Raw genomic sequence first — 71203 nt, 5'->3', positions numbered from 1 at the left:
AAAGCACAGTTTGTCAGTCAGTTTCAAGAGATAATATCCTCAGCGTTAACTTGACGGCACAAGCTTGAGATTCTTTTAGACTAAGATTTGGAAACTGAAAATTTTTAGTCTGTTTTTTGCTAATTGCTGTTAAGGAAAGCCTCTTTTATACAGAAAAAATATCCACGTTGAAGATATGCGTACGTAGCTTATTTGAGAGTTTAGAAATGTGTTAGGTAGGATGTAGAATTATTGTAGAGACGCTGACACTGCCCTGGATGCAATAAAGGCCTGAGTGTGTCATGAATTTAGGAGTAGATTTCTAGGAGGCCCTCCCCCACTTTGAACTGTGAAAGTAAGAAAAAGAGAAGTTATTGTTGAGTGGAAATTCCCCAGGGGAGACCTGGGTGCGGGCCTCAATGTTTGTAATATGTTAACTCTGTTTTCTCTGTTGTGTAGAGGAATTTGGTGTAGCTTGGGTGAGGAGATTACTTTTATGACCGGCAGGAAGTCACATACACAGAGACACACACACAGTGCTTTGACTGTTATGACGCACCCACACTTACATGCACAGTCACTCACCTGCACTCACATAGACACACGGGTATGCGCACACACAGGCACTCACATGCTCGTGCATACACACACAGACACAGAGTTTCCAGCACACCATGAGGGTTTTTTGATGGGGTCACTTCTACAAAACTGTGTTTCACAGACAAAGCAGTGAAGATCTGCAGAGGGACACCGGCCTTGCATGTCTTCCCTTCTAGAAGATGCATGCTTAAATGAAGATGAATAAAGGTTTTGTGAAATGACTACTGAGTTCCGGTGCCGTCTCTGGATGCCCGAGGAATAAAAAGAACCGGCTGAAACTGATTTCATAACAACGTCCATCACCAGCTGAAGCATTTCCAGTTTTCTTCACTGATGTTTACCTCCATCTGAGCCACCCTCGGACATGACCAGTTTTAAACTAAAAAATAAGTAGTTCTCCCAAGTGATATCCCAAAAACCAAATGCTTTTTATTTAGATTGATCATGCCTGCAGAGATCTTAAGCAACATCTAATTGATATTTAAATGTGAGTTAGCATCTCATACTGGAGTATTTCCAGAGTTTCCCTCACCCACTCAGCTTTCAGATTTGCACACACCTGCTTGTTTGCAATAACATACTATGACCATTATATTCAAATATTATAGAGTGAGACTTAGAGGTTGCAGGCAAAGTTGGATGGCTTGGAAGAGAGAGTATTACATGATATATATGGTAGTCATCACTATATTTTGCATCCCTTGATACAGGTCAAACGCACTGGCTTCAGCTTGTAGCTTGCAAAGTGTGTTTTGCTCATGTGGGCATCTGATGCACACACACATGCACCCACAGGACATCATAAACATCAATCATATTGGTATTATTGACTGACCAAAAGTTAAATGTGACAAAATAAAGTTAAAGGCAGGCAGAACTGAACTTAGCATGCTCAGTATGAAATAGGAGAAGGGACATCAGGGTGACCATAGCTCTTGGAGCAATGTTGACAATACAAAATACGAATGTGGCAGAGCATTCACTGACATGACCTCTGTACATATATATGAAGAGTCACTGTACTACTGATGCTTTTTTTGTAGCCTGTGGCTCTTAAACTGGGGACAGGAAGCCCAGTGTTGTATCACAGCAACCAATACTGCATATTTTGCACCTTGGTTACAATTTAGACATGTATGTATTCAGTTCATATTTCAGTAAAATTCAGCACACGGCTGCAACTTTATCTCTCAGTGTGTATGGCTACATTTACACCTGAATGCAATTTGTTACACATGATAATGTCTTTTAGTGTTGCAGTGCTACAAAAGAAAAAAAAGACTGGCATAGCCTTATTCATGCAATATTTTGACATTGTAGCATAAAGCTGCTGTCAGGATGTTTTACATCACCAGTAACTTTGAAATTGTTTTGTGGTGAAAACTCCCCGCCCCCTTCCCCTGGTTACCATGACCTATTTAGTGTGCCAAAAGGGGAGAACACAACTGCAGCATCTTCAAGTGGTAAATGCTTTCTAGCATACAGTTTATATGAAAAACAACAAGTTGTTAATTAATAGATGCAAAATTAACACCTGACATTAACTTCTGCAATATTTAGACAAGAGTTTCTGAATGTTTTGCAATTAACAGGAGTTTAATTGCACCACATGCTCTATGTGAGTGGCCTTTTCAGTGGGAAATCAGGAGTGTGAAGGCCAGCAACACATCACTACCACTTTTGTTGAAGAAGACGGCCGTAGTGATCGATGTAGCGGTTCCAAATGACAGCAATATCAGGAAGAAGGAACATGAGAAGCCGGAGAAATACCAAGGGCTTAGAGAAGAGCTCGAGAGGATGTGGAGGGTGAAGGTAACGGTGGTCCCCGTGGTAATCGGAGCACTAGGTGCGGTGACTCCCAAGCTAGGCGAGTGGCTCCAGCAGATCCCGGGAATAACATCGGAGATCTCTGTCCAGAAGAGCGCAGTCCTGGGAACAGCTAAGATACTGCGCAGAACCCTCAAGCTCCCAGGCCTCTGGTAGAGGACCCGAGCTTGAAGGATAAACCGCCCGCAGGGGCGTGCTGGGTGTTTTTATATATATATATATATATATAATAAAATTCTACACACTACCTCGAAATGGTACAGATACAAATAAAACACACACACATACATATACACCTCAAGATGTTCACATATGTTTAAGATGTGAGTAAAAGGAGTAAAAAAAAAAATGATGATAGGGACAGCGAAACAGTGGTGAGGTGTACAGTAGGAATAACCGATGGTTTCAAAGCGGGGTTGGGATTACATCAGGGATCAGCTCTTAGCACCTTCCTGTTTGCAGTGGGGATGCACTGCTTTATAAGTACCAGCCCATTTACCAAGTCAGTACAAGCAACACAGTTCCCCTCCTACAGGGCAGGATGATGTCTTTGCAGTCAGTTTGTCACTTCGTTATTTACTTTATGTGCGTAATCAGAGTGTGGTTTGTGTTAAAAGCGTAGGTGGGGGGTATGTTTTTGTTTTTCCCATGTAAATCCCCTATCCCCCACAGCAAACTGAGTCCTGCATGTAAAAACAAAATAAGAGTAATAGTCACAAACACGAGTGCTGAAGTCCTCTGTCAAAGTCATAATGAAATCACATCAAACGGAAATGCAGTGTCATCCAAGTCATCCTGTCCATCACGCTGATGTAAACAGACACTATAGAAAAAACTAATACGGAATTCACCCAGTCAGTATGGCCTGCTTTCTCCATTCATGAGATAAAAGCTACAAGTCTGCTTCAAGAAGATCAGTTTTCTCCACCTACAGGATCCTCTGATCAGCTTATACAGAAGCCATACAGCTGTGCATCAGAAGCGGTCTCTGGTAAGTTTCTCATCAGACTATTATTGTTACAATTTACATTACAGTTGTAACTACAGTTCTCTGCTATGGCTGTCATTACCTGTCAGAAAATGCAAGGACTTTTCATAATATTGAACAGCTTTATTGTTTCCTAAAAACAGAGATCAAGACAAGTGACTGCAGCAAAGAGGTCAGTCTCAATCCCATCACAGAGGAAGAACCCACCCTGTGTTATGTAAGATTTATTTCCTTATTTATTTCAAAGAAAGACATGATCAAAACATTTTACATTTATAATTTTGATGCAGTTGGAAAAGCAAGTTTATGAAAGTAAGCCAGGTGAAAAATATGGGCTCAAGTTTGAGTTTTTTTCTTTTCTCCACCCGGATTTGAGACAACAGAAGGGGAAGTCTGCAGCCACTGGAAACAAGACTGGGTATATGAAAAGATCAAGGAGCTAGAGTGAGTATGCCTCCTTATCTCAGCCTGTTTCCTGTTTCGAGAAGTTATTGGTTTCTTTGGATATAATGTTGCCTAAGTATACCACAAGCTTGTTTTAACCATTATCCACTGTATGTGTGTTTTACAGGCACGCACGCAGAGGAGTAAGACTGCTCTCAACTCCAGCTCATAGAGAACATCCTTCTTTATTACGAATAGAAAGGACTACAGACATTTGTTTTAATTTGAAATACTTTTAAATGCTTTCTAATTTCATCTCTATTGTATATTTATAACCAGTGATGTTAATTTTTTCTGTTTTGCCTTTTTAATTTAAATTTCCGCTTATGGTATGTGCTTGCTCTTTTCAAACACACCGTATATCTCCATGACAAGAGTAATACAGCTGAGACTTTTATGGTGTTTTTCATAAATGAAATGACTGATCCCATCATGTATCCACAGTCTTGTTGTTATCTGATTTTCTTTGCTCGGTTACAACTCCCTTACTTGACTTCACTGAACACATCCATAAAACAGAGAAGTGATGCTTTGAGAACACACCAAACCCAACATTTGAATGCAATACTAGCTGTTACACTGCTGATGGAAGAAGTAAGCAATTTGACATCATTCTTCCCTCCTGAACCACTTATCAGCCATCTTCTTAGGATGTCAGTGACTTTCTTGAGGTTATTCCAAAGCATTTAAGCCTGGGCTCTGTCAGATCTCTCAAAGTGTTGTTCTGTAGTGGATTAACTTCAGTCTTTACAGTCATTCTCCTACTGCGAACTTCTAGTGAGCTTCTGGCAAAAGAAACCACAAAGCATGATGCTTCCTCCTTTTCATGTTGCTGTGTGTCTTCCCATGTCTCATTTTTGTCAATCTACTAAAAACAGGTGAGTGCTGTTGTGCGCCTGAAGCATGCAAGCTTTCTTCTTCTTCTTTTTAGCTTCATGGTGTATATGCAACCCTGAATTAGTATTTATGTGAGGTGGATATTTGAAGAGACATTAAACAAGTCAAATTATTCCTTTAAATCGCTCTTATTCTAATTGCCTTTTTTAGCTCATAGCAAAGTAGCTTTAAGACATGACTAATAACAACTGGTTTAATGAAATTGTGGATATAAACTCCTCTGACTTCTCTCTGTTTGTGAGGCATAGACCTTGAAAAAGAGAAGAGCCTTGATTTTTTGTAAATAGAGCATTTCAAAAAATGTTCATGTCCTTGTAGCCAGACTATCAAAATCTCATGACGCAGCAGACAATGGTGTTATTCTCAGATTCATTCTGCCCTCTAGTGGGTGCTTTAAGTGACTGCAGTGCATATTCAGTCAAAGGAGTGTGTCACCTTGCATGACTGGTACACCAACCTCTTGGGGTGTTAATCTGAAATAGCACAGGAAACTGCCTCCCTAACAGCCATGTCATACATTTACATGAGCTCAGAGATCAGTATTGCTCATCAAGTTTTCACCATCCAACGCTTAAGTACAAGTGCTTAAAGTGTTCCTAACTTAACTCATTAATTGATTGGAAAATATTCTCTAAATGAATGGTTGGGTTACCTGAAATATTTTGTGAAACTGGTTAACAAGTTCTAAAGTCACTCAAATAACTTTAAAATCCATTCAGTGAAAGTGACATGGCAGATTTTAGCTGCAATTTGACTAAAGAAATGTAGACAACAGCGTTACATTACCCTGAAATAAATTCATTTACTTGTCTGAAATGCAATATATGTATATTTTACCTCATTCATTTGTTTATGCAGCAGATTTGTTGCAGTGAATGAAACAAAACAGATGTTATTGTAAAAATTTATTGAGAGAATGAACAAATAATCAACAACATTTGTCTCAAATCTGTTCTTAATACAGTCTTAATACAGGAGTACTGAATTTAGACTTGAGGCTGAAGAAGTTAAGAGCGAAAAGTAAAGCAAAGGCATTACACATTTTTTCAGATTTTCAAGGGACAGTGCCCTCAGCATTAACTTGATTATAAATGCTTGAGTATCTTTATAACAAATGTATAGGCACACTGGCTAATTCTGCATGGCGATTTCTTTACATCGAGCTGTCTAAGGTGACACCTGGTTTTTGCTAATAAGCAGTGAAAGCCTCTGTTGCAGTGAGGTCAGATCCACTTCCATCACGACCTGAAGCGTTTCCAGTTTTCTTCACTGAGCCACCCTTGGACATGTTCTTCAGTTTTGCGCTAAAAAAATAAGTAGTTCTTACATGTGAAATGCCAAAAACAAACCTTTTTATGCTTTTACAGATCTTCAGGTGAGCATCTAAACAGCCCCTAATTGACATTTTAAAGTGAGTAAGCATGTCATACCTGAGTTGTTCGAGGAGTTTTTTCACCCATTCAGCTTTCGGATTGGCACACATCTGCCTGTTTGCAACCGTGTAGAAACTATAACAGCGAGACACATCATTAGAGTAACACAGAGTATCATATTACTGAAGCGTATTCATTTATGCTGCATGTATATGTGTTGGTATATGATAAATAATAACATATGCCAGAGTCTCTGCTTCAATAATTTAATAACTCAATTTAAGGATTTTAGGTTTTATAATATAAATATAATATGAATCAAAAGTGGTTAAGTTTTGTTGGATTAGACTGATTCAGAACAACCTCAACTTTAATTAAATTTTGATTTATGATTTAACAACATTAAAATGTTAAAAATAAAAGTCTTATTTTTATTCCACAAAAATCTGCAGAAATAACTTTAATACGTCTCGCCACAAAAAACTACCAATGTATTTGGAATATTTTGGAATAGATCCAATCCACCCCATTAGTCCCCACCAATCCACTTGCAAATGTTTGGCAATGTTTGCTATGATTGTTCTAGTCAAGTATTATAATGAGTAATTTAGAGGTTGCAGGCAAAGTTGAATGGTTTAGAAGAGTCTTACATGATTGCCTCGATGCGACAGTTTTCCCAGTTACGTTGTTCTCTGTATCCCTTGATGCGATTGAAGGACACGGGCGTCTTACTGTAGCTGGTACAGCAGGATGCACGGGCACCTAATGCACACACAGACACAGATGCAAAGGCACCAGATCATTAACATGTCATCTTTGAGTCGTTATGTGATATTGTCATTATTAACTGACCAAAAATTAAATGCAACAAAATAAACTTACATTCAGCTGGAGCTGGACAAAGTATCCCCAGTATGAAGCAGAGGAGAAGGGCCGTCAGGGTGATCGTACCTCTCGGAGCCATGTTGACAGTGCAAAAAGGGTGGCCGGGGACTCACTGAATACATGGTCTCTGCACATATATATATACTTTTTCCACTACTGATGTTTTTGCATCTTGTGGCTCCTAAATTGAGGACAGGAAGCCCACTGTTGCATCATGCTGCAACTTTGCATCTTCATTACCAATTTAGGCATGTACCATGCTATTACGCAATGCTAGGATTTGTTTATGTGGGATGATATGGGCCTGGTGCTCTGATGCAGTTAGTTCATATATCTCCTTTGGCTCTAATATGGATTTATACTTTCTGCATATGCATGTTATACTTTCTTTCTGAACAGTTGTGCAGTGAAGTTCTCCATATATGGCACAGCAGATTTGAATCGTTATATAGCTTAGCTTTACTTTGATTTCTCTTGATTTCATGGCTGCATCTTCATGTGTGAGTGCATATGGCCACATGGCTACATGCGAATGCACGTGACACTCACATGCGATATTCCCATAGCGTGTTGTAGTCCTACCAAAACATGACTGCCATAGCCTTTGTCGTACAGTAGTTTCACATTGTAGCTTGAAGCGGTTGTCTATCTTGGGTTTTTGATGTTATCAGCAATCTTGGGATTGTTTTGTGGTGAAAACTCAAAGTGTATGTGAAGGTTGTCAAACTTCCCCGCCCCCTTCCCCTGGTTCTGGTTAACATGACCTATTTAGTCTGCAGAAAGCTGACAATTTCAGATCTCGCTCAGCTGACCTAGATAGGTGCAACAGCTTCAAGTTGTAGCACATACAATAAGTATACAATATGTTTCAAAAACAGCATAAACAGGTTGTTTACATGTACGTGTAAAAATAAACAGCTCCATTACAGTAAAATACTGATATCTACAGTATTTTATTTAGGGACAAATATGAATGTTTTGCAATCAACATGAGTTTATTTGCACCACATACTCCACGTGATTGGCCTTTATCAGTGGGAAATCAGAAGTGTGAAGGCCAGCCACGCATTTATATCCAGTGCTGTTGATAGGAATCTGTGGCCTTGCTCAAGGACACTTCAGAAGCATAAATGCTTGTTGACACAGCATCTATAGAGAGGACCGCTACTTGAGTAAGTCTTCAGAGTCTCACTGAGTCAACTGTCAGCTGTTTGATTAACGAGTCATTTTCATGGTAACCATTTTCTTTCCCCTGAAATTTATGTGTCTTAGAGCATAAAGTAATTCAGTAATTCGAGAACAAAATGCCTAAAATGTATTTATTTTCATTGTTGTTTATGCATGCTGATAGCTTTTATAAGGAGTCTGATGAGACAGATGAGAAGTCATCTGAAGCCTGAAGTTGTGATCCTAAATTAATTCTGACTCTTGTGAGCTTTGTGTCATTATGACTTGCACAGCTCCTGCCCTTCTTGAAACCTTTGCTGTCCTCCTACTTGGCAGGCTGACCCACACATCTAATTTAAAGCATCACACATGCACGGACCACGCTTGTTGGTGTCCTCCAGCAGTTTTTGCTTCCTTCTTTTATCCCTTTATCCATAGGGGGCACTGTGGTCATGGCCCGTTGATGGATGCCCAGCAAGATTTAATAAATAGAAATAAAGCAAATCTAGCCACTTTTTTTCTAGCCACGGCAGTACAATTGTTTTTCATACCACCAACAAGAATTGCCTTGTATTTGTAAAATTCTAATTGTTTGTTTTATTTTTTATTTTCTCTTTTTATATAAAACATGTTGTGGGGCAAGCAACTTTTCTCAGCAAATTTTTATTTGTGTCATTGAGTAAAAGAAATGAAGAAACTCTCACGGTACCAAAAGAAAGCGTGTGGGAGTCACCTACATATCAAAATCAAAATGAGTCAGGTTCAAATCAACACAAGAATTAAGGTAACTCATTAACATCCCACCTTCTATTTTAACCTCTCTGTTTCTACACATGTAGGCGTTTGCGTGTGAAATCTGCGGCACGCACTGATAAAGGGAAAGGTGGCATGATTAACTCAGCAACGTCTGGTTTAACAGCCTAATCCCTGCTAATCCGACATAAAACACAGCCTCTTGCCGTCCTGTCTCCTTCACTTAAAGAAAAACAAACACCTTCCTGTGAGGTTACAGCCGCACTGCGTCTTTATTACAGAGAATTTACTCATCGTTTTTAAGGACCCAGTCAGCTGTTTGCCTGAAATCACTCTAATAGTCTTTCATCTATAAATTTATATTTTATTTTATTTTTACACATTATCGAGAAAAGTAACCAGTTAATGCAGAAATGCCAGGATGATGATTATTATTTAAGCCTAAAAAGATCCAGATGAATGTTACACCTTGAAATAGTTTTCTTGCTCGAAAATATTAACTACTGTATTTCATTGTATTGAAGTAGATTTGTGTTTTGGCGCCATGCGAACTATTAGTCCACCTCTAACTGGTTGTTGCTTTTTAACAACTCTTACTATCTGCCCCCACCTTCTAAATACTCCAATAAATACTTGATAGGCAGTGCATACAACTGTATGCCATTGCACAGGTAGTACAGAGTGTTTCTCACTGAAAATGCTTGCTTTATGTGACTTGAAGCATTGTTTCTGCAGCTACAGTGAACAGAAAAAGTGACACTAGCACATAATTCAAACAACACTGTGTCACAGAGAGGATTTAGCAATTTCCTTGTGGGCGGATCACTGTAAATACCATCTTTTTCAATAAAGTAACTCCTTCCTTATATTGTTGTTTCCTGTATTGCCCTTTTCATTTTTCTGTTTGGTTCTTATATTATTGGTTTGTTTGCTAAAGTGCTGTTATTATTTTACTCTGTGAAGTAGTGGTTAGTTATGTGAACCTTAGGAAAAATGGTTGCTGCCTCTGTAGCAGCTAATTGGGATCCAAAGAAACCAGAAACAATTTCATGAGATGCAGATAAAGATCGTTTGTGATTATTTTCAGTTTGACTAACTTTTTGCTCAGCTAGTTTTTGTTATTAGTCATGCTTTATCACTTGTATATACATAAACTACTGCTTCACAGTCAAAGGGCACACATTCACACACACGCACACACATTTATCTATCTATCTATCTATCTATCTATCTATCTATCTATCTATCTATCTATCTATCTATCTATCTATCTATCTATATATATATATATATATATATATATATATATATATATATATATATATATATATATATATATATTCTTGCATCATCTTCTTTTTATAGATGTATCTTTGGTGATTGTTTGCTTTAGAGTGGGTGTGAAGTAGACTTTTTCTCCTCATAGGCCCCTCTCCTTCGTTTTGAACTTATGCTGTTGGACGGAGGACAAGAAAAGAGAGAAAGGGAGGAGAGACGAGAGGGTAAGGGGGTGGTGGTGGGGACGGGGAGTGGTGGGGACGGGGGGGGTCACCATTGAGTTGTCCACCCACACAAGGCCCCCTCTGGTCACCTGCGTGGGTTTAGGCCGAAAGAAGGGCGAGGATGCATGCACACACGTGCGTGAGCACACACATGAGCAAACACGCACACACACACAAAGAACAAAACGGCAGCTTTTCTAACCCCAAATGTCAAACGTACCAAAGTACTTTGGAATAAAAGCATTTTAAATGAGCAAAAAAGAACTTCCTCGAATCAACGGAGAAGGGGCATTGTCAGGATCCTTAAAAGCACTTCACAGCAGAGATGAGTTTAGCCAGAGAGAGAATCGGCAGAGAGATTAAGAAAAAATCTCCCAAAGCTCTTGGCTGTGGCATGATCTTCAAAAAATCATCATAATTAGTATCGTTCCAGACTGTCGAACCCGTGAGGCACGAAAAAAACAATGCACTCTTCAATATTTTATTGCGTTATGGTAAATTATTTGATGTGTAATTAAGTGAGCCCGGCAGATTCTGTCCTCATCGTTTTCCTCCTACATGCCATCTGCCCCGTGTGTCCAGACTGTGGGTGACTGAAGTAGCTGCGGGGGGAGATGAGGAATTATTGTGGAAAATTATAAGAAAACTTGTGATGTAACAGTCTGAGTTACACTTTTGTTGTTCAAACCAACACTGCAACATCCACGGCCTCCAATAGAATGAGTAGTAGAAGATGAAAAGGGGGGAAAATATAGAATTAGAAGACCTCTGTGACTCTAGGAAGCGCCCAGAGGTATTTTAGTCTGGCAGAAGCTAACTCCTGGCTGGGGAGACTCCGGAGGATAGAGTGAGCCAGAAGAGGTGAAGCGAACAGAGGGGAAGCGAGTAAGTTGGTAGAAAGATGAGTATTTTTAGGGTGGTCTGTTATCTGTGGAGACGAGGGCGTGCGGTATCAGAGCCGGGTCATATCGCTGAGGGGGGAAACAGCACGGGCTCTCGGCTGGGACGATAGATAAGGAGGATGGGAACAATGAGTTCTTTCTCTGTCTCTTGTACATGCATACACTCATACAAAAACACACATGCACACTAAAAAACAAAAAACAAAACAACCACATCCACAGGAAGATACACCATAGCTTCACTCATACACGGCTTCTCGCAAATACTTAGAAACCCTCAACCGTGTTAAAAGATGGTTTCAGAATGGAACCAGAGAGCTGTTACAGGTGACCCAGGAGTGTGTATTTACTCTAAAGAGTGTACAACGAAAACCAACAATATTGCAGAATCTCGTCACTGCACTACTTATCTCGCTTTCTTGCATTTCCCCTATCTGTCTCTCCTCTATTGTAGCCCTCTTAAGATGTAAATGCCAGCAGAACAGATGGATGGAGGGAACATCTCATCACTCTGACACCATGTTTATGCAATCACATGCAAACACACCACACAAACACACGCGGCATGCACGCGCACAAACACATATACACTCCATAGAAAGATGCTGATGGAGATTTCTTCAGTCATCAAAGTGAGCACATGATGCACAGCACACATACACACACACACACTTTTGGTGTTTTGGTGTTTTTGATGAAACCTTCTGTTCGCTTCTTCCTTTGTTGATACTGAGCGCACGTGTGCGTGGACACGGACGCACATCCACACACGAATTGAGTAATTCGCCAGACTAGCAGCTGTCATGGAGAAAACCGGGTACCAGCGAAACGCCTCTGACATGCTAATGACGCTCTGTCGACCCAAGGAGTCGCTCGCACCATACAGATTTAGAAAATCTGATTATTAACTGTCATGTAGCCCTGGGAATATCAGCCTGGTTTTGTGAATATTAAATGGTTTTAGCTCCCAGTGCGATGTAAGCACTCTGTGTAGGACTGCAAGCCAAATGAAACCTTAGCTCGCTCCAGGAATATCTTAGAGAGGCTTTGAGGGAAGATCCCTTTTCAACACCCAGCCACCCCCCACCCTCCACACGCACACATACACCACCACCACCCACCCACCCAATCAAATCCTCACTGGCAATGCGCTGCTCCTCATCTCTCTTCCCTGCTTCTTTTGTTCATCTCTCTCAGCCGCCCACACACCTACCGTCCCTCGGGCTTTTCTCTTAACACTCTCACGCACATGCACAAATTTACATTTGGCTACTTTGTATGTACTTTGCTTAAATTTCTTCCTCTTCTCTCTGTTCTCCTCATCGCTGTTTGACACTTGGCGATTCTGGATGTCTTTAAATGCTGGTTCTCATGCGTTCATACGCTAACAAGCGCCTGTATCTAGTGGTCAACAATACACATGTGTGGGCAGGAGCCATCTGGGGCCTCGCAAGGAACAAAAAAGCGTGTAAGGATGTGTGTTTGTGTGTGGCGTAGGGCTAAGGGCCAAACGTAAAGTAGGGGTTCGATGCCGGGGGATCTTTGTGCAAACCCCCCTCGAGAAAGCTGCGATTCTCAGGGGAGAGTGGGAAAAACATTTCGACCGTCATCAATCAAAACTTTGGTGACACAAATGACCAGAAACAACGGAGCATTCTCCATCCATGTCACCGTGTCCCCTCCGCCTCGCTGCCATGTCCCACCCACCTGTGCCGCTGCCCCATTGGCCTTCGCCATACGACGCCCGATGCGATTGGCTCGCTGGTCCCCGAGCGAAATCGTGGTCCCCTCTCGGCTAATTGGGCCTTTGTGATTGCGCATTCTATCGTGGGCCTGGCGAAGAATGAAACGTGAAAACGTTATTATGGCGGGTGGGGGAAGAGTGGCAGGTCGATGCGGGGAGATCGTTTTTGCCGCCTCAAAGTGCCAGATGCTCTTCCTGGGTCCATTATGATGCCACACAGGGCTTTGAGATGGTTTCGGCGTAGCAACTGTGCAGACACAAAAGCAAGATGGAGACCGGCTCGCACAAACACATACTTGCAAACGCAGGCACGCACACACTCACACATGAAGTCTCACATACGGAGAGTCCCCAAAAAAGTCCTAACAAACACCTGCCATTTAGTGCTCTTTGTGGCTGGTCTTCAACAGGGGTCATCACAGCTTACCTTTGTACGTGTTAAACAAGGACTGAACATGATGGAGCAAGTCTTTGCTTCACCTTTTGTTGTTAAAATGGACGACAGAGGAGAGAAAACCAGACTGGGTCGATATAAATTGAAGAATTTACTTCTTCAAGCTTCAAGCCCCTCAGCAGTGATTCGTTTTCCAGGGTCTCTGAGAGAAGGAGCGTGTAGGAGGACAGGTCATGAGCCTGGCTCTTTGTGCGCTCCATCACGCTTACACTCAAGGCCGGGCTCTTGAGCCTTTTTGTTTACGAGTGTTTTTCTTCTTTAATTAAGAACATGCTCATTTCTTTACATCCATGTGGGATTTGAAAAAATACTAAAAACTGTAGCTGACAGACGGCAGAGAAATGACTGAAGCTCCATCAACCCTCCTGTTCTCAGCCTTAAAATAACCAACAGCCCACTGTGAAATGATCCTGACCATTCTTTGGGTTTCTCCTCCTTCACCCGGCAACCATCAACAACAGGTGGCGCTGTAGTCACATTCATGGGTATTTCGCTTCTCAGGACAAAGGACAACCTCAACTCCAATCAGGCACTTCAGGCCTTTATCAGGAGAATGTGACATATTCATGTTTTTGAATTACACGTGACTATGTGATTATTTTTTAAGTGCAGCATTGTGACGTTTATGGCCTCCTGTACCCCAGCTGGCCCTCCTTTGGGTTATCACTGCTAAATGCCACTTCTGACGTGCGCCAGATAGCTTCTACTGACTACAGCATTCATTTACTCCATCATTATGTTTCCCAGATTAGGTGTTTTAAAGTGGGCTGACTAAGTTTTGTGGTCGAATCAGTGAAAAACGTCTCAATTATTATTATTATTTTTAAACAATTTTATGCAGTTTAAATTTACAGCCAGAGCGAAGTTATTCTTTTCAACTAATGTCACCCGTTTTTAAACGCAGAAGCTGCAGATCTGCATTTGCCTTCTTAGAAACGTTAACAAAGATGCTGAAGGATAACACACCGACGCTCGTATAGTCTAGAACAGTCATTTGCCTCGTGTCATTTATCATTACTGGAAGCATAGGAAGTGTAGGAGACCGCCCCAGTACCCACTGCTGCATCCAACTCGCGTTCACACTTGGTTTCATTCAAACACTTTTTTCCCACCGGGATGGAGCTGCTAGAGCGAGTGCGCGGAGCCGACGGGGAACGCACACGCTTCCACGCTGCACACATGGCTGCAAATCTGTGGCGAACGTTTTCTTCTACTATCTGGATATTAACATTAGTTTCAAGTTCGAGAACAAGGATTTATCCGCCAAATGAAGGTAAGGAAGGAGGGACTCGAATCCGTGTTGCTTGTGTGGCACAGTCGGGTCTTTTTTTCCGCTGTTGCGAGCTGGGAGAGATCCTGCGTGCGCTCAAGGCGCGTCCTAGGATAGCAAAGAACAGGGAAAAATTTGCAAACATCTAGAAGAGGAAAAAAAGTTGAATTCTTAGATATCCTTGTAATATTTGTGCAGTCCAGCTGTGAGCTTTTTCTTCCTTTAAATATGTTTCCCCTTTCTTCTTTTTTGTTCGTTTCTTTATGTTTGTGGGTTTGGTCATGGTGGAGAACACTGAGCACCTCTGTGTTTTTGTTATAAACAGTTAAACCGTTGAATTCATAGTTTGTGGTTTGGGGTTTTGTATATGAATAAAGCTCCGAGGTCTTAAATCAACAGTTTAAAATTCTGTGAAAAATATAAATGTATGTGATATTAAATGTACATATATGACTCTGTGCAGTGGAAATAAGATAAAATTTTTAAACCTAACAGTGCCAATGGACGCCTGCTTTTACTTCCATAACTGTTCACAGCTTAACCATCACTTACTTCTTGTGAGAAGTCTGTCAAATTAATTTTCTCTGCTTAAGAGCAATTAAAAAAAAAATATTCCAGACTGGTTGTCCTGAGTACACCTGCATGTGTGTGTGTATGCAATTTTAGTGACCCTGCTGGATACCAGGACAGTGCCAGGAGAGCTGAAATGGGCAGCCAGTCCTGCAGAGGGAGGGGTGAGTGGGATCTGCCTGTTCTTTTTTCTTTTTTTTTCTTTATGAATACACTGTTTACAACCTGTTCTCTCTTTGGAAAACACACTCACACACCCTCTCTCGTTCCTCACACGCGCACATGCACACGCGCGGTCTGGAATCTGTAAATAATCATCCCACAGATTTTGAAATGTGCTGTTGTTCACCAAGCCTAAGTGCTAATATGAGACTGCTGCCATTGCGTTTGGCACAAGTAAAGGCATAAACCAGCTTGGTGGTGGGTGTCATTTTTTAGGAATTTTTACTACCGTACAGTTGCCAGAATGAATCCTGGTGATATCTGTTTCAGATTTGATCTTCTCTTTGTGTTTTTTTGTCATTGTCGTGATCTGCCATCCATAGTTCTTCCTCTCTTTCTCTCTCTCTCTCTCTCTCTTTCTTTGTCGTTCAGTGTCTCTCTTACCTCTTTTGTTGGTTTAAGAGTTAGTGGTGAACTTGCCTGTTATTTCTTCACTTGCCATTGCCCTTATACTCTCACATGCTGCTTGATTGACAGGGTCCTGGTCTGCACGCACTGAGCTTTTGATTACAGGCACTCCCCCCACCTTCCTCACCCCTTAGCTACACACATACATACAAAACTCCATTTCTGTATGTTTTTTTCCTTCTCCCTTGACAGCTGCGTAGGCTGACAAAAACTCTGAAGGAGACTAGACACAGAGACATCATACCCCATGTCAGCTTTTATACAGCTAACTTCCTCAACCCGCAAAGACACTACAACAGCACACAAACGCTGACACTATGTGGGCATGTGCACACCCTCACACTCACACACATTTTAACACACTGTACATAAAGAAATGCGTGGCTTACAAAAGATCAGTCTCGATTAGATATTCCAGGCCAATAGCAGTGCTGATACATTTTGAGTATTAAATCAATAAAGAATGGGCTTAAAATGTACATAAAACTGTAAAGACTAACATATTTACTGCACCGCTTACAAATCACCCAACATATACATAATATTATTATTAGCTGATAGCATATAGGCAATAACCCCACATTAGACAACGAAAGCGACTTTGATGGCATATCGATCAGTCTAAAGACACACACTGACACACAAGCATGTCCTTCAAGCACACACACACACACACATTCTTCTGTCATTCCTCTCGCTCTCTTTTTCTCTCTTTGGACACGGTGCATTTAGTGTGTATACAGCTCTCACTAGCAGGGAGAGAGCAGATTATTATTCAGTGGCAATAAAAAGCCAATTTGGACTTGGGAGGCTCAGCGGTCATTTGAAGGGTCACAGTACAAGGCAAATAATCGGCTCTATTGAGATGGATGGTGCGGTGAAGGTTGAGCCTGCTTCACTCGTATGGAAATGTGCCTGCAAAAACCTTGGAGTCGCAACAAATCTGAACCACCGTCCACTGCAGAATATTGATGCAAGAATGAGCATTAGCCCGTGAGGCTTCACGCAGCAGCGGTGAATCAGAGGGTGGACACCGGCATCTGAAATTTATTTTGTATATATGATGACTAGAAGTACCCCCCAGTGGACAGGCAACCTAAGTTTTTTACAGTGTGCACTTTTTTGACAGCCACGGCTGCTTATGTGTGTGTTTAAAGCTTGTGCCTACGCTGAAGAGTTCAACTTTATGCGGCGTATGCAGTCATTTTCAGTTCACGCCAGCACAGTATGAAAATCAACTTTCAGACACTTTAACATTGCTGCCATCACAGCGGCTATTTAGATGCTTTTGTCAAAATTATATAACAGTCTGCAGCTGCCAGCATGGAAGGGTTTTGAAAACCCTTCTCTGTTGGTGCATTGTGGGAAATTAAACTGGCGTGTCATCTGAAATTTGAGTGCCAGCAGCCTTTTTAAATGACTGCTGCTTGGCAAATGACTTTTTTAATTTTAAAAAAATCAGACTATTTTGAATTAAGAGAAGTTTGGGAAAGCTGTTCTCCACATGACAGTTACATTTCATTAATATCAAGTCATTCATCAAGGCAACTTTGATGGAACATCTGCTTCAGTTCAATTCCAGTCACTTCAAAGTTGGTCTTCGTGATGTTGGCCTGAACTAAATGCATTTTTCGAATGTAGTCTAACGCCTGTAGGCAGCAACATATGTCTTACATGCACAATCATTGCTCTAACTAACGCAGTTATACAAATGTGCTTGTTTGAAGTGGGAAGAGGTGAGCATTATGGATGAGAAAAACATCCCCATCAGGACGTACCAGGTGTGCAATGTCCTGGAGCCCAATCAAAACAACTGGCTCAGGACAGACTGGATCCCTCGGTCTGGAGCTCAGCGGGTCTACGTCGAAGTCAAGTTCACCCTGAGAGACTGTAACAGCCTCCCAGGGGTCACCGGCACCTGTAAGGTACGTGAAAGCGTGCTCAGGATGTGTAGCGTGCTGGTGAATGTATGGCCTGACTGCGGTAAAAAGTTTTAACAAAACAGCAAAGAATTCTGATAAAGGGTCTGACCTTTTTTAATATGTTAACTCTCATGATAATTACTTAATGGACAGACTGCCGCTAATGGACCTTTATTTTATATTACAGCTGCTGTTTATTCAAGCACAAACCCCACTTTGACTCATTATCATATTAAGAGAAAAGATGAGTGCTGGTGCTGACGATAAATAGGTGCCTCAGTCTGTCCCTTTTTTTTAAATTCCCCTTTTGTCTTGTAGGAGACATTCAATCTGTACTACCATGAGTCAAACGAAGACAGAGAGAGCTACATCAAAGAGAGCAGCTTCATTAAGGTGGATACGGTGGCAGCAGACGAAAGCTTCACCCAGGTAACACCGAACAACTGAGTCAGGCTTTGAGTTCCCTCCGCCACTCAGTGTAATTTGCTCCTATGTGGAAAATAAACCCCCCCAAAAGCACTTAGCTGTAATGTTTTTATTTGTTTTACAAGCACTTTTATCTTAGATGTCTGTTTTGCTGTCCCGGGAATGTTGGCAAGGTGCTTTTGCTCAGTCTTTGCTAAAGTAACTTACATTCTAATCTTGCAGGCCGTAAAGCTTGTTTTGCCTTAGCAATCAATAAAAGTTATTCTGAATCGGAGCCAAGTGCTGAAGATGTGGAGATCAGCGGCGGTTCAATTGAAACGCCCACTTTAAGTTGAACAAGCAAATTGAATTAATAAGGGGTGACACGGTTTACTGCACTGTTTATTAATGCAATGCTGTTTCCTCTCAATTCAGGTGGATGTTGGAGACCGCATCATGAAACTGAACACAGAGGTGCGAGATGTAAAAGTCACGACCCGGAAGGGCTTCTATCTAGCCTTCCAGGATGTGGGCGCCTGCATTGCTTTGGTTTCTGTCAGAGTTTTCTACAAAACCTGCCCGCTAACCGTTCGTAACCTGGCAACATTTCCCGACACCATTACCGGGGCCGACACGTCCTCCTTAGTGGAGGTCCGGGGGTCCTGTGTCAACCAATCGGAAGAAAGAGAGGAACCTAAAATGTACTGCGGTGCTGATGGAGAGTGGTTGGTTCCTATTGGTGGATGTCTCTGTAACCCCGGATATGAGGAGAGGGGAGGTGCATGTAAAGGTAAGTGGTGCTGGCTACAGCAGAGCTACTTCTCTTTTGTGCACTCCTGAATTAATGTGTTGTCACTTTGAAGTTTAGCATCTCTGTGAACAACAATCACAAATGTGCTCAGCTTAACAAGCTACTCTGATAATATTGATATTTGGTTCTTTTCGTTTTTAAAGGGGCACTCGCTAGCTTGGCAAATGTGGTTTAGAGAGGACACCATAACAAATTTTATTCTGTTGCAGAAACAGTAGATAGTGGCACTTTTTTAGTGTTTTGTAAGGTATCCAACTGAAATTGCAAATTACACAAAAGAACACAAAAGAAAATTGACCTAATTCAAACTCTAATAATATTCAGATTGCAGGTTACAAGCTCTGAACCGAGAAAAGAGATAAGATGGGTCATTCTGAAGGTGATAAAATCCATTTATGAACGTCTTTAATCAAATTAATGGGTTTTCTTTTTCTGGTGTTTCCGCTGGATACTTAGCAACTGCACGGCAAAGTCAAAAAGCAATGTGTAAAAGTGTAATTTTCACTTGATTTTTAGTAAAAATTCAACAACTTTTAAAATCAGTGACCTTTAGTGGTGCAGTCCATATTGGCCTGCTCAGATCAACAGGGTGGCATGCACTGGGAGCATTTATCTGTATGGACACATGCCCAGCCATCATTTAGAGTGGGTTAAATTAAGACCGATCTTTTTGTTGCAAGTTGAAGTTCTGCTTTGTGTACCGAGCGCTAAGGTCTCCATATGAGGTGTGCTCGCATAACCACAGCCATCTGGACAAAAATGTCTTTCTGTCGCTTACAAATTTGGTCTGAACTTTACTGTAACAAATATGCAAGCTGTTCACACCTTTCACCGACTCACATGTGGCTCGGATGACGTGTAATATTTGGAAACGACTGTTGTGATAGTGAAGACTGCAAATGTCCGCGCTTATGTGACAAAGTGGGGTGAACGGGGTTGGACAGACTTAGTGGAGACACTTTTACAACATGGCTCGACTCTCTCCATTCATGTTCACTCAAACACACAACACACATACACAGATGGACAGAGACCAATAGAAGAAGAGCTGTGGGGGTGGGGGTGAACGATTCACTGATGTGCTCCCTCGGTTTTATTTATGAAGCCCATCCCAGCAGGCTAATTGTATAACAAACAGACCCATAATTCAAAGAGAAAAGAGGGGACACTGAGAAAGAGAAATATACAGAGATGGACATAAAAAACAGCGATGCATTGCCAGTTGGCCAGTTGGTGATTAAGAGAGAAAAAAACATGACTTTTTTCTTTGCAATGAGAGATGCAGTTGCCAAAATTCTGTATGAATATGAATAGTATGTGTCTCAGATGTTCTCTGAAACCGTCACCCGGCTTAGCTCATTTGTTTCATCTGAAAGGAGGGGGAGGTTTGTGGGGTGGTCCCTGAAGCCTGAAAGATGTTCCTCCTCAACTAGATTTAGGAGAGACCCTTGACTCTGTTGAACCTCCAGCAGATGTGAAGTGCCATCTATCTATCTGCTGCTCTCTTCTTCATCTCCCTACTCTCTCTGCCTGTCAGGTTGTTGGCTGGGCGCAGCTGCCTCAGTGGAAATTCATCAAAGTCTGAATGAATACAGAATGTATCTCTCCAAAACCTCTGACCCGACTGAATTAGACGGACACCTTAACTCTTCTCCTATTTTACGTTTAAAATTTGCAGAGAGAAACAGAACAGGAGGGCGTAGCGGGATGGAGGGAAGAGAAATAGATTTTGGAAGAGATTAAGATGATCTGTCTCTCAACATGTCACACACACTAAGAGATTTCTGGATCATGTAGACTCATGTGCCATCTCTGAGTCGGCACAACGCGTTCAGGTGAAGACAAAACCAGGCAAACTAACCTTGGCTGGCAATACGTCATTAGAAGCTGGGCTCATTTTGCACTTGAAAGACAATCGTATGTCTCAGTTTGGAGTCTTCTCTTAGCAGTGCAACTTACAGTTGTCATGCTTGTAAGTTAGAGTTGTCATCTAATGTAGTAATGTTAGACCTGTGATGCACAGACCTAGAGACCTGTCTAAGATTATCTATCAGCCACCAGTTGGAAGGAAAAATGTATATTTACTATGAAATTGATTGCGTTTCAGCTTGTGTGTCTTGTTCAGTGGTGGTGATGTCATTAGACCACACCCCTTCTCATTACAGAGATGCACATCACCTAATATGCTTAATTGGTAGTAGGCTTTCGAGCCTATACAGCTTGGAGTAAGACAACATGCATGAAGAGGATGATGTGGACAAAATACTCATTTGCCTAATAATTCTGCACTCCCTGTAATTTGTTGTTACACTGATAAGACACAACTTTGCACAAGTTTGCATTGCACTTTTTCCAACTTTCAGTACAACTTGGAGAGGGAATTGGGTGTATTTGGAAGACAAGTCAGCATCTTCCATGCTAATTACAGCCAAGAGTGGCAATCTGCTATCAACCAAAGCGATCACAAGGAGGTTTTTGGTGCAGCACTCTTTTTGCAACCAATTTCACCTGGTAGAAACCACTCACCCACTTGTCAAGGAATAGAAAATTTGCCACAAAAACCAGAGATTACCGGGGGTTGGTGACCTGTTTCTAGGCCTGTGCAGCGTTATCTCACGTTGAACATCAACATCAGCTGTCAGCATCTTAAAAATGTGCTCTTAGCTAGCTAGCAAGGATTAGCATTAACAACATTCCTCTTAATGCTTTAAAAGATTTTGGTGATTCATCCCTCCTGCTATACAAGCTCAAGCGACCGTTGATGGGTCACACTCAGGTTTGAGAGTTATCACTAGACAATCTAGGTTCTTGTAGTGCACTAAATGTCAGTGTGAGTGCACTGAAATGGCAACTGTCAGTGTGGAAGTATGAGTTCTGTGACGCAGTAAGAGAAAAATAATTCACACATGCAAGGATTAGTTTGATTACCTCCTAAATAACTCCCACTTTCTCTTTTTGCATGAGTTTTTAAGGTGTTTATAAAGACACAGGAGAAAAATCTAGTCTGATAGTAAAACACCAAACAAGTACATTTAATTTTAAATGAAAAATCTATGCTTGTCTGCTGGAAATGTTTCATAGTTATATGTCTCCTGGTTCAATGGATTGTTACCCACATTAATATTATCTGCATGTGCACTTTTGCACTGGTAATGCATTTAAGCTTCTGCGACAGTTGCGGTTAATTTAAACTGAAACAAGTGTAGATTTAAAGGAGTAAAATGTGAGAAGTTCATTTTCAGTGTTGACGCAAAATAATGAGGATGGAGAGGATGAGCGGAGAAGCTCTGGAGAGGAAGAAGGGATTAGATCATGAATGGGGTGAGAGAGGGGTTGAAAGAAGGCCACTGACAGCAGAAGGCATCAATACAGAGCTCCCCCTCCCCTGCTGGGGGTTTGTCACTTGGTGCAAAGGGGGCGAGTGGAGAAACACAAGAGAGAGGGAACTCCCCCTCTTTCTAAACCCTTGGTTAAGACCGAGGTCATGACTGAGCCTTATGAAGACGTTAAAAACTTTGGCTGACAGCCACACACACACACACACACTTGCAGAAAGAGTTTAGTCGCACAGAGCGGGGTCACGACCGAGGTGGATGAAGACGTCAAAAGTTTGACAGCTGCGATCCGTCTGGGAGGATCGGAAACGAGGGAGGAGAGACAACAGAGAGAATGTGAAATGTGAACGGCTGAAGAGGTGGAATGAAAGCGGAGCCTCCTGGTTTTCTCTCTCTCTGCTGGCCTCCTTTTTCTCTGTCATCCGAATCTCCTCAATTCTGCTCAGTGCCTGGGAGGGTTGGAATGTTTCTGTGTGCGAGCGTGTTTGCATGTGTGTTCCCTCCATCCAGAGAGATTTCATGGTTGTGCTTCTTTCCAACGCACCTGCAGTGTCTCGTCAACAGCAGAAAGCAGTTGGACAGAAAGAGGCAGAGGGAGAGACGGCAACACTGAAAGAGAGATGATAGAAAGAGCAAGCGGATGATAGAATGAGTGCGTAATCGCTGTATTCAGTCCCTCTAATTATTGCATCGCATTTCTGGACTCCGGACATGTTGGACTGCTGACTTAGAGTGTGTGTATGTGCGAGTGTGAACAAGTGCACGTGTGTGTGTGACTGTGTCTGTCTGTGTACTGTATCTCTGATTTTCTGCCTAACAAAGCCCTCCTTCCAATATACTCACAGTTTGGAGGACTGCCCAGGAATGCCTAGAGAAGAGTGTGATGGGGCAAACAGAGAGGGAGGAGTTTGTGTCTCTGTGTGTGCATGTGTGTTTGTGTATATGTGCGCGTATGGCAGGTGACGAGGCAAGCAAAGACACTGGAATAGCACGAGTGATTGTTTGAAGTGAGCCAAACTCAGGTGGGGGAAATGCTTTGCATTCCTCCATAACAATCAGAGTGCGTGTGTGTGTCTGTCTGCGTGTGTGCTATTGTCTGCCTCTCCCAGGTTGTTCTTAATGTACAGGAGGTTTGCCAGCTTCACCAGGCTGTGTTGTAGCTCCCTGGCATGGGCACAAGCTCCGCTCTCCCTCTCTGTCTTGCTCCTATTATCCCTCCTTCTCCAACTCCTCTCCCCGATCCACAGTCAGGGGGTGGGGGTGTTGCTGCTGCTATGGTGGTGGTGGTGGCAGGGGGTGATGTGTGTCTGATAGGGAGGGGGGGTTATTGTTGCAGAGTCCCTTTCACATGCTAATGTTCAACACTGTTGGCTTTAGGCAGACACACACACTCACAAATCCACACACTTCTCGCTTCAGACCACCAGTTTATGTGAATATTTAAATTTAGACAAACTTAAAGCTGCAGCCTCGTTTGACGTTTTAAATGCAAGACTCCATTGACCCTGTGAAATACAAGCTAAAATTGGCTACAGGGGAACTTTGATTTTGGAGCCAGGCGGTCCATTCTAGGAAGTCCTACACTTGAAAAGGGTAAGGATCCGATCCTATCTTCAGCCTCATCTCCAGCCTTTCCCCCAGCGTTTCCTTGGGCGTTAATTAAAATGGGGCATGACCCCTGCGATTAACAGCGTCCCTCCTTCTCGCGTGACGGTCTATCAATCCATCAATCCATCCCTCCCTCCATCCATCACACAGACAGGTGTCAGACCGGAGCAGTGAGGGGTACTTCCTCCATCTCCACCCCTCTGCTGGGAAGAACCAAGGGACGATGACAGCTAACACGGGGTCAAGGAGAATTCACGCAAACGCACACACACCCACCCTCACACACACACATGCATGCACGCAGTGTGCCGACGAGGCTTTTAGTTGGATTTGGAATGAGCTGCATTTGCATTTTGGGTAGCAGAAGAATGCATATGCAAATGAAGACAATGCTGATAGTAATCAAAGGGCACCTTCTCCTGCATGTCTCTCCCTTCTCCCTCTCACTTCGTCTCCCCTCTCTTCATCTCTTTATCTTTCGCTTCTTGTCAGTGTTTTTCTCGTGCTGCCTCTCCCAGTCAACCTTCCCAATCCTTTACACTCTGTCACTTTGTCTCGCTTGTCTCAAGCAGCCGAACAGCTGATTGCTTTGTAATTATCGTCCTGTCTAACAGGCAGAATGTTAATGTGCCCACAGACACACACACACACACACACACACACACACACACACACACACACACACACACACACACACACACACACACACACACACACACGCGTCTTTGTTTTTTTTTTTCAAATTTCCACCTTATCAGTAAGCGTGCTTCCCTATCGCTGCTGCTTTACCGGTCAAACCCAAGCTCTCGCGCGGCCTTCGGTAGCGTAGGGTTAATGTCGGGTTAATGACACCCTCATGGGCTCTCATTCCAGGTCACCAAAAACCCACCCTCCTCCAGTAACCGGTGCTAAAGGAGACACAAAAGACTACAGAGAAAAGAGAGAATAGAGACATAAGAGGGCGCTGAAGGAAGTTTATGGCTTCAAATACTTGCTTGCTTCTTTCTCTCCCCCCTTCAGCGTGTCGTCTTTGTTTGTGAGGAGGATGGAGGATTAGATGGGACAGAAACAAAAAGCAGTGTGCTACCCCCCTGGCAGATTCTTGTTGAGCCTTGTAATCAACCTCTAAGTCCTCCTCAGAGGTTCAGATAATTTTCTGTCTTACCTACACTGTTGATAAAGGAATGCGGAGAACAGCTGGAGAATGACTGTATTTTTATCTTGCACTTTATTGTCTAAACTGCCACAACACGATGAGTCACTCGCCACATGAAAGCCGTTCTTATCAGCCGTTTTATGAATTTACAGGTTTCGACCGAGTAGTTTTCAGCTGTGTGTACTTGTGCGCGGCACCCCTGGTATCGATATGGGGGTATAAAGAATGCCAGCCAACGCTTCAAAGGTTTCTCGTGGCTTGATACTGCGAGAGGAGAGCGATGTATGGAGAAGAGTTATCGGAGAAAGACAGATAAGTGGAGGTCGAGGAGGAAGTGCATGGGGAGCGAAGGAGGGAGACTGTGAAATGTGAAAGGGAGGGCAAATGAGTGTGTGAAAGAGCAAATCTGTGGAGGCTCACACAGATGGGGCAGGATGGTTGGTCTGAGTAGATTACAGAGGAGACTTCCTCCCTCTCATCTACTGACGAGAGTGTCATAAAGCATACTAACGCACTTAAACACAAACACGCACACACACACATCATTCCCAGATTCCTATCCACTCTCACTGGGATGTCTTCATCTCCCTGTGCAAATGTGAAAAGGGCTGGGGGGGAAAAAAGCGGAGAATTGGGAAAGACGGTGGGATCGAGGAAGGAGAGTGAATAGGGTGTGATGATGAAAAAAGAAGGTGTTGAAAAAATGATTGCAGTGGAAACAAATAAAGGATTTCCTTCTGACAGTAAAGAGAGAGAAGAAATTGCTCTAAGCAGCCATGCCTTGCCATCTCTTTTGCTTCACCAGTGGATGTCAAGCAGTATAATTATGCACTCATTTATTGTATTGTTGTTCTGTCAATGCATGAACTCCCTGGTATACAGAGAGAAGATGTATCTCCCTCCACTCTTCCTCTGTCTCTCTCTCAGCCCCTCTCCTTCTCTGTTTCTCCTCTTTCATATATTTAAATGTCAATTATATTTGTGTGGGCTGCCGGCGCTGAGGAGTTTTGATGTATTCAGTTCTAGTGTTTCTGGTTTCTGCGTGTGAGTGGGAGCTGATCAGTAAGTGTTCTTTTAGGTGTTCCTTTCTTTGCTCATCAAAGTTAAAGATAAAAGAAGTCAACGTGCCCCTCCCCCCTCGCGCTGGATCTGTTTCTCTCTCCAGATTTTTCCTTAGCAGTTGTTTGTCTTCGGATCAAAACGCTGTCCAAGGAAAAACCTACTCCGCTTGTCAGTTTGAATTTTGCAAAGGCTCTCTAAGCATTCAATACAGGCAAAAACAAAGAACTGTATCAAGGGTTAGGACCTTGGAAGTAAATGTTGACAGCACTAATTGCAGCCTGCCGCGGGGTGGACTTTAACTCCTATAATCTCATTATTTATTAATATGTTTGTAAAGATATCTTGCACAACGTTTCACACCAAAAATTATTGGGTGTATATTTGGAATCTAATACGCTCAGAATGTATTTCACTGCCTATAAAGAATTTATACATTTCATTTCAAATTTATTAGAAGTTATGAATTGAATTCATGAACTGATTTTTAAACTAGATGTGTTTGGCATGTAATAAATGTAGAAAACTGCATAATGCCACCTGTGTGACTGGGCGCACAGGCCAACATCAGAGCGAACTGCATAAATCCCAGACAGGTTAACACTAAAACAACACAATTATTTTCTCCACTGTTAGATTATAATATTATTTTATGCCATGTTATACCCCGAATTAAAGATTGTGAATTATTATGTAGTTTTAGTTTGCATTATTCTCCTGAATTAGAAGAAGCTGATAACTATTGCATTAGTTAAACTGATTTGCATTACATTAAACTGCTGACTTGTTGTGAATGAATGATATTGTTTTATGATGCATTATACTGCTGAGTTATAAGAAATCTAATTTGTCTGAGTAGAAGAGAACAGAGTGTGCTGGAGTTTTCTGCCCCATTTCAGCAGGAGCAGATAAACAGGGAGCCAAGGTCGTAGCTTAGGCGCTGTGTGAGAGAAAGCATGTGAATGTTTAGGCTTTTATGATAAGGTGGAGGCACCAGAGGCTATAAAAGTTTGAGCAATGCTCCACCATTTTGAGATTTTGAGGCTGTCTGCATCAGTGTCCATCTCCCACGCGTGTGTTCATTAAAATCATCGTTTGACTCAACCCGGCCGGACCAGTGTTGTTATTGTGGTTTTTCCTCTGGTGTCCATCCCCAATATTTTTGAACCTTAACACCACTTAGATATACAGCCCTGTGCAAAAGTTTGAAGCACCCTTTATTTCTCTATATTTTGCTGGGTACATGGTAAATACTAAGAGATAGTGCTTTTCTACTCGTTCTGCAACCTCTGTTTTACACAACATACCTCGTTTATACAAATACATTTTTTTGCTTAAGTGCTTTCCATATAACATTTACACTCTGATGGATGCATCGGAGAGCACAATTTTAAATTCGAACCTGTTGCCACTGATTTTCAGTCCAGCCATATCAGGTTTTTTCAGCTAACAGCTCTTTGGGAGTCACCTTGTTGGTGGAAAGATTCTATGTTATGCTTCTCAAATTGTGATAATGTCTTCATAGATTCAACTAAAGAAATGGGAAAAAACAATGTGTTTTTGCATCTAGGTTGCTAGTAACAACGTGCTAATGATAGAATATGAAATTGGTGCTTTGCCAGGTTGTCTGTTATGTCTAGACACAACACTGGTTTGTCCTTTGAGTTAGGTGCCTTTTATTCTTGAATGATAGGTCAGTGTTGACTTAGCAAGCAGAAGATTATTTCCCTGAAAATGGTCAGGTAGAAAGACTGGACTGAAAATGAGTGAAGAAGTTGCCAATGTGGAAATCCTGAGACACCTTCAAAAAGCCTGGAGAATAATTCCTCAAGAACACTTTAAAAAATGAATTTAATTTCATCTGAAGTTGTCCTTTATTCTTTGTAGCACATAGTGAGCTAAAAATAGTGAGGTTCAGACATGTTTCACCTCTGAAAATACTCATTCACAAAGCAAGGGTGGGAGGAAGGTGTGATGCATGAGGTCAGCGTTTTTATGTTACGAAGTAGTGGACCAGCACAGCAGTGCACCTGGAGCAATGCAAATGCAGTTTTTTGTGCTCTCCAAAAAATAATGTTCATGTTTGAGACAGTGTGGCCTGTTTTTATCATTGTTTTTTTAATGCAGATGTTTCAAATGGAATCTTTCTTTCTCTGTGTCTCTGCAGCCTGTCGTGCTGGTTTCTACAAGGCCAAGTCTACAGATCCAGGATGTGCCAAGTGTCCTCCACATAGCCACTCACTCAGAGATGGAGCAACTATCTGTGATTGCCATGCTGGATTCTTCCGTGCTGATACTGACCCTCCCTCCATGGCCTGTACCCGTAAGAGTACACACGCAGACACAAACGATACGTGTATGCATTTGCACAAACAAAAGCAATAAGCACAGCCGTCTTTACCCAAAGTCTATATCTCTAACAAACAGAGGGGCACACAAATGTGTCTGAATGCCACTCCTGTTTCACAATCCCATTCCTTATGACTAAGCCACCATCTACATTCTGTTAGGGAGTGATAACTAAAGACATCAGGAAGTGAATAAATGCTCCCCCCCTTTCTCTGTCGCTGTGTAAGTCTATGAGTAGGTTCTGTGTGACAGACTTGGTGGCCTTGGTTAGCGTAATTATGCCTATATACAGCACATGGTTTTCTTGGCCTGGGAAAAGCAAAAACACATACACACAATCTCTCAGGCACACGTACAAAAAATAAAGGCCACAGACGAAAACATCAACCCCATCAAAAACATCTCACAGCCGTATGATTTTCAGTCTAATGCCAGATGTCTGCATTTTAGGCTGTGCCAGAAGCCCCACACATTCACAGTATATGGTTGATTTCATTTATGTTTATGCCCTCCCCCCACCCCTTACGCTCTTCTTTCAGAGCCACCATCAGCCCCACAGCAGCTCATTTCGGTGGTGAATGAGACCTCAGTGGTCTTGGAATGGACCCCCCCTCATCGTTTGGGAGGAAGAAGTGACACAAGCTACAGTCTGGAGTGTCTCATCTGTCAGACTGGGAGCCACAGCCACACTGGTGGTAGAGCCATTCCTAGGAATCGCAGCATCTCTCAGCCTGAGGCTCAGCATAGTGGGCTGGGAATGCAGTCAGACCAGGGGATTGTGGGACCCGAAGCTTCTCATCTAGGCAGAGGTGTCTTCCAGAGCAGGCCTGGAGATTTTCCCCGGCCTGGCTCTGCCGGCGGCTCCGTCTCCAGCTCTCAGTTCTGCGCGCCCTGCGGCTCAGATGTGCTCTTCTCTCCCGGTCAGACGGGCCTCACGACCACCAGGGTGGTGGTGAGCGAGCTCAGGGCCCACACGCACTACACCTTCATTGTCCATGCGCGCAATGGGGTTTCCCAGGCCAGTGGTGCAGGGGCAGCACAGAGCGTGTCTGTGAGCGTCACCACCAACCAAGCTGGTGAGAAAGTTTGTTTGTGATAAATCTGTTTGTCAGATTGTTGACTGTAACACAAAATCTGCTTATAGATGTTGTCCGTAAGTGGGTCAGCAGAATACAAGCCGCTACTCAGTGCGTGCGAAGGCCTACGGGAAGTTCGGTCGCATGAGTAAAGCTCAAAACTGTAGATTGCACAAGCAGATATGCACATGCTCTGCATGTAGGTATACTGCATCTGTGTGTATTGAAAGTAGCATCTGCTGTAAGCACTTTAAAGCTGTAAAACAATGGCAATTTTCCCACTTGTGATAGGAAGTAAAGGTACATATTGGTTTGCAATGAATGGAAAACACAGTTTCATTTGAAAATTGAGAAGGTTCTGGATAACATGTGAGAAGCAGAAACATGACGGCCAGTGGGGCTAAACCTTTCTGTATGTGAGAACGCAAATGTACCACACAATGGGATATTTTAATTTAGCTACTTGCAAGAATTTAGCAGGTAATGATCTGGTGGATTCACAGTGAGCCAGCGGTCCTGTCTCCTGCCCCTCTGCCTCCTGCATGCTTTACTTAGGAATACTTTGTTTAGCTCCTTGGTTAAACAGTATCCTGGTAGTGAGATCACATCTAAAAGCAGACTACTACTTTTAATGTCATCCTGGCTTCATTGTCTCCACGTTGTTCAGGCTTCATGTGTGAAAACTGGTTAAGTTGTTAATGGAGAAACACACGACAAGGCCCGTGTCGTGCTCTCTTCCAGCCGGAAACTTGTTCTCTTACTATCACTGTCACAGTTGCCATAGTTATTACTCTGTCCTCCTACACCTAACAACAGCTGAATTAATTATAGGGGTGTTTTCAAGAGGATGTCAGAAAGCATTCTGGAAAATGTAAATCACAGACTTAAAAACAAATAGAGAGAGTTGGTTAAAGGGGGAAACGGATGCAATAAAAAGTAAATCGCCACACTTAAATAACTGAGCAGAATCGTGTCGACACTCAACAGCGCCGGCGTACCAAAGGGTGGGATTTTCCTCTTTTTTTTTTTTGCCCTAAAATGCTTAACCGCAAAACTATTTGAAAAGTCACTCACATTTTATGAAGTGTTTCATTTTAGTTGTGAAGGTGTCAGCTGGTGTGTGGCGTTCCTCGCACATGCTCTCCATTAGTTTTCAGCGTTTGCTTTTCTTTCTTTCTTTTTTTGATGCTGTTACATCTCAACTGTCATTGCTGTAAGTCTTTATGGTGGCATTTAGAAAGCAGCGCACCTGCCTGGTTCCAGGTGCCCCGGGGAAATAACTTAGCAGCGTGTGCACAGCATGAGAGCGTGCCTGGGATCTGTCAAGCCCAACCTGCACTACCATATGGCTCGATATCGTATGAGCAGCCACAAAGGAGGACAAAGAGAGAGTTAAAAGGAGGGAAATGTGGAGGGATTTAAGGGGAGAGAGTGCAGAATGGAGCTTGTCTCTGTGGAATAGGAAGGAACGAGATGTAGGTCAGTTCTCAGGTGCACTGGGTCAATGGGACTGTTGATAAACAGCCATTCTGAGCTGTGTTCAGTGACGCCAAACTATCATATGGTTCACCTTAGAATCAGCATTAGAGCATATTCAGCTTGTCATTCTGCATATGTTATACTGATGCTCCTCAAACTTTCTTTAAATAATGTAAACTATTTAAAATATTTCAAGGCCAATATGATGTAAAAGTGTCAGTGTCAGTTAATAAAAATACAAACCGTTACATTTTGCATTTACCGATTGCAAAAGTGGTGGAAATCCACCAAAGACAGACGGAATTTCACTGAACCGAGTCTTTCTTGTGGGTTGCACCTCAGATTTAGTAACAAACAGGGACTCGTGCATCACTGAGGATTTTTGTCATTTTCTGTGCCAGAGAGGCAACTGCAGCGATCAAACTCTTTTCCAGGCACAGTCGGTGTCTTTGCTTTGTTTTGATCAGAGTCATTACACAAAGAGAAGCTTAGCACAAATATATGGATCACCTCTTTTTCTGTGGTGTCTGTACTTGTGCTACGCTTGAAACTCTGTACCATTTTCACGATTTTTGTCTGTCATTAAATATCTGGATGTGGTTCTGTGCTCACAGTAGACGGGATTGTACTTGGTGCTTTTTCCTTCTGTGAGGTATTGCGGCAGCTGGATGAAAATAGGAATATGGAAAATGAAATGTAGTTCAGCGAGCTTTTGTTATTGAAATAATTGTTGCTAAAATATGTTTGGCTCATATATCATTAAATTACCATTTAGGGAAAAAAAAGTACCTCCTGCAGTACTCTGAAGTGCCCCTAGGGGTATGAGTACCATTTGAGAAACAGTGGGTTAGACTATTGTCTTTGTATTAGTTCTCATCATGTTTCTCTCCTCTCAGCACCCTCTCCAGTGTCGTCTATCCAAGCCACTGATGTCACCAGGCACAGTTTGTCGTTGTCGTGGCAACAGCCGGATCGACCCAACGGGGTCATCCTGGAGTACGAGGTCAAGTTCTATGAAAAGGTGAGCTGCCCGCAGGTTAATTCAGCTCAGGCAGCTGTTTGGAATGTCAATATGCCGGCTCGCTGTTCGCATTGCACTGATGGTGAGGATGGATTTGCATTCAGACACTGAATAGATACCCTTCTTTTTGTCCCGGCTAATCAGGATCAGAGAGAGAGGTCGTACCGCATAATGAGGACCTTCTCTCGGAGTGTCGATGTCACGGGTCTCAACCCCCTCACTGTTTACGTGTTTCATGTGCGCGCTCGCACAGCTGCTGGATATGGAGAGTTCAGCACTCCCTTCGAATTCTCCACAAATTCAGGTATTCAAACAGCGCCGTTCAGTAGTGGGAGTTTTAAAAGAAGCAGCTATCACTTTTTGGTTGGTGACTTCTGTGTCCTTCCTCCTTAGATCCCTTCCCTCTGATTGGAGAAGGAGTCAACTCTGCCTTCCTGCTGCTGTCTGTCAGCGGGGTTGGAATTTTACTGCTGATATCGGCAGCTGTCTTCATCATTAGTCGCAGGTATATATACACACACACACAGACACACACACAGCAACACAGACATACAAACACAAAAGATCCAGTAGCCATACACACCTATAGACTTGTTAGGCCGGCTAGAAAGTTCTCATCAGTGCAAAGCTGACGTCAACACGAGTGCAGCCTTTCTGTTAACTACTGCTTCTGACCAAACTGCTTCAGCGCACACAAACAACAGCCACAGTTCCCCTGCTATTGTGGGCCTAAATAATGTGTGTGTGTTACCTGAAGCTTTTAAAAGGGATTAAAGTGGAGACAGTGATAATCCCTTTGTCCCTGACTTGTCATTACAGTCTCTTCAGCAACATAGCATGTGTGTCAGCTTCCGCTGGCGTGCACCCTCACCAGCATGCGCAGATGCCCACACACACACACTCACGCACACACCTGCTCAGACACAAAGGTGTTTTTGACAGTCTCTTTGTTTAATGGAAAACACCTTTTATCTTGCGCTACCTGAGGCGTTGTGCCTCCTCCCTCTCTCGCTTAAATGCTTTGATCTGGTCGTTCTATGCTTTCCTGCAGCCCGTTGCTCTGCCTTCCTCATTGTCACTGCTTTCTGTTGCGGCAAATCCTTGAAAATCCAGCGAAAGGCACAGCCCTGCTAGAAGAGAAAGCACACAAAGTTAAAAGCAGTGTGACACACGTGGCCTTTTGTCAGGTCAAATGACTAAAAATCACAGCACAAAAGACCCAATAAATGAAAAAGATGGCTACGAGCTCACTTATCTTCATTGTCTGTCCCTCATTTATGTCTCATCAGGAGGAGCAAGTACAGTAAAACAAAGCAGGACTCGGAGGAAGAGAAACATCTTAACCCAGGTACTGCATATGTGCACGTAAGGTCTCGTGGATGCTGTTTCTCCAACTATTCCTTCAGATCCACCTGCACATCTTATATGCATACCGCCAAAAGATATTTACATAACATATGCAGTTATACAACAATTTCTCACCCTCCTCTGCATCCCTCCTTCTCCTCCTTCATCTCGTCTCCTCTCCCGCCTCTCCTACCTTTGCAGGAGTGAAAATCTATGTGGACCCGTTCACCTATGAAGACCCCGATCAGGCCATCCACGAGTTTGCCAAAGAGATTGATGTCAGCAGTATTCACATTGAGAAGGTTATTGGCATGGGTAAGCCTGGCATCGGTGCTCGCGCACACTCACAAACCCACACACACATGCTTACTTGGCGCTGACGCTGCTGTTTTTGCTATCTCTGTGTGTGTGTGTAGGAGAGTTTGGGGAGGTGTGCAGCGGTCGGCTGCGTGTGCAGGGGAAGAGGGAGATCTATGTGGCCATCAAGAGTCTGAAGGCAGGATACTCTGACAAACAGAGGCGGGACTTCCTGTCTGAGGCATCCATCATGGGACAGTTTGACCACCCGAACATCATCAGGCTGGAGGGTGTCGTCACGAGATGTGAGTAGTGCTCAGCTTAGAACTCAGTGTGGAGATTTTGCTTGATATTTATAAAACTCTTTACCTCTTCAGGTAAACCATTGATGATCATCACAGAATATATGGAAAATGGATCTCTGGATGCATTTCTTCGGGTATGGGCCCTTTTATTACGCTGTCATCTCCTGTTATGAAATGAATATAAATTTTGGTTCTGAGTTGTATTTAAAAAAATGTGGTAAAAAAGATTTAAATCACAGATGAAATGCAGTCAGTCATGACTGTACTGCTAGCTGTGGGTGTCTGTGTTAACTTGCCTTCCTGTCTCTGCAATTGTACCATTTCAGAAACATGACGGCCAGTTTACAGTGATCCAGCTGGTCGGCATGCTGCGCGGCATCGCCTCAGGTATGAAGTACCTGTCAGACATGAACTACGTGCACAGAGACCTGGCAGCACGAAACATCCTGGTGAACAGCAACCTGGTGTGTAAGGTGTCCGACTTTGGCCTGAGCCGAGTTCTGGAGGACGACCCAGAGGCCGCCTACACTGCAAGGGTAAGACACACTGTTATTTTCCTCATGTTAAAACAATGCTTTGCTTTTAATGATTGCAAATTCATTATTCTTTATCACTTACATATTTCATATATATATGTGCTATCACATCTTCAGTTCACACATTTGTTGTTAAAGGCGGCCAAAAAGCTGTAGAATTCATCAAATGAATAGACGCCGCTGAAAGAGCGACGCTTAGAGCAATAAACATTAGCAGTGAGGAGGTTTTTTCGCCCCCGACTGATTAAATGAAATCATAAAAAACATAAATTATTCAATTAACCAGTGTGACTTTTACTGCTGTTTTAGGAGGCCACTGGGACTTATCTTTCTCCTGGGGGGAAAATCCCCATCAGATGGACTGCTCCAGAAGCTATAGCCTACAGGAAGTTCACCACAGCCAGCGATGTGTGGAGTTATGGTATCGTTATGTGGGAGGTGGTTTCATATGGAGAGAGACCCTACTGGGACATGAACAACCAAGATGTGAGTAATTTTAATATTATTGAATCCATCCGATGCCTTGTAGAAAAAAAGAAAAAGAATGCTGGAATTCTTGATGTGTGTGAATGATCTTTATCCTCGAAGAAAGAGTGAAAGTAAAAACAATGGCTTATGTGATGTAACACAAAGCTGTGTTTTTGGACATGTGATCAGCTCTGAAGCTAAAATGACATATACACATATACTACAGCTTCTGAGCCACAAGCATTAACATTAATTAGAATTTTCGCAAACAAGTTGTGAGCTGTGACTTTCTCTAGAAGTCAAATTAAACTTTTGCTAATGTTCACACAGGAAATGGGACTTAAATTAACCCCGTCTACACAACACACCCCACTTCTTTTGCATATTTCAGACAAAAATAAACTGTCCTCTGTGCACTTCTCTCTGAGCAGTGTCTTTGACCTCTGTGCTGTTTGTAAAATGCAAAAAAAAGTGCAAAATTTGGGTTTGAGATCCTTGGGTAAGTTGAAAGCAATCAGAGGACGTTTTATTGAAGATAAATATTGAGACATATATGAATTGGCTGCTTAGAGTCATTCCTCAGCCAAGCCAGGCAGTAATTGTGTTTTTAGGACTCTGCACCAGCGACAGATGCAGCTGGAGGCACTATGTTTTCTGCTTTTCCATCCATCATTAGTCTCTCTCTTACTTGTTAACATGATATCTCAGGAATGCCCTCAGGGGAATTTTTTTCAAGTCTGGCACAAACGTTCAAAGGTGAAGGTCACTATGGCGGGAAAGGATTTCATTACATATGTTTACTTGGATTAGACTGATTTTCTGGATAAACGTCACTGTGACCTCATAGAACAAGCTTTTTGGACATAGCTCAAGAATTCATACGCTAATTACACTGGAGAGGGTAAAGAGATGAAGTGATTAAATTATATATCATCATGCGCTGCAAATGTGCTTTCGGTGTTGTAAGCCAGTAATAGAAGGGGAAATGGATGTAAAATATTACTTGATCTGTTCGAGGAGATACCGACCGAGTCGGCTGTACTTTGTAAACTTTTATCGACATATGAAGAAAAATGGTGTTACAGAGTTCATTTGGAGTAGTTGAAACAACTAAGATGACTTGTGGACATGTCTGCAATGTGATGGATTTCATCTGCAGCACTGTTTGGATATTTAGTTGATTTTTATTTTGTCCAAGTATTAAAAGGGGAAATTTGCACAAGCAGAGGTGCACTATGCACTTTATTAGCTTATTTTTTGTAGTGCATAGATTTATATTATAAACTTACTTCACTAACAGAAACAAGTGAACTTTGTTTTCTTTCTTTATGAATATCCCGGCTATACTTTTCATACCGAGACGGGTTTTGAGTAGCATTTTAGTATCGCAAAGGTTTACAGATTGTGTTGCAGACATGTGCTGCTTGATATCTGCACTGCACACAGGAAAATGCAGAGCTGCACACATCTGCAGGAAATTAAAATCAATCGCAGTTAGTGGTGAGACGACTTTGGGAACCGTTTGGAAAACAACAAGCGAGTAATAAATCTTCAGGGAGAAGAATTTGCTTTGCTATTGGTGAAGTTTAAACGGCAGTCGCACGATTTTCATCATTTCCTTACAAAAACCACAGATTTATTTAAAAGTCTAAAAAAAAGTGTTTTCTGACAGTAAGTATACACCACAGCATTTTTTTTAGCTAAGTGACTGTACAAGTTTTAGATGGGTTGCCATAATATTTTACCCAAATATTTGTGGTTCACAGAGAATGAATCATAATAATATTTGTCATCCTTATTTTTTCTGGAGCTGCAGAAAAGCAAGAGCGGGTCAAAGTTGGTCACTAAATGTTTGAAAGCTATCATCCAAATTTAAGATGATGAACATGGTGAACATTACACATTGTCATTAGGTAGATTAGTGTAGCGCCCATTCAGTGAGAGTGTAACCCGGGTTATTTGGCTAGAATTTACATAAAAGCTAACAGATAAGCAGCTGATGCTACTGCTTTGAAAAGAAGGACAATTAGTAAATGGACGTTTTATGCTTCTTAAAAAGCAACACATGAACTGTGCTCTGCATGAGGATAATTACCAATGCTAACCAAGTCAGCTGCTAAGTAATCAGGAAAGCTCATCTTATAGCTTCAAATGACCATTTAAACATAAACAGGTGCAGTTTCACATTTTCTTGTGTTTGGTCTGCGTTTAACAATTTTCACGTGACCAAATTTTTGGAACATCTTGGGTTTTGGGTTTTCTGATAACAATGTGAAACCTTTTTTAGGTGATCAAAGCAATAGAAGAGGGCTACCGACTGCCTGCGCCCATGGACTGCCCTGTGGTGCTGCACCAGCTCATGTTGGACTGTTGGGAGAGGGATCGAGCAGAGAGACCCACGTTCAGCCAGATCCTCAACATGTTGGATAAACTCATACGCAACCCTGGGACTTTGCGCCGGACAGGAGGGGAAAGGTACTTACAGTGCACGAAAGCAAAGACAGAAATTTCCTCAAGCAAAGTAGCAATTACATGCACATCCACACATATCCACATTCATATTGTGCTCACACCCACTCCCACATCTTTATGATTTTTTTTCTTCAGTTATGACTTCACACTCCTATTTCAGTCCCTTGCCGCCACCAACCTGCTGTTTTTTTCTGCACATATAGACCCACAGGCACAATACTGGAGTCAGGGGTGGGTTCAGAGGTGTGTGTGGCGGTCATACCGGAGATGTGTGTGCCCGAGTGGTCGCTGTGTGAGTGGCTGCAGTCCATTGGGTTGGAGAGGTACAGAGACACCCTTGCAGCAGCGGGTTACACCAGCCTTGACAGTCTTCTGGCTCTCACACACCAGTAAGTGTACCTTCATGTGAAAATGGATTGAAATAGGAGCCACTCTGGCATTAAAAATGTCTTAAAAATGGAATCTGTGATTTTTTTAAGCATTGGGCATAATCGAGTTAAAACTAGCAACAGAAACCCACTCGTATTTCTGAATCAAAATTCAGTGTCATGAAAAGCTGAAACAGGGTGTAAGAAATTTATTTATTCTGTATAATCGCAGCTTTCATTCTGTCCTGTAATATTTAACACTTTAATGATCTCAATGCTTATTAACTGAAAAACGTCAGTGATGATCCATATTACACTCTTTTTAAAGTACCTTCTGTTTGTAAGCCTTGTTTAGTTTAACCAGAAACATAATTAGGGGGGAAAGTGAGTGATAAAAGCTACTCATGACTATAACATTACATCATTTAAAAAGCTAGTGTCACCTCATAATCTTACAAATGCTTCTTTTTGTGTTAATTGGGTGTTCTCATTAGCAGCGAGTTTAGCTCGCACTCACTCTTAATGGCATTAAAACAGACCTGTTTTGCATTTGTAGACTGTATATAAAAGAAGGATGCAACCTTCTGTGATGAATGGTGATGAGACAAACCCAGCGTGAGGCACAGAGGCAGGGGAGGTAAAAAGCAAAAGAGCCTTTGTTGGCAGAGAGTCTAAAGGGTAAAAATTAAGCATAAAACTAGAACCAAGCAGAAACAGCTGAGATTATAAAAATGCGTCATAACGGAGAAGAAAACAATGACTATAAATACGCTGTGAGCTAATTACACAGCAAAACACAGGAGGGAGCAGGATAGAGGTGGAAATAATGAATCCCAGGTGAAACAAAGCAGGAATAAATAGAGAATCACAAAGATGGAAACAAAAGAAATAAAAACTAACCTTCAATGTTAACTAGGGATTAACCAAACGACAAATAACACTGATAAAAGTAGAAAGACGACGATACACAACTCGTGTAAGGCATGAGTTACTAGGAAGAGAGAAGGAAGAGGGAAACGTTGGGGGGATTATAAAGGTAATAAATTAACTCAAGAACCAGAACACAAAATCAAAACAACCCAAAACCAAAGGAAGTTAAAAACTAAAAATGTCACAAACTTCTCAAAAACATGGGACTGTGACACATCCATCCATCCATCGTCCTCTGCTTCCTCACTTCAGGTTTAGCTCTGAAATGCTGGATTCTTTCTAATAGTCAGCAGGGTTCAATCACTCCAGTTGCAGACAAGCAAAGGTCCAAATCTTTTTTCTAGATTTATAAACCTGTAAACTGAACCACTATTACGAAGACTTTTTTTTAACAAAGAGTAATGTTTATTTTGTAAATTTTAGTCCCATTTAAATGTAAAAGGCAGAAATGTTTTGTACGTGGCTACACTCCAACTGAGAAATCATTGACTAGCTCGTTCTCACTCCCGAGGCATAATATAGGCGAGGCATTTCTGAGTAACGCGAAAGGTGACCTACTGCGTTCTTATGCTACACGGTAATACACATTCCAGCCATGTATTCGAGCCCTAACTCTAACCTTATCCCTAACTTTAACCAGCACTTTAATGACGTTAGCTAATGTTTTCCAAAGCGATTTAAGTTAAACGAACATATATGTGTAGATTCATTCCAAAAGGCTCTCATGTTTCCTCCTTTTTCTGACCTCGTAATATAAGGATGTGTTGGGTGGCAGGAAGCGTATTAAACTGACGATTTGTCACCTAGCATAAAATGTTACGCTTTGGGAATGAGAACGTGTTGCATTGACATGTGAGCATGCAGTGTCCTCGACTTCTAAGCCACACCCACTCCTCACTCATCATGTCTGCTTTTTTTTTTTTTTTTTTCTTAACGCAAGTAGGCGATCATTTCAATATTTCAAGCCCCGAAGATGGGAACCCACAGACCAATTCACGTTAGACATCACATTAGCTGCAGTTGCCATCTTTTATATACAGTCTTTGTTTTATTAGCATGTGGTTTCTTGATTACGTTGCTTCGTTTTGTTGCTTTACTCTTTTAGTGCTGGGAGACAATGGTGTTTGCGGTGCAAAGGCATGAAGTATATTAAACTCTTCATATTACGGCTGTAGTTTAATTGATAGACCGCTGGCCTGTTATTACCCAGTGATTTAAATGCATAGTTGAGCAGATGCAAAACCCTAAATATCTCCAAATGTTTGTGTGTGGTGAAAGTCAAAGTGTGGGTCAATTTAAAATAAGTAGGCTCGTGATCAAAAGAAAATAACAGCCAGCCTTATCCCTTAAATACTGCATATTGTGCCTTTGTGTGTCTGAACATTTATCTCTGTCTGTGCACCCACAGGGAGATGGACAGACTTGGAATAATCACACCGTCACATCAGGACATACTAATTGCTAGTGTGCAGCAAGAAATATTCTCTCAAATGCAACACATGCAGCACACTATGGTTCCAGTCTGAGCTGGCGAATGGATACAAACCTGTTTCATTTACCTCATCTGTGCACTTTAGAGGGACTTTTCACCAGTGGAAATATAAAGGAGCGTCGTACAGTAGAAACGCAAAGCGAGACGGAAGAAAGGAAGATTGAAAAGCAGCACTTTTTGTGAACTTCCATCCTGTGGAGTTTTCTATAAACCGTGATCTGGACGTGGTCGCCGATAGCGTTGAGCTACCGGCAGCTTAGACTGAAGCCTCATCCTCTTATCCAGTTTCACTTCTTCTCCTCTTTTCTCATCTGTTTTCTGAAGGCTGACATGTGCATAAGCAGAATGGCTTCCAACCTAGTTTGTCCCTTTGGCTGCTTTTGTGCTCGACTTGAACAAAATGTATTTTGTTTGCTCGTGTGTCTGTGTTTGTGCGTGTGTTTGTGCGGCGTGCGTAGCGTGAGTGCATCCTACATGAATTCTCCCTCGTCAAGATGTCAGCTATCATTGAATAACCTTAATATGCAACGTTAAAGAGGGAGCAGGAGAAGCCGGAAAGAATGTATCATTACGAGCTCTTACTAGTTTCATACAGGAGGATGATGCTAACCAATTGTATGATTTCGCTTGTGTTTTTCTTTTTTTATATTCATGTTTTTATTTTAAACTGTATGAACTTTTGATTCTGTTGAAGTAAACATTTAGATTAGGATGTTGTCCATCGGTGTCCGTGTACTTGTCACTTGTTTGATGCTAAGAAATAGATACATGAAGCAGTTTGTTTATTTATGAGCTTTTTTTTTTAAAAAAATCTAGTTTGTGCATAGTAAAATAGAAACACTGAGAAATGTTGTAATGAGTGCCATATTGCATTGCAATAAATGCCAAACCATCAGTGTATGTAGGTTTTTAATTGTGTTTTAACAGAAGTTTGGAACTGTAATATATTTAAAGTTCACTGTAATGCACTCTCCGGGCTCTTTATGTTTATAATTTCTCCGTTTTGGCAGAAGAAAGTGTCCTCTGTGAAAGTCGAGACTTAGTCAGAGGTGCCTGTAACAAGGAAAACAACTCCAGAAGAACACCCAGCTGAAAGTCTGCTGGTGTTATCGCACACAGTGTTGCGTTTGAGTGGGTACGAAAGAGAAAAGAGACACAGAAGAAGAGAAAAGAAGGAGACAGAGTGGGAGAAAGGAAAAGCTGTGAGGAGAAAACAAACTTAAATTAAAAGAAGAGAAAATTAAGAGTGGGCTGTCACCAAGAGCATCTGTGTGGCCTCGTGCTTTTATAAAAAAATTTTGGTTTCTTTCTTTCTTCTTCAGTTTTTTTCTCACTAAATTGGGCTGAGCCTGCAGTGCAAACATGTCAAATCAGCAAACATCTGTCTCCCGCTACACCGCCACACAAACATACACTGCATATATATGTGTATACTGCGACACACGCAAACACACACCAGCGAGTTGATTGGAGGAACCCCTTGATATATATATAAAAAAGGCGAAGATATGATTGGGTTTCATTCTGGCAAAAAATGTCAATGTTTTTCCGTCCTAATGAGAGTTGCCTGCGCACCAAGAAGCGAATACACACACACGACCCCCTGCCTCCCTCTCAGTACGTCCAAATCACACACAGCAAGCAAAATGCTGATGGTGGTTAATGAGGCGGAAGCCTCTGAGTAAGAGACAGAAAGAGGAAGAGAGAGACAGAGGGAAAGAGTTGTGTTGGCTCGGAGCAATGAAACAGGCAGCTTTCGTCAAATAATGAGACACTGACACCACATTTAGCAGGTAGCCTTTTGGAATGATGCATCAATGCACTGAACTCTACCTGGAAAAAAAAGAAACAGAGTAGCAGCTGTCTTATTAAGAAAAACTCTTCAAAGGTTGAATAAACTCACTATCCACTGTTTCAAACTTGGCTGTATGGATGTAGCGTGTGTGACTAAGCTGGTAGATGTGCTCTGCAGGTGACTCTGTTGGTTTTGTCGTCACTTAGAAATTTGAATCCTGCTGATTTTGGTGATTACCTGATATTTCCTATAGTGGTGCCATCAGGCAAAAGCACGGGAAAGAGCCTCTCTCATCAGTCGTTCCCGTTTCTCTCCCTTATCTCACTTTTTTTTAAGTAATGAAAACACTGTATCTCAGCTTCAGTCGTTCCAGTCCACTCTTAGGACATCATCGCTAAAACAACACAGTCCGACTTGTTCCTCGCTTCACTGTGTTGCTTTTAATTTGAAATCGTCGTGTTATTAGCCAGACGTCGTTTTTCTGTGTCAAACGCTACTTTTAAAGCGTAGCACCCTACTTTTAAGGAGCTTTCACATGGCACATCAACACATTTTAACCTTTAGCACATCTTTTCAGACACTTTCATCGCCACTATGGAAAGGTCATGATAAATTAGCATCAGTAAAGTCAAAACTTTACCGCCAGTAGGGCAGGTGTTTATTAGTCATAGGTTCAGGAGTTTGAGTCTTCTTGGTTTGTGAAATGTCAGCAGCTGTTGAATGGACAGTAATGAAATTTAATGCAAACATTTGTAATTCAAAGACGATGTTATCTTTTGTTTTTTGCTCCAGTGTCAGCATGTTGATCCTTTCCCTCTCTGGCTTTGACCAATTAACTTTTGTTGTCTTGTGTTCAGTGTCAAGCACAAACTGTTAGCATGTCAAAACACTAAGATGTGAACCATCAATACGTTAGCGTTAGCTTATTTAGCTCTAATCGCTGTAAACCCTTGAAAAGATTCACCTTTGCATATCCAGAAGTCTATGACAAAGTTTTTTTTAGCAAAGATATTTCATGCACCACTTTAAGGTTACATTTTCATTGCATTTATTACTATAAAGTCGCCTGTAGGCGTTCCGAGTTGTCGTCAAATTGATCAATCACGGGGATAAAAAGGACACAGTTTAGTGCTGAATCCACATTGACTGATGGTAGAGTGAGCAGTAGATATTTTAACCCTAAAAGACACTCTTGTTATATCGAGAAGGGCAGATCAAATTGAATCTTTCTGTCTACGTGTCTCAGTGGGAGGCGATTGTGGGTTTTTGTCCCTAGATTAGGGTGGGTACAGAGCCAGCTAATCCTACCCGCTCTTCCATGTGGGAGTGGCAGTGGGGTATCTTTGCTGTGCAGCCAGCCGTAATCTAATGGGAGCGAGATCGTGCTTTGTACACGGGCACGCTCGCTCACACTCAGCTGGAGACGCACAACACAAAGTCTAGATTTGTTTCAGGATTAAAAGCATCACCTCAGTAACTGACATAGTGCCACAAGCATTCCCACGGTAAGCCCAATGAGGTTGCCTCTGTGTGCACATGTGCATGTGAGGCCGTGAGCGTATGCGTGAATGTGGCTGTATTTCTATCTGCTGCTGTTGAGTGTTATATATGTATATATAAAAATCAGAGGAAAAAAAGAAATGAGCGGAGACAAATTTATGTACACACTCACATCCAGACACACAAACTCGCAGCATTCAGTACCACTGGAGAAGCAGCTGCCTAAATTGGCAGCCCATGTCCCTCTCATTATGCTGGCCAGTCACTCGTGTCCTGGCGCTCTCTCTCCCCTGCTGCTGCTGCTGGACAGGTAGCATCTGACACACATTAGCCTGCTATTAATAACTTCTGTTGCAGCCATTATCACACACTTAGGGAAAACGATCCCCAGGGTGCCATTTTTGCAGAGACATGCATTAAATATCCAAAACCACCCGATTTTCTCTGAAGTTCTGCAAGCAAAGCAACCGTTTTGTAAGACAAGATTCCGTTTTGCTTAGATGGAAACTCTTGTCAGTTGCAGTGCAATGATTCGATTACCCCTTTGTGTCTTTTTTAAAAAAATTTATGCCTTTTTAATGAAGATAGTAGACACTTTAGGATTAATTCAGGATGTCTGTGAGCTCAGAAGTAAATCCTAAGGAATGTGTGTGGGTGTCGTCCATGGACCTCACCCAATAGAAAGGGAATACCACAGTGATTAAGATTAATCCTACAGGTTCGGACAATCAACACAAATACCATCACAGGATCTCCACCATCAATATCCTGTGGTGCTCTTTCTTGGGTTCTTTACAACCTGATTCAGTGTTGACATTGTGTCTGTTCAAATAAAGGCTTTATTGGGTCATGGAACAATATTTCTTACAAGGATCATGGTGTGTTAGGTTAGCCTATATGTTTACCCTTCTTATAAATGATGCCTCCAGGATTGGCAGGAGGTCAAGGATTCAACCCTTGGTGCAATAAGCCTTTGTGAGTGTATAGAAACATATACAGTGAACTGGGGTCTTAGATGGATTTGACTGTAATACCGTTGTTGCTTTTGGTAGTAACTTACTTTATTGGCGACCGAACCTATGATCACAGGAGCAAAATTCTGTTTATTATAGTTTTTCAAAAAGCCTTTAATATCTTCAAAATAGCCCCTCAGAGACTAGTAGCTATGCTAAAGTCAATAAAAAAAATATATTACGTAAAAGTTACATATTGATTTGCATGTTACTGAGTGAAATAAGTATTTCATCAACAAGCTAACATGACTTTCTGGAGAAATCCTTGTTCTTACCCATAGCAGAGAGGTGTTTCTTGTAGATGATCACTGGGTTTGCATAAATCTCAGGAGTTCCTCATAAATTCTCTAAATCCTTAAGATTTCTTGGCTGCTGCTTGGCAACTTGAAGTTTCAGCTCCCTCTGCAGATTTTCTATAGGACTAAGTTCTGGGGACTGGCTAGGCCACTCCATGACCTTAGTGTGCTTCTTCCTTATCTGCTCCTTTGTTTCCTTGGCAGGATGTTTTGGACTATTGCAATGCTGGAAGACTCAGTCACAAATGATCTACAGTGTGCTTAAGGGAAGGAGGTTCTAGTCCAGGTTCGACAGTGCGGCGCACGGACAGATTCATTGTCTCCTCAACATGTTGAAATCATCCTGTACCCTTAGCAGAAAAACAGCCCAAAGCATAATGTTCCCTCCTCTGTGCTCGACTCAACAAACTTAGAAATTCAGCTGGAGACCAAATCATTGTTTCCTCACATTACTCCCATAGTGTCTCACTGAGCTTTTTTCTATCTGAGGTATCTTCCCGTTAAAAGGGAGTTTTCCCCTCCCGCTGCTGCTAACTGCTTGCTCATAGAGACTCATCTAATTCCTGAGGTCTTCTCTGTATTATTGTAGGATCTTTACCTGTCAATATAAAACACCCTGCGATTACTGTTGTTGTGATTTGGTGCCAATTGAATTGAATTGAATTGAATTGAATTGAATTGAATTGAATTGAATTGAATTCAATTGAATTGAATTGAATTCAATTGAATTGAACTGAAGGAGGAAATTGTTTGAATAATTTGAATAAATCTGAAACCTAACATAACATATAACATTTGTCTTATTTGGAATAAGTATGGAACAAATCCACGTCACTCTCCTTTAGCTGCTACCCATGCACCTCTAGAGAGAAATAACCAATGAGAGCTGGCACACAGAAACATACAGGACTAGTCAAGCATCCAGTCCAGAGCTTCAGCAATATCTGATTTAAGATCAGGTAGTTGGGGGAATGCTTATCTGACTCTGTTTAAGCAGGGCAGAGGAGAAATGTAATAAGTGATAAGTGGTCAATCCAATCTTGCTCTGCATGCATCTTTGTGCCTCTATGTGTGCAGTGCATTCGTCCACATTAGTCCATTTTAATATACAGGCAAAACCTTGACAGCTCTGCTGGCTTCTAGTTCTGATAAAGCTCCACAAAGGTACCAAGCTGGATTTGTTTTATGTTCCACCGCAAACCACGTTAAATTGACGGGAACCCCACGAGCAAAAGAGACAGATTAAGAAGACATGGGCAGAGGCGATGCACGGCAGCACGCTGTCAGGGAAAGTTTTGTCCTTCATCAGCCCTCCATCCCTTTATTCATCCATCTCATTAAGGATGGCTAGATGATCAATAGGAGAGAAGCAGTAGAAGGGGATTAGGATTAGAAATCGATGGCTTTGTTTTCTTCAGCCTGCCAAAGATAAACACTGCCTTAAGACACTGTCAACGCAGTGGAGAGTCTTTCAAGGCTTTTCATGTGTGTGTGAGAGGGCACAGCATTCCCTCCGCGTGGATGCGCAGACATCTGTTAGCAGCTTCTCACGCCAAGTTAAAAAGAGATGTTTCGATCCCTGCCATGAGACTGGAAAAAGGGGGAGATGGGCTCTGATCCAATCTTCTATGGTAAGATTCAACCAAGGCTCTAGCTGGGATTTTAGTAGACTTTTCTTCCAGCGCACTTCATCACTCCATTGTCAGCAGTGTTGAACTGTGAGTGGGAGATACAGGTTATGCATCACAGATCAGAGACTGGCTTCACATCAAGTCACCATTTCAAGACTCTCTCAGAATAGCTGGAGATGACTGATGAAGAGGTAGTATCATAATTTGCTGGCTGCAAAGAAAAGTGATGCTCCTAAAAACCTGAGTGGGCTGCAAGGAGTGAGGCAAGGCATTCTGAGTAGGTGAGGCTCCACCTCCCACACAGAGATTCAAAAACATACCCCCTGCTTTGATCTCTCTTTCTCTGCTTTCTCTCTCTGCTCCTCTTCTTTTCTCTTCTTTTCACGTGCATGTGCAGACGCACACACACACTGCACACTCACCCTGTTTGTTCTGGCTTTCGCCCCTCTCTGCTTTGAAAGAACAAAGCCATTTGTTTATGTTTCCTGCAGATGAAAGCTCAGCTTTGTGATGGCCCATTCACCCCAGGTACAGATGCTGCCGCTCCACCGTGTTTCTTTAAATCCACGAATTATTTCGAAATATTTTTAGTTTATTATTCCTCGTCTATGGTCTATGTTTCATTCCCCAACCTCTTTGTTTCTTCTTTTTGTGATAATCACCATGATAATATTACTTTTCAAAGTCACAGGTGTCTGATGTCTATCCCAGCCTGCATGCGAGCAGAAAGCAAGGGGAGGAGCAGAAATAGATTGGAAAGGAAAGATAGTCATAGAGTTTCCAGTGCATCTAATATGCATGTGATTGGCTTTGGAGCTTACAAAACAGCCTCAAGCGGACGTTAGGAGAACATGCAAACTCCATGCTAGGAAACATCATGCAGGTCTGATGCAACTATTTCACACTAAAGAATTTTTTTTTTCGTTTTAGGGCTCATCAAGCGAGCCCATTTTTTATCTAATGAAGACACGTTTCTACAAATGGTCAAAAATATAGACCTGGGGTTTAAGATTCAAGAAAACCCCACCAATCAAGAAAGCACTTGGTGACAGTGGGAAGGACAAACTCCCTTTTAACAAGAGCAAACCTGAAGCAGAACCAGGTACAGCCATCTGCCACAACCAGTGGGGGGTGAGAGTGATGTAAGATGTAAAATAATCACTTGAAGAGAAGATAAATGTAGTGAATTTTAATGAGGACTCTTTTTCCATTGCAGGTGAATGTACAGCAGTGGTACAGTGTACGTACTGGATCAGTGCACAGTAAACGGTACCCATGCCATATTCGTTAAAACTGGATAACATGCCTGCTTGTGTTACTGTGTGGATTAGTAATGTTTTACCAGTACATGTTTGACTGTTATGGTGCTCTATGGCAAAGTGGAATAAAGTACTGTTCACTGTTCTATCAAACTTTGGCTACACAGATTTTTTTTATGTTATTTGTTCTCACTTATAATTTATTTTTATTTTTTTAAAGTCTGCCTGCCCCTCTGTACATCTGGTCTTCACTCCGTTTGGTGGTTAAAAGTTGGTCACTTTCACCAAAGTAACCCCAAAGCAGAGGTTCTCAACATGTGAAAATAAAACTGGGAAAACAAACAGACAATAGTACGATGATGCTATCATGTTGACCTGCGTTTCGATAGATTCAGCATGTATCTTTTATTTTTTTGTTTAAATGATGCTCAGTTGGCACTAAGAGGCCCAAAGCATGCCAAGAAAATATTCCCTAAACCATTACAGCACCATCAGCAGCCTGAACCATTGATACCAGGCAGGATGGATCCATGCTTTCGTGTTGTTTACGCTGAATTCTGACCCTATCATCTGAATGAGCTTGAGACTCGTCAGGCCGAGCAATGCCTTAGCTTCCTGTTCTTACCTAACAGTAATGGTGCCCTGTATACTTTCCTGCTGCTGTAGCCCAGGTGCTTCAAGGTTTGACATGTAGTGGATACTGAGATGCTTTTCTGAATACCTTAGTTGGAACAAGTGGTTATTTAACTTGCTCTTGCTTTCCTGTCAGCTCAAAGCAATCTGGCCATTCGCCCCTGACCTCTGGCATCAGCAAGGCTTTTTGGCACGGAGAAGCGCCGCTCACTGGATATTTTCTCTTTTCAGAACATTCTCTGTAAACCCTAGAGATGGTTGTGTGGGAAAATCCCAGTAGATCAGTGGTTTCTCACTTTACTCAGACTTGGCTCATTAGATATTTGTATTAATGAGGCACTGAACAAGTGCACCTAATGAAGTGACCAGTAAATGTGTATATATACACACACACCCACAAACGCACACACAGAGGCTTTTTTTACTCGCAAGTTTAACTATTACAAAAAAATGCCCAGTCACACCGCAACCTTAATTTAAACCTTATTCTAACTTTAGCTCTAAAACCAGGTCTTAACTCTAAAACGGCTGCATTTGCTTAAAGTGTGAAAAAATTTGAGCCAGCCAAAATGTTCTACCTTTCACAAAACTTCATCGCTCTGGGCACTCAAATCGCTTCTCGCTAAGATAGCTGCAAATGTTTTCATTTTCTAAAATGTATTTTTGTCTTTGGTTTCTGTTAAGAAATGACTACAATCACACACCTAGCTGAGCAGTGCTTGAGAAAGCTGCAACCCACAGCCTGAACAAACAGTTTTTTTTTAACAGGCACAATCACACACACGTTGAGCAAGTGTATCCTTGCAGCTGTCCTCTTTTGAAAAAAGTATCTCGATGATTGCCTGAGTGGACAGTTGTGAAATGTAGCTACAAAAACATGGCTTTAAACATGGAGTTAGTTGCACTTCTGGGTTTGTTAAAGAATATCCTTTTGGCTGAAATTCAGGAAGTAGGCATTAAATAGGATGGAGAGGGGGGGGGAAAGGGTGCGTGTCTGTGTGTGTGTATATGCATGTGCACTGAAAGGTAGAAGGACAAAAAAGTGGAAAATCAAGAGAGGGACAATTTCATTCTTGGACAATTGGGCAGGTGGCTGCTGATCCTTGTCCATCACACATTCCATCAGTGCCCGACATGCCTGACTTGTCACCCTGACTGACATTCACAACTCTGGCCCACACAAGCACGCAGCAATACAAGTGTACCTGCACCAGCAGTCAGCAAATTCACTGCACACTTGATTAGATTTACTCTGCACTTTATTTGTATTTTACTTTTCCTCAAAGCAAATGTGTTCACATGCTTACAAATTAAAGGAAAACTTGAACTCTGAGGCCCTTTTGCTGGCATGATTTAGGTCCACGTTTCCCCTTCGAGGAGAGAGACTGCTGAATCCAGCGATAAGCTTTATCCTGCAGCGAAACATTTCTTTCCAGTGACAGCAGTCTCTTCCGAGATGACGACGCTCCCATTCATGAGGCACGAGGGGTGGCTTGACGAGTGTAAAAATGATGTGAATCATATGCTTCAGCATTCACAGTCACCAGAACAACTTTGGCAGATTTCTGGATCTCTCCACCGCTATCATCGAAACACCAAATGACTGAGTATATTTTGTAAGGGTGCTGTGTCATCTCTCCAGTTGTGTTACAGACATTTAGAGAACCATTATTAAAACACCTTTATGCTGTTTTATCCTTTAATTTGTCCCCCATCTGTGTATAGGCTACACCCAAGTGCGTGCTGTAGTTCAGTATATTTCCTCAGTACTTTTTATTGCTTATAATTAGCATCACTCTGTCTTTCCTCTGTTCTCTGTTCATTATAATAGAAACCACTATGACCAGCATCACTTTATGCAGACTATCAGCTAAAATTTCTGGTGAGCTGTTTTGGTTGAAGCCCTATCTCTTTCGAATGGCGCTGCATTTATAGCAGTAAGTCCTCTGGCGATTTATGAAAATAAATACATAAATACAATCTCCAGAAAAGCAGTCGAGATGTCATATCATTATGTTTGCATGCCTTGAAATGTCAGTGTGATGTGGAGGAGTGGGATGCGTGGCTTTAAATACAAGCCCCCCTTTTATCATCCATTAGAAACACAATAAAATGACCTATAAGCAGATGATATTCTGGTATATGTCTTTATGCAATTTAATTCTACGGTTCAACTAAAAGGGGTGAGAAACACTGTGCGACGTTTCAGGCACTGAGAATTCCTTTTCTGAGACACTCTGGTGCCATCTAGTGGACAACTGGTTTGTGACCGTGATTTAGAAAACAACAACAACAACAAATTATACAATATAATTTAATTATATTTTACACAGTGATCAGCTACAAACACCGTCACCTACAACGAGGCAGGTTAACTTCAAATAATACAGTGATGTGGTGCAGTGCTGCTTATGGACACAGTCAGGGGGACAAACTTGCTTTAGCCAGCATCACAGTGTGTGGAAGAAGGATAGTATGGCGTGCCTTTTCTTGGATGCTTCAGTTCGTACTTTGTTTAATTTGGTAAATCTTGATTAATCTGGGGTGGCTGAAGACTCGGCCGATTCAACTCTTCTGGCGTAGCCAGCAGGCGTGCAGCTGCTTCGGACTTTCATGGCCTTGAACAGCGATAGCAACTTTTTGACAAACAAAAAATATTCGTTTCCCAGTCACATGTTATACGCATGCAAACACATGCACAGACAGAGACATAAGGGCACAGATGCATGTGGTACAGCACACACAGATTATCAACAATTTACAAAAGACCTTTTTTCTCATTTTTTCCCCTCTCTTGACCTCTTTGAATATGGAAAACGAGTAAGTGCTTGGCCGATTTCTTGTTTAAACTGCTATAAAACGCAGTTTCTCACAGTCGCATATGGATTTAAGAGTTTGTGTTCGTTACATATTATCAGAAAATATGAATAAACAACTGTTACGATTATACCTTAGTTAAAATCAGTAAGGCAATGTAAACAAAGCTTTCATCGTGAGATCAGAGTTTGTCGAGTGGACTGAAAGAGAGAGAACACTGCACGCACGACACCCACAACATCAACTGTGTTTGAGTGTGTTTTCGACCAACAGCTGACGACAAGATAATAAAACACATAATTATAATAAAAAGACCTTAGCCACTGGTACACCGATAAAGTGCTAGGAATAAAGTTACACACAGCTTTGACATGCCTCTAGTGAAAAAGACAAATGGACACACAAATAAAGCATGAAGTTGTAAAGTCAGGTAGAGTCAAAAACAAAGAAGTACCACGTACAGTATGTCCATATTGCATAGCCAGAGCTGGAGAGAGTGATATCTGGACTATGTTGCTTCGCCTGCCTCCAGCCGGCAACCTGATTCTGGATAAGAGGCAGAAAATAAGCACGTGAAGGTTTGGTATCTCTGGAAACTTTGGGATCAACTCTAAAATTTATCATGTTGTGTTTGTTGCACAGAGAGCCCCGTTTTTATAACACTGAAAGCATTCACAGTGCCAGCGTGATACCTCCACTTGATATCAGTAAGATTGTCCTGGAGCTGATGCTTTAAAATGTTGCCTATAATACTGTAAGGTTTTTGATTGTTTCTTCAGCTCAGCTAAATACTTCCAAAAAAGTTCACTCCTTTGGTTTTTATTGGCAAAGCAAGCTCTCACATGCAGCTTGGCCAATCAGCGTGAACTCTTCGTAGCGTCCTGGTGGTTTCATCATTAAAGTCTCACAGATGACCTCTGGCTGCACCCACCGATGCTGCCTCCTCTGTGAGTTACTGGAGAACGAGAAGATTAACATTAGAGAGGCTGGCAAAGCAAATGCGTCCACTCGTGTCTGTTCTGTGATTTAACTTTGACTCATGAATGAACCGTGCACCTACTGGTTCACTCTCCCCATCTGAGCCCCGTCTGGACTCTGAGCTGCAGTGCAGAGGAGAGTACGCCCAGCTCCGATCCTCCTGAGTCTGCTGTTACCAAACACAGCCGGCAGAGGGAAGCGCAAGAAGAAAGAAGAGCAGAGGACTTAACACTGATTTGGGAAACAGAGCTCTGCAGAGACAATCCCTATTCCCGGAACAGTTTAAAGCTGCAATGTGCAGTTTTGCATGTTGTGGCTTCTGAAGGTGATGCATGTATAAATATTAAAATCAGAATCTGAAATAAAAGCCTCATCATCAGATCAAGCCATAGCCACTCTGTCCAAATCATGCAGATCAGCTTTAAGGGCGACTTCTCCAACTTCTCTATCATTTCAAAAGGGAAACTAGGTCTGTGTGAACTAGATGTTACTTCCCCTCTTTGTTGCTTGTAAATTATTTCACTGCTGCTTTTTAAAGTCACAAATAATTAATGTAATATGGAAACTTAAAACGTTAGCGCCATGGTCATTTACTGCCTCAGAAAGGATGATTACATTCAAAGAGGTTCAAAGAAGCTTGAACATCACTAAAAGCACAAAGCAAGTACAAGTTACAGTCAATTAAATGTAGCACAAAAAGTAAGGACATTTGTCTTTGGTTGATTATTTCTTTGTTGTAACAAAGAACTGCTTCTTGCCAAGGATTTCCTGGTGGAAATCCTGTTTCTGCTGCCACACTTGTAAGGAAAATGCATTTGTGGGTCAAGGCCATGAAAAACTTGCCAAATCTTCTCTGCTAATGCCAAACAGCTTATTCTGCTGTTGACTCTTGTTTCGAGCCTGTGGTACCCCAGGTGCTGACAATCAATTGGCTGATTTGTGCCTGATTAGCAGCACCTGTGAGCATGGACCCTGTTGCAATGGTCAGTTGGCGTCTTCCCCCAGCGTGCCACATTTTACTGGTCTGGATGAGCTACTTGATTGTATGTTCCACAAAACTAAGCTGCATTATTATTTGGAGTGAACCCAAGTGCGATCTCTAAATTGAAGGATACAGCCGATATCTGCACAGTTCCCACTGTCCCAAGAAAATTAATAAAATCCTTTAAGACCCATCTCACCTTGGTCATTTATGGATCTGAAACATCTCGCTTCAGGAAGATGTTTCAGATCCACACTGACAAAAACAGACTAAGGAACAGCTTTGATCCCTCAGCCATCACCACGCTGAATGCTGCCAGATTTTAGACAATCAGATCCAATACCACTTTGATGTACAATGTTTACATTAATACAACACAATATCATGTTTACATATTAACAACTGCAGTTAACATTGGTATTTACATCAACACCAATTTTTTTTAATTTGTATTTTTATTTTATTCTTCATCTAGAGACCTCACTTTCATTGTCCAATGTTTCATTGTTACCACGGCAATATAGATTCTCACCCTGTCAGCACTTAGGAACCGTAGGCATGCCTTTGCCCTATAAATGTGGGACATTTTAAGGGGAAAAACTGGCTTTCCAATGGAATAAGATTTACTGCCAAAAAGCATTGTTACAACAATCAAATCATCAACCAAACACACATTTATCCTTACCTATTGTACTACGTTCATTTAGAGGTCCAGAAACCTACACGTTCCAACTAATCTTTACTGCCAACAAGCTACATGACATGCAGTTTTATATGCAGCGCCCTTTCTTGTGACATCCGCATGAAATAAATCATAGGAAACAGACTTTATTTTACCTTCAAAGATCATTAAGTAGCTATGTGTGCAACAGGCCCAATGGAACAGTTACTACCAGTGTAGTCTAGTATGTACAAACATCACCTGGACTAATGCACAGCTAACTACTTTGATGGTGACTTACATTGTAACTTGAACTAGAGTTTAGCTTACGACGGCCAAGAACTGGAGAGTACACCCAATATCTGCCATCTGCATACTGATGGATGGACACACACACACACACACACGGACACACACATGAAAATGAAGTGATCTGAGCATAAAATTATATGGAAAAATAATATGCATGAGAATATAGAAGGAGTTATAAGAGAAACATAAAGCAGAAAATGTGGAATAAATGGAAGAATGCAGCAAAGACAAACAAAATCCCACAAAGGATAGAGCTGTGGAGAGCTGTGAGTGAAGCTGAGAGGAGGAATGACTGCAGATCAGCAGCTATGAATCATGCTGTGCAGAAAAGGCAACAATCAAAAAGCATGGACGGTGGCTCCTGGCAGCCTCATGCTTCAGTTGAAATAAAGCATTTTGAAAAGCAGGAGCATTTCCTATAGTGCGTGCAAACAGATAGAGCCCCCTCTCCCCCCCCTCACCATCACAACTCTACCACGCTGTCCTGACTGGGCCACTGCAAAAGACCCAGCAGATCAAAGACAAACATCAGATAAAATCATCTTTACTCCCTGAAAATGGATTTTCTCATAAATCAGCTGTATGATCATTGTGGTTTGTTTTACCTACTTTAAACTGGTTAGTATCTAGTGTGGAATATTTTCTGCAAAACAAGAACCAGAAGAATTGGAGTGCGAAAACAGGGGAACTTACAAAGTATATGTCGGAAACCTGCACCTCTCCATCCAGTGAGTCGTGGCTGCTGGAGACAGACAGCTGATTGCGCGACGTACGTGGTGACTGCTGACACACCTGGGGGCTTTGAGGGACAGAGGAGGGGGGCGTCGATGGCAGGTGGTGAGAGGAGTTGTGGGAGTAGGAGTGAGAGGATGCCGGACAGATGGGGGTGAATGCTGATGCAGGAGGAAGGGTGGAGCTGTTTGGACCTGTGGATCGTGCAGCAGAATGACAGACTGGAGAAGAAAGGCTTAAAGACTGAGCAGAAGCAGGAGATGTGAGTGGCTTGGTGGACGGACGGATTGATGAAGTAAGTGTGGAGGATGAATACCCGCTGCACTGAGAGGTGGTGGAGGAGGAGGACACAAAGGAAGGAGGAAGGCTGGGTGATGAATACTGAGAGCAGGGGTTAACAGAAGGAGGAGTGGATGACATAGATGATGCAGTGACAGGAAGCAGAGGATCAGCTGCTGGATGGCTGGATGTGGGGATTTCTGTCATCTGTGTGAGCTCCGTGCTCTTTGGGATTTTACTGCATTAACCAAGACATAGAACAACGTTAGAATACCACATATGAATAAATGGAAACCATCCTGGGATTTTCGCACTGCATATGCATCTACCTGAGCTCCACCTCCACTGTTATGGTGTCCTGGCGTTCACCGTGAACCTCAACTATCTCTTTTTGTGACCTGAAAGCAGACAGAAGCACAGAGCAAGCATGACTGTGGAAGAACAATATCATAAGAGCAGATTAGATATAACATTTTATATTCATCAGATATTCTCACCTGGAAATGTTTGGTGAAAGCATTTGCCTCCTGTAGCGAGGGTGCTCAGGTGTATCGAATGGGGTGGTGGGTAGGGAGTTGTTTGATGACAGAGTGGTAGCGATAGATGCTGTGGTGGCATCTTCAAATGAAGGAGGGGTGCAGGGCGGTTCCTTCCCTGAGGGGCATAGTTAAGTAAGAGATCATGAGCTGTGTGCGCAAGAGAGATGAAAAAATGAACAGGACATAAATTCTTTAAGAAACAGAGCACACTAACATTAAAGGTGCATCTCAGGAGGCTGTACCACAGAACAAAGATCTATCTGAGTGTACGACACTGCACTGCACTCTTCTCTGAACCTCTGATATCTGAACTCTGCCATATGCTTGCAGTGGTCCTTAAACTCAGTTACCTGTGCAAAATTCAAATTTAATTGTCTTCTTACATTCTTGCTCTTACAGGTCTTAGAAAGTTTACAAATGCTCCCTTTTTTACTGAAGTAATATCCATCTGGTATTGTTGTGCACACCTCATATTATTCCCTTCCTGTGTCATCTAGTATTGATTTGTTACTTTTACTTATACTTTGTTTCTGATGCTGCTATGCTGCTGCTTCATCACTGCACGTTAATAATAAACAATGTTTGATTTATTTTACTTAAAGGGAAAAGGAGCACTCAGCTGCAGAAAATAGAGGACGTCAGTGTCAAGGTTAGAAATCGTGTTGCTGTATTAGCTTTTAACTTGGTGTAAAAACAACAACAACAAAGGAGACGTAAGCTTTCTTAAGGAACTTCCTAACACACAAATCACAACAGTAGTTCCGTCAAGGTGCTTTAGACTGTAAGGTAAAGGTAAAGCCCCTAATGAGCAAGCGGTTTAGCGACAATGGGAAGGAAAAACTCCCTTCTACCAGAAAGAAAGAAAACCCTCAAAGGAAACCTTTGTGCACCCTGTGGGAAATATTTCTCTGTTCTTATCAAGTCATTTTTTTCCATTAAAGCTTAGAAAAGGTCATACCATTGTCCTCCAGCATGGGGAAACTGCGAGCTCCTCTTAGGTTCTCCAAGTTGTCCAAGTTTTCTGGCCTGTCATCAGTCAGTGAAGGACGCTGCCCCGTCGAGCTGGCTCCTGCACTGGACTTGGACATTAGAACCCCTCGTCCTCTCTTGGATGGAGACGATCGCAGTGCTGTAAATTCAGCAGACGGATTACTTGGACTCGTTCCCTTTATTAGGACCAGAGGAAACACTACAAACTGCGACCTGTGCACGAACTCACAGCAACTCTTCTTGAACACAACTGTGCTACAGAACTTGTAGAACCTCTCAGCATAGAAGCTCGGTCTGTGAACCGACACAGTGTCCTGTGGGAGAATACAGGTCCCAATAAAGAAAGAGTGAAGATAAAATATATAAACATTTTCTATCCTTAATATATGCCGTAAAACAAAAAACAAGATATGGTTTAGACTGGTCTGTTGGGCTTGGATTCAAACTATTACATAACAGTTACATAAAAGATACTCACTCCATCATGGATGAGGGACTTCCAGGAATGTTCCAGTTTCTTGATCAGCCTGCCAGATGGAAAAATTCAATTATTTATTAGGTGCCGCACATACCTAGCAGTTTACTGCTAAATCAGTGGCTAATATTGCCGACATAAAGCAATCTTCCCAAATAAAAAGAAAAATAGAAATCAACCTTTATGTAGATCCTCATTCCTTCCACCTGCATATTATTATTAAATGATTTTGCAGCTATTTAAAATATGACATGCTTGATGACATAAGTAGTTCCCAGTAAAAAACTAAGGGTTTGAGTATTAACAGTGCATTTTTTCTTAATAATCTTCCCAGAACGGTGCTACTTCTGCACCCAACTAAGCCTTAGTTGTTGCGTTTTCTTCAGTGGCACACTGTCTCACAAGTAGCACACACTGATCACCTACCTGTAGGACTGCAGAATGTCAATGATTCCAATGAACAGCAGGAGGCGCTCCCCTTTAGCACCCATAGCTGGAATGCCACCCATACTAAAGAGAGCAGAAAAGTTACCGTGTGCATATTTGAGGTGAGGATGAGGAGAGGCTTTTTGAAGTGCTGTCTTACGTGTCATCCTGCTCCAGAGTGTCCCTGCATGTGGAGCCTCCCTGTATTGACTCCATGGCACTGGAATACAAGGATCTCTGCCCTGCGGGCCTCTTTTCATCCCCTCCTTTGATGGGTGAGCCCTGAGACTGACGCTCTCTCTCTGCTTGGGTCTTGTTGTGGACCCCAAGCAGCAAACTGTAGTCCATAATCTTAAAACTCTCCAGAACCTGATGTAAAACACATAAAATGCAATAAATATTTGTGAAATCTTTGAGGAAAACTATGAATATTTGAGTATGGAATTAATGTTAGAGCCTTTTAAGCTTTTTTTTTTCTGCTTTCCTCAAATTCTTTCATGAACTACCAGGAAGATGTGTGGTTGGCTTGGCTGCTAGATGCACAGTGTTAATCTACTTTTACAAAGACCAGTTTATCCAGCTCCTTTCTATTTGCCCTCTTACCAGGCAGTCTCTTTGCAGCGTTTTGACCAGAGCGCCGTATGTGTCCTGGTCCAGTGTGAGGCCTTCAGGAATATCACTCAGAAAGTCCAGGTCTTTAAAAGTGGGTTTGGACTTCTCTCTTTCCTTCTTGGATGCTCGCCGCTTGTATGTTGAGCCCTTTAAGTCGAACTTGAGGTGCATGCGCACGGAGCGTGGTAGAATATTGTTCATCACAACCACTCTGATGTTCTTTCCTCCACACTGGACACAGTAGAGGCCAAAAAACTTTGGCAGTAAAGTCCGGGGGTTCTGGTTCAAGTTCTGGAGAGGGATTTATAGAGGGAGGGAGAGAGGCGCAGGGAAGAAAATGTGGCACATTAGTGGTTCATTTTGGTTGCAATCTGTGGCTTCCACCCCATTTCAGTACCATGCACATGCGAAACAGCGTGACTCAACACCAGGCCTCAGCTCATGCTTGTGTTTCTCCACCGTGTCCGTGCTTCACCAATTAAGGAGTACCCAGCCTAACTCCGTGCTCTCACCTATCACAACACCACCACCTGCTGACATCACCGCTAACCTGGGCCAACCGCGGAGGTTTGGATTAAGAGGATAAAGGTGACTCGAAGTTTCTGTGGCATGTGCAGTTCAAACCCAAAGCAAGATTTCATTCTCCAACTCCTAACATATTATCACACTTATGGAAATCATTCATTTTACTTTCCCAAAATGATTCTAATGGATGAGATACTTACCATGTAGTATCCAGGGAGCAATTTCTGCAGAAACTCAGCCTCTTTGTGCAGCACAGTTTTGATGATAAACTCATCATCACGGGTCACGTAGAAAATTGAGCCACTAGCTCCTGGATTTGACAGCTCAATCAGTGGCTCATTACACAGAGAATACTAGACAGAAGCACAGATAAAACACAGAGTACAATTTAACCTCAATTCAAACAGTCTGACTTTACGATCTCTGGAAACATGTTTTTAACATGCAAATGCTACAAAAGCAAACTAATTCATTAATTTCATATTATGCTTGTGTCACCTGTTTTGACAGAATAATTAGATAGTCAGAAGTTCGTACAATATTCATTATGTCTTTTTTGGGTGGCTGCATAGCTTTGCTCATGTTTGAGCCACTAGAGCTTTCCACCATCCAACCAAAGGACTAATGCATCTACCCACTCACTCGACATTACTCATCAGCACAAAAAAGAAACTATGTGTGTATAGACTGTTGAGATTACTACAAATTAATGCTGTATTAGTCACTCAAATGAACTTACTATCTTTACTGTTGCATTCATTTATCTTATGAAAGTGTACAGAAAGCAGGGATGATGTTTTACCAAAGCTCGTTAAGCTTTAGCCTAATGGAGGCATTCCAGTAGCATCAGCAAACTTCTCACTATATCTGACATCTGAGGTATTTGAGGTAATTCTCTGGTTGGAGGCTGGAGAAATGAGCTGAGAGGTAAGCGCGTACCCTTTGATTGTAGCTAATTTGCCTCACATAGGAAGGCAATTTTCTATGGCTTAGCTGACAAAATGCAATTATCTCATTACTCCACCCCTCCACCGGCAGCACAAACACATGCAGACACAAAAACAAACCGCTCTAACCGTCTGCTGCCACTACTTGGAATTTTAAAAGGAAGGCTTTAGTCAGCTAATCTCCCTCTGGCACAGGTAGAGTGTGAGCTTAAATGTGCTGCTGAGAACACGCTATGTCACCTCATGTGCACATGCACAGTGTGTGAATGGTCGTGCAACTGAGAACTGGGACCTTGATCTTGACCTTGACCTTGGGCATGATTTGAGTGGAAACTCATTAGGTTATCATTGTGTGCAAGTTTCACTGAAATCTGACCAATGCTTTAGGGAGAAGGGTAATTCTTGTAAAAATGTAAAGGTGCTCACAGCACAGCAACTATTACTTTAACCTTGAGCACAACACGGGTGAAGATCATTATGTGTAAGTTTTAATATACTCTGACTAATACTCCAGGATGAGGACTGATATTTAAATTGTGGATGGACACATGATGGGCGCCTTGCCGTGTCACATGATCATCTGAGTTAAAAATATTGCGTCATGTCTAATAACTAGTGGAAATGATATTGACATACTGCTTTTCCCACAATGTTCCTACTATGCAAATACAATTCAAGCTAAATATTGACAAATAGGAGGTCTTGGGCAGGATTATATAGTTTGAGAGAGAACAGTTAAATTACAGCGAAATACTCGGAATCAAGTCACACATTTCAGTCAGGATGACTTTGGAGGTGGGTTACAAAGTGGCTTGCAGAGACAGTGACAATTGTAGGAAGGCTAATGCAACTTAAATAATGTGCTTTATATGAGATTTTCCACTAGGATGTGTAGAAGGATATTAGCTGATGAATTGAGACTGATGGCTAAGCTATGCTATGCTATCTTTAGTTTATGAAAATCTTCACTGCTCATCCCATGTGTAAAGGAATAACAGTTTAGTTACACTGTAATTTAGATGATACTTAAATACACTGAGTGCATTGTGAGTCATCAGAGAAAATAAGTATCTCACCAGGTAATCATCCGGTCGGATCCCAAAAAGCTCTCTGAAGTAGCGGAAGGCCACAGGGGCATAGGTTTTAAACCTGAAGTCTGGGAAGTGGTGGGCTGGTGTGAGGTTACTGCCTTCGCTGTATGGAGTAAAGTGCGACAACAGAAAGAGGATAAGAAGCAATATCTCATGGAAATTGTATGCACATTTACTGATATGAATGTACCTGGGGAAGAAGATGCTTTCAACCACGTAGAAGTCCTGCATGAGCACATCTCTCTCGGGCTTGGAGCTGAGGTTGCCAACAGTATATCCGATACCCAACTGGATGGCACCTTTCAAAGCAGAGGAGGTTGTCTGGAGGCGGACAACAAAGAAAAGAGCAACAGACCAAGGTGTGGGTGGCAAACAGTTGAAATCGTGATGCCACGAAAACCTACAAACAGTATTAAGAGGCAAACAGGCAAAAAAAAAGAAAAAAAGAACAATAAAAGAAAAACCTTCTTGTAAGTCGTCTCTCCAGAGGCATCGACCCTCCTGTGGCCAATCTTCTTCTCATGCCCTTGGCTTGATCCGAATGGGGACGGCATCTGTCACAGATAATGTGTATTATTCCCATGAAAGTTACAATGAAATGAACTATTCAAGCAACAAATAGATGAGAGAACAGATCGAGCAGATGCAAGACACAGAGACAGGTGAGGGGTGTAGAATGTGAAGCAACAATGGCACCTCTGTTATTTGAGCCTTCCTGCTTGAATCTGTGGACAGAAAGAAGGAGAAAAATGTTTAGCTGTAAACTCTTCACACTTCACTCACTCAGTGCCCACATCTGTACATTACTCAGCATGAGTGAGTGTGCAGATGTAGCTTTAATATCAAGCTAAATAATTAGCCCCAAATTAGACTGAAAGCACACGTCAAATATCCCAAAGTGAAAGAAACAACCAGACTCATTCTGTGGATGCTCAGGATCCTAGTTCAGAGTAGCAACATAGATTATGAGCACTACATGATAGTATGCAACATCAGCTCAAACTTTCTTAATTTTGTAGGTTTTAACTCGAAAAACTTTATCTGCAGAGCTTGAAAAAGCCAGTATAGCAGCATTGTCATTAGCATTCTGTTCCACATTCCTTGGCTCAGGGTCATTTCATTTTAGTTCATTTAAAAATGGAAATGTTCAAACGCTACTTCTGCAGCATTTATTAATCTTGCCAAGTAAATTGGTGTTTAAACTCACCACAGAAGAGTTTAGTCTCTACAAGTTAAAAATTGTTTGATAATCCAGAAAGAAAAACAAGATACTGGATGCAGTGAAACTGACATCCAACAGTCAGGCTGCTGCAGCGTACCGTCTGTGTTTTCTATTCCTGGATCAGTGAGATTTGTAGAGAGAAGGTAAAAACTCTATTGGATTGACTTCCTTCTTAATCTGAGTGCTGCCATTGGCCGAGGTGTCCAGATCACATCACCGACCAATCACATGCAAGGATTAGGAAAAAATCTTTCCAAGCGGCAGGAAGGACGCAATTAGGCTGTGTTTGTATGTATTTAATAGGATGAGAGAGCAGGAAGCAACTTCATGGTAACTTTCATGTTGTATGAGAGTCAAGGTTAACAAAACATTGCTGAGATAATGCATGAGAAAGCCATGTTAAAGTACACAGCAGACACTGTAGCAGATGTTGCTGTCAGTTAATCATAACAGAGCAGTTTGCTGATCACATAATTTGCAAGTATGATCTCAACTGTCATAAACTTAAACTAACATGCAGAATATTTGATTTAACAAAAGTATGGGTAGCACACAGTCCTCCAAGGCCATTAATACAAGTGTATTCTCCTCTTACCGACTCTTTGCTTCAAAATAGCAGCTGTTCACTATCTCAGTGGGGCGTTTGCTGAGTAGCTCTAAAGACAATGCACAGCTGAGGCTCCCAGGAGTGTCATTAGTTTTGCATGTGTTTGCTCATGAGTACAATGTTCCTAGGTTACAGTTACAGGATGCTAACAGTTAATGGAGTTCATCTTTTAATGGCAATTGTTAGGACCAGAGCTAGAGAAAGATTTTTAAAACTGACACCAATATTTGACAGTTTAGAAATCCAATATATCAGCAATTATTTTCTTCTTTCCAACACATGAAACATAAATAGATCTCTCCAACATTTATTATGTGCAGTTACTTATGAGTTCTTGTTAAGATGATATGACAACACAGTGTAAAAATAATCTTGTTAGTGTATTACTTGTTTATGCTCAGCTCAGGTACCAACAGGAAAGTGCAAAGTGCCCTCTGGTGGACAAACTATGCAACATAACCACTCATAACACAGATGAGCGGTGTTTCTTCCCTCTCTTCTTTGCCTTTGTAACCATAGTTACTCCGCTAGCATTTATTTTTGGTCACATGCCATTTGTGTAACTTTTGCTGTTGATTTATAATGCACATCAGGTTTTATAATACAATTTTATGGTTTTTCATTATTAAGTTTATTAATTACTATTTATCTCAACATACCTATTGCAAAGTAATTTTGGTTCCTACCTTGCAGTGTTTGTGGTGGGATTGTTTTTAAAGTGCAAGATTTTGTGTGTCAGGGAGACAACAGAGAAAAAATTGGAGTACACACTGTTCTGTTGGTATTTACTATAGAAGATATTTTTAAGAGAAACTAAAGCCTGCCATAAACCCACAGCAACAGCCAAAGAGATTGGAGGACACTACCACGACCGTGACACTTTTAAAATGTGTATTTTTCTGATATAATAAATACCAGGATCAATATATTGAAGAATAGCTCATATCGGCTGGTCCATCGCCCCACAAATATATTGGTCAGGCACTAAGTTCAAAGCCTAAAAGGTGAACTGTGTAGTGTCAGTGAAAATGTGAGGGGATCACCAAAGGTGTTCATCCTCCGGAAACAATTATTGGTCATTACAATCAATCCAATATGTGTTAGACAAACTGACTGATTACAACTTGACATCACCATAGGTAAAATCGAAAATGCTCAATCACTATTTTGCACACACACACACAAAAACCAGTATTTGAACACATGATGCGCACGATTGCACAAACAAAAATAAGTGGATGATGAAGAATTAAATGATTTCTTTGAGGGGTTAAGTGGACTGTTTTGAGTGGCAATGGGGCAAAAAGTTCTGCCTTTTGTCAGGATGTATCCACCTGTAGACTGCAGATTAGTACTGCAACAAAGCCTCTCAGGCAAAACAATGAGAAGGAGTATCCTGGGGTGGACGTGCACACAAAGAGTCTCTGTGGGATTAGGGTCAGGCTAGAATAACGTGTCACTGAGCTGCAAGCAATAAACAGGACAAACCCCACTGGGTCATCTGAGATTAGTATGTGGGTGACAGGCCACCTGTAAGATGAATTTACTTTGAATGTGTAATAAAAGAGTTTAAAGGACATGTGCAGTAACTGAGAGCTCACTGAGGTATTCTTGTTATGACATATTTTGTGTCAGTGTTGAGAGAAATATGCCTTAAGGGCTGTGCGTTTGATGGCAAAGAGGATTATAGCTTTTCCTTATCAGCTGGGGGGAAGAAATGGTGGCCTGTTGCTGTGACATTAATGTGAAACTAGACATGGGGGTAGATTTTGAAGCTCTTTGCATTCAGATATATTTTGTGAACCGCTTACGCCTGAGCATGCACAGAAAGGAAATTTGCTGCAAAATTAAATAACAAAATTAAAATGCCATGGCATGCTCTGTGGTATGTGAAGCAGTGGTGTCCACAGCAATGCCTGAAAATGATATGCATTTAAGAGATTACTGTGTGATTTATGTTTTAATTCCACAAGAGATTACATGAGCCACTCTCCAGATATAGCTCGGAAGAGGACCAGACAGATGGCAAGAATTATGAGGACGGAGAGAAGCGGAGGAGAATAAAATGACACCTGACAGAGACCGAGAGAGCACACAACGTTTACCAATGGATGCTCAACAGCTCACGGTGTGTTTGTCAGCCTGTTAATGATGATGCACATACAAATGACTGCTGTCGTGTGTTTGCCATGCAAGTAAACACTTCCACGTACTCATTTGGGAAAATTAACTTTCATCTCAGCTCAGCTTTATTTGGTCTTGTGGGAATGTGTGGACACATCCCTAATGTGCACCTTGTGCTGGTGCCAGCCTGCGGTGAGTCAGTGGCATTTAAAAAAACACAGTGACTTCAATCTTGAGTTATTCAACCCACCAATCTATTGTTTAGTCCCACACTTTAGTGGGATTACCCTGGGCTACTACTCTGTGGATCTGTTTTGGTGTGATTTTCTCGTCTGTGCCTAGCTGTGTCCACGCACTGTTTGCAGGGTAGGATGCAGCCCAGCTATGCCCAACTTCCCGGGTTAGATCAGCTTTCATAGGCGGCGGCTATTAATAAAACCGCCACCAAAAATGATGGCCGTTTGACAATTTCACTAAAACATACGAACCAGGGTCCCCGAATTCAAGCTGCATAGATGGGCCAGCGGCCGCTGCCTCGCTCGGGCTGCCGTCATCCCCGGTTCCCGCAGTCCCCGCTTCCATCTCCCGGACGGTTCCTGATCACGATGCGCAGCCGCGTCCTTCCTCAGCGGGAACCAGATGTTGCTGGATGCAGAACCCCGGTCCGATGTTTATTGCTATAAATGCCCACCACATAACTCCACGGATGCAGGTTTTATCGCTGTGGAAGTGTAGCGGCGCGGACATGCTCAGTGCCAGCGGTGCCGATCATCTCTGCCGCTGTTCTGCGTCATCGTCATTATCACGCACCGGGTAGGGCGCGTGCCACTACAGCGTGAGCCCGCAGCTCTCAGCAAAGTAACAGCAGGCCGGGATACACTGGAGGGCAACGATAGGCCTGTACGTGTGAGTAAGAAGGTGCTGCTTCAAACTTAGAAAAGTAAGAAGCTTCTGTAAATATAAGGACGTTGAAACAATGGCGCAGAAAGCTGCATTTGGTCACAAGGGAAAAAACAACAACACACGAACTATAAAGAGTTGGATGTATTGGTGCATATTAAAGGGCTGGTATGATGCAAGGATGCCAGTGGTTACACTGTTATGCAATAAAGAGGATGTATGTTGTGTTAAGACACCAGTGGCCAACAAAATATCCACAATAACACAACCTATTTATTCATTCATTATCGCTTCTAAGAAAATTTTTTTTTTTTTTTTAGGTATAAATGAGACAAAGTTCCCCAAAATAAACAATTCGTTTTCACAAGTATTTTAGAGACATGCAAGTTGGGGGGTGGATTGACTTTATTCTCAAAATGAATACTAGTTTTTTTTTCTTAATGTGGCCCTAACACTCTGTTATACTGTTTATCTGCTGTAGAGCACTTTTAAGGTCTGCCACTTCTTTTGGCTTCCACTTGACCAGTTTCCACAAATTTCTTACACTGAACACCATGCCGGTAAACCTGTTTTTTAATTTTTAGGAATGACCTCACTGGTGAAAAACAAAAAACTATTTCATGTATTTCAAGCTCTGGGATTTTGCATAGATTCAACCAAAAAAAAAAACAAAACAAAACTGGATCTTTGTTTAGTTTTCTGTTATGTGTAGACAACACAGGTTGATGAATCATACTTAAATAATTCATAGATCAGTGTGAAGTTGCTTAACAAACAAGCATTCCTCTAAAAATGGTCAAGGACTGGACTGAAAATGACAGAACAAAACAAAAACCCAAAACAAACAAACAAAAACAAGGCCTTGAGAACTATATGGAAAAATGTGTTATAAGAATGCTGTGTGGTTCAAAGCTTTTACATACTCTATCAGAAATAAACAGACACTTCTAGCAATTTAGAATTACCATCATTTACTTCTGTTGTGCAGGTGCATAAGCAACACATCAACACAATATTCACAACTACATTTATTTTCTAATTTCATTATATAAGCCATGATTTTCAGGTTCAACATTTGGCCCTTTGTCGTTTTAAGTGCAAACAATAATATCAGTAGCTATGCAGAAATCTATTAAATTTATTGCCTTCAGTGTTTTCACATAAAACTGACAAAGACACATAAACAAACTTGTCAAAGTAACATTCAGAACAGAGGGTATTTGTATTGGACTAAAAAAAAGTAATGGCTGTTTGAAGTATGCTGTGAAGTGGCTCTACTTTGGTTAACCAGTGGATGTTCTCTCTTATGGTCATACGAGGTTTAGTGTGAGTGGGCTCTGGAGATAAGTTGCACGCAAGGGATTATCAGGCCGTGCCCCACCCAGTGCTGGGTTTACAGGCAGGCCGTCACTGGTTCAGGCACACAGACACAACCCTGAAGTCCATAAGAGAGGTCAAAGGTGAAATAAACACATGGGAGATGAGACTGTATTATTACAGGTACGTGGGCAGGTCTTTCTCCACCACCTGCACAGAGAAACAAATGCAAATGTTACTACGGCAGAGTTGAAGAATAACAGCAAATACTACATATAACACACAGATAAGTGTACTGGGCAGACCAGATGGTTACAGAGCTGGGATGCTGAGTGATGAGACGCACTGTGCAAAAGTCACAAACAACCTACTGTCTCAAAATCTGAAGAGTTTCAGTCGTCCTCTGACATTAACATCAGCATAGAAACTGCACAGGGCCTCTTTGCCCATATATTAACAGAAATTACTAGAATATGCACACAGAGGTTGAAAGCGTCTTATACCCCACATCATTCAAAAGGTGCTGTATTCTAGAGAATGCACAAGTATATACTGGAGAAAAAGTGTGGTTGCGGCTTACACTGGGATCATCGGTTGGGCCATATCTCTTCACTACTTGTCCTTCTCTATTTATAAGAAACTGGTGAGAAATAAGAGAGCAATGAAAAGCATTAATTTTCAAATGCAGTTGTAGTTAAAAACAACAACCCCCCCCCCCCCCCAAAAAAAAACACAAAAAAAACCCAAAAAAAAAAAAACCAGCATTAAGTACTGAAGAGCATTGCAGTTCTGAGTTCTGACTGTATTAGCTTAGTTACCTTTGTGAAGTTCCATTTGATGTTGCTGTTGGAAAAAAAATAAAGTACAAATGAAAACCATACTGCAAACATTAAAAGTCTGTTGTTTATTTAAACTGGAATTCTGTGGGTTTACACTGATGTGCAGATTTTGCTGTTTTTTGGCTACACCACCTTTTATCCTACTCCCAGTTAAAACATACAAAAAAAAAAAAATCAATAATTATGCAAATCCCTGTATATGACAATTAGATTCCTACCCGCAGATGTGAGTAATGAGGATATTCTGCATATAACAAACAATACTTGACATTTCGCATAGCAACACGATCCACGATCCTTATTTTGCCCCTGATACTTTATGCATTTTACTGTATGATTTCTTTGCCTGCTGTTATGTGAATTGTGTTCTTTATTGGAAGGAAAACGTACAAAACTCAGTCAAAAGAAAACAAACAAACAAAAACAAAACAAAACAGGGTTTTGACGTCCCTTGTTGAGTTCATCTACAACGCAGCAAAGTGTAGACAGTGCAAGAAATGAAATCATGTAAACGTCTTTCTACAAACTCAGCAGAAAACGACAAGAAGCAGGGAGGATGAAGGCAGTGGGATTAAGAGCAACTCCCATTTCAGGGTAAAATGACGTCATGCCTGCCTGCTGTTTCAACACCGCGTGGAACATTATAATAGTTACAAAATACTTTAAACTCAGTCTGTTCCATGGCTACAATTTTAAGCTACCACACTTGAAACTGTGTAGAAACACAGAATTTGTATTTATCCATGACCAGAATTTCAGTCACAGACTTCACTTATGAGATTACAGGTGACACAGGAAGGTTTTGTTGCAGGAGGACATGAATGATACGACATTAACATTGTCACTGTACACTATTAAAAGACAGACATATTGCCAAGAAAACAGAAACATAGAATAACTTACTTTCCCAGGGTTCCCTTGCCTTTGGGCTGAGCCTTCATCCACTTCCACAGAGGGTGAGCGTTGTCTCCATTCACCTCAATCTTACTGAAGAGATCAAACTCAGCATTGTAACCTTTGGCAAACTCTTTAATTTCTGCTTCTGTCCCTGGTTCCTGAATGCCACAAAAACAACAAACAACTACTAAATTAAGCTAGAAAATGTTAGCATGCACAGATATAAATATAACAAATTGGAAAATAGATCCGAAGTATGCAACAGTCTAGCACGCATGTTTGGTACAGAGTGCAAATCAATTAGTACGGTCTCCTCTCTGCCAGCCCACTTTATTCACACAGAACAGTGAAATTAACTCATGTTGCATTTATGGCCACATAAATAATTTGTTTGAGAAAGCACAAAATAAAGGCAGCTGGAGTTTATCCACCTTACCTGTCCTCCAAACTGGTTGCATGGGAATCCCAGGATGCGTAAACCTTTCTCAGCATAGGAGGCGTGCATTCCCGCTAGCTGAGTGTAGTTTACCCTGGTCTTCCCTCATTTAGAGGCTACGTTTACGATTATGCACACATACCCTCTGGCGAAATAGAGCACAAAGTGAGGTTAAAATGCTAATTTCAAGCATTAACTACTGGTGCCAAGTGGTTGATTGTGTTAATATTACTTTTACCTGTATTTCTCCAGAGACACCTCATCCCCGTCTATGTCCTTGGCAGAAAACTCATAGATGGACTTGGCACTGTGCCAGTCTCCCACCTGAGCACACTGCACAGAGGTGAAGAAAGGAAAGCGTGCATGAGTGAGGCTGTGTGGTTAAGTAACAGCGGAGGATGGGTTTATTATAGGGCCTAAGAGAAACCAAGTTAGTCAGTGTTCTCAATGATAGGTGCCCTTTGGCCCATCTGTGTCACCATTCACGTCTCCGCCCATCAGTTTCTACACATAACAAGTTTAATCTGTAAAGGCAACATTTCGTACCTTTACACAAGCCTGCCACTAATAAGCAGAGGAGGGGGTGAGGGGTGGGAAGCTGATTAAAACAAATGTCTCCAGTCAGCCTTCGTTTTAATTCCCAATAGCAGCTTTAATCGGTCTAAATGAGGAAATAAAGCGATTACACAAAAACACGGGCTCTCTCTGACGTTAGCTTACATCACCTAGCTCTCTTATCACCGGGAATGACTAGCAATTTTAGAGGTGTTTTTAATCTTCATACAGACAACCCAAGCATTGTAGCATCACAAAATACATCTATTATAAGCTCGAACAGAGTCCGCTGTGTGCAGCGACTGAGGCTGAACTGTTAAATAGCGCCCCTGGCCTGGTCCGCTATAAACGGGTTTAAGCTAGCGTTAGCAGCTGAAGCAACACAAACATCGGATCCATTTATCTGTTGCACTGCGGTCTAAAAATAGCCACACTTAATGTTTTACAGCGGATATAAGAAGACATATTCGCGTTTTTTAGACTCCTGGCAATATAAAGCAGGGGACAGGTTTTATCTGTGCTATGTCCACTTACCATACTTCTCACTACTCCTCTGCTCCCTACCACACTCAAGACTGCGGACGATCTCCACAGCCACATGTTGGGCACACTGATCACGTTACCTTTTCGGCCCTCCGGCTCCGCCCACAAAGAGCCTAGCAAAGGGGTTGGTGTTCCATGGGATCAACTGTGATTTTGTAAGCACAGAATATTCTGCGTAAAATCATCCAAAAACAGAGCCCTAACAAGCGACTGCAGCAGCTTCCTTCTCGATGCGTCTTTGAGTGCATTGCACCCCATTGCATCCCATTACAGCGTTATGGCTTGTAAAGTAGACTTTTTTTTTTAAATTAATCAAAGTTAATTAAGTCTTACAGGGCAACATTACTCAAATGGACCTGATATTTAGAACAACATCCATAATATTCCTCACCCTTTTTCTTCCTCTTCTTTTTTTCGTCCTTTTGTAAATTAAATCAAAAGTTTCAGTTTTACATTTCTGTATTAATGTAGGGTCTTTACCTTACTATATAAAGTGTGTAGAGTCGACTGCTGTTGTATTTTGGCGCTATATAAATAAAATAAAATTGAACATTTTCATCTTAAGATTGTCATTTTAGTATTCCCTTGAACAAATTAATTGAAATTGCATCATCCCCAGTTTTCCTCGACTGGAGTTTGTTTCTAAAAGAAATACTGGCAACTGCCAATGCTCCCCCTCAGCCTTTTTGTAGACACATCTATGGTATTAATTTGTCAGCATGGGTGAACTCTTTCTTGAGTTACCACATTCATTTTCAGAGTTTCAGAGGAATTGACCTCTGACCTTGACTTTGACATTTTGAATATAGTATCCATTTGATACTATTTCAGAAAATATGATCTCTATCT

The 71203-nt window shown here is 41.8% G+C and overlaps 4 protein-coding genes across 7 annotated transcripts; 1 reads left to right on the top strand and 3 right to left on the bottom strand.

Moving 5' to 3' along the window:
* Positions 1–5625: 5625 nt before the first annotated feature.
* Positions 5626–7125, bottom strand: LOC146687897 (C-C motif chemokine 20-like). Its single transcript, XM_085438806.1, has 4 exons — positions 6991–7125; positions 6759–6870; positions 6166–6243; positions 5626–6039 (listed from the first exon to the last, which is right to left on the bottom strand). Exons 1-4 carry the CDS (start codon positions 7070–7072, stop codon positions 5925–5927), a joined length of 387 nt encoding a protein of 128 aa, XP_085294932.1. The 5' UTR covers positions 7073–7125; the 3' UTR covers positions 5626–5924.
* Positions 7126–14563: 7438 nt separating this feature from the next.
* LOC146687896 (ephrin type-A receptor 4-like) lies at positions 14564–41389 on the top strand. The gene is made up of 19 exons (XM_085438794.1): positions 14564–14788; positions 15452–15519; positions 17713–17910; positions 18226–18336; positions 18748–19102; positions 28449–28604; positions 29170–29706; positions 32082–32206; positions 32351–32510; positions 32600–32711; positions 33496–33554; positions 33755–33868; positions 33970–34155; positions 34228–34289; positions 34482–34691; positions 35001–35177; positions 37447–37634; positions 37835–38020; positions 40338–41389. The coding sequence occupies exons 1-19, from the start codon at positions 14632–14634 to the stop codon at positions 40453–40455; spliced, it is 3279 nt and encodes a 1092-aa protein (XP_085294920.1). The 5' UTR covers positions 14564–14631; the 3' UTR covers positions 40456–41389.
* A 9459-nt stretch (positions 41390–50848) lies between these two features.
* Positions 50849–66655, bottom strand: LOC146687895 (phosphatidylinositol 4-phosphate 5-kinase type-1 gamma-like). Of its 4 annotated transcripts, none has more exons than XM_085438798.1 (17): positions 65356–66655; positions 61611–61639; positions 61379–61468; positions 61105–61235; positions 60900–61017; positions 59077–59229; positions 58343–58642; positions 57900–58108; positions 57740–57823; positions 57317–57365; positions 57068–57152; positions 56807–56977; positions 55807–55963; positions 55639–55707; positions 54992–55547; positions 52426–52512; positions 50849–52320 (listed from the first exon to the last, which is right to left on the bottom strand). In XM_085438798.1, the coding sequence occupies exons 1-17, from the start codon at positions 65447–65449 to the stop codon at positions 52318–52320; spliced, it is 2385 nt and encodes a 794-aa protein (XP_085294924.1). In that variant the 5' UTR covers positions 65450–66655; the 3' UTR covers positions 50849–52317. The 4 variants fall into 4 exon arrangements, with proteins under 4 accessions (XP_085294924.1, XP_085294925.1, XP_085294926.1 ...); XM_085438799.1 differs by having other exon boundaries at positions 52426–52509; XM_085438800.1 differs by lacking the exon at positions 50849–52320 and adding an exon at positions 54760–54794 and having other exon boundaries at positions 52447–52509.
* Positions 66656–66782: 127 nt separating this feature from the next.
* On the bottom strand, positions 66783–70445 carry LOC146687894 (phospholipid hydroperoxide glutathione peroxidase-like). The gene is made up of 7 exons (XM_085438805.1): positions 70346–70445; positions 69495–69589; positions 69257–69401; positions 68827–68978; positions 67903–67927; positions 67665–67724; positions 66783–67294 (listed from the first exon to the last, which is right to left on the bottom strand). Exons 1-7 carry the CDS (start codon positions 70409–70411, stop codon positions 67262–67264), a joined length of 576 nt encoding a protein of 191 aa, XP_085294931.1. The 5' UTR covers positions 70412–70445; the 3' UTR covers positions 66783–67261.
* Positions 70446–71203: the final 758 nt, after the last annotated feature.

This window comes from Copadichromis virginalis, linkage group LG18 (genome assembly GCF_057382275.1).
Source record: "Copadichromis virginalis isolate Kocher_CV1m ecotype Utaka linkage group LG18, C_Virginalis_male_GT1.1, whole genome shotgun sequence".
NCBI classification, from domain to species: Eukaryota; Metazoa; Chordata; class Actinopteri; order Cichliformes; family Cichlidae; genus Copadichromis; species Copadichromis virginalis.
This window is presented reverse-complemented; position numbering and strand designations above follow the sequence as displayed.

What these genes read in the sequence shown, in the direction of transcription:
- LOC146687895 (XM_085438798.1), bottom strand. Translation starts at nt 65,449, where the DNA reads ATGGAAGCGGGGACTGCGGGAACCGGGGATGACGGCAGCCCGAGCGAG. An exon ending in GCTTGAATTCGGGGACCCTG is followed by an intron (nt 61,640 to 65,355) that starts GTTCGTATGTTT and finishes TTCTGTCCACAG; the next exon opens with ATTCAAGCAGGAAGGCTCAA. An exon ending in GACATTCTGCAGTCCTACAG is followed by an intron (nt 57,366 to 57,739) that starts GTAGGTGATCAG and finishes TCCATCTGGCAG; the next exon opens with GCTGATCAAGAAACTGGAAC.
- LOC146687897 (XM_085438806.1), bottom strand. Translation starts at nt 7,072, where the DNA reads ATGGCTCCGAGAGGTACGATCACCCTGACGGCCCTTCTCCTCTGCTTC. An exon ending in TTGTCCAGCTCCAGCTGAAT is followed by an intron (nt 6,871 to 6,990) that starts GTAAGTTTATTT and finishes TGTGTGCATTAG; the next exon opens with GTGCCCGTGCATCCTGCTGT. An exon ending in AAACTCCTCGAACAACTCAG is followed by an intron (nt 6,040 to 6,165) that starts GTATGACATGCT and finishes TTATTTTTTTAG; the next exon opens with CGCAAAACTGAAGAACATGT.
- LOC146687896 (XM_085438794.1), top strand. Translation starts at nt 14,632, where the DNA reads ATGGAGCTGCTAGAGCGAGTGCGCGGAGCCGACGGGGAACGCACACGC. An exon ending in GAGGGGAGGTGCATGTAAAG is followed by an intron (nt 19,103 to 28,448) that starts GTAAGTGGTGCT and finishes GTGTCTCTGCAG; the next exon opens with CCTGTCGTGCTGGTTTCTAC. An exon ending in TCCCTCCATGGCCTGTACCC is followed by an intron (nt 28,605 to 29,169) that starts GTAAGAGTACAC and finishes CTCTTCTTTCAG; the next exon opens with AGCCACCATCAGCCCCACAG.